The 66,058-nt window shown below is 39.1% G+C and overlaps 3 protein-coding genes, 3 long non-coding RNA genes and 4 pseudogenes across 6 annotated transcripts; 4 read left to right on the top strand and 6 right to left on the bottom strand.

The window, feature by feature from the left end:
- Nucleotides 1-7,041: 7,041 nt before the first annotated feature.
- On the bottom strand, nt 7,042-7,817 carry LOC123472427 (annotated as a pseudogene).
- Nucleotides 7,818-17,910: 10,093 nt separating this feature from the next.
- Nucleotides 17,911-19,146, bottom strand: LOC123472425. The gene is made up of 3 exons (XM_045173894.1): nt 18,925-19,146; nt 18,339-18,710; nt 17,911-18,273 (listed from the first exon to the last, which is right to left on the bottom strand). The coding sequence occupies exons 1-3, from the start codon at nt 19,144-19,146 to the stop codon at nt 17,911-17,913; spliced, it is 957 nt and encodes a 318-aa protein (XP_045029829.1).
- Nucleotides 19,147-25,892: 6,746 nt separating this feature from the next.
- On the bottom strand, nt 25,893-29,871 carry LOC116923425 (helicase SEN1). Its single transcript, XM_045173892.1, has 6 exons — nt 29,846-29,871; nt 28,146-28,396; nt 27,919-28,092; nt 27,429-27,861; nt 27,192-27,342; nt 25,893-27,084 (listed from the first exon to the last, which is right to left on the bottom strand). The coding sequence occupies exons 1-6, from the start codon at nt 29,869-29,871 to the stop codon at nt 26,953-26,955; spliced, it is 1,167 nt and encodes a 388-aa protein (XP_045029827.1). The 3' UTR covers nt 25,893-26,952.
- Nucleotides 29,872-30,764: 893 nt separating this feature from the next.
- LOC116936197 lies at nt 30,765-32,216 on the top strand (annotated as a pseudogene).
- An 8,309-nt stretch (nt 32,217-40,525) lies between these two features.
- LOC116923598 lies at nt 40,526-41,934 on the bottom strand. Its single transcript, XR_006646719.1, has 3 exons — nt 41,440-41,934; nt 41,143-41,379; nt 40,526-41,075 (listed from the first exon to the last, which is right to left on the bottom strand). It is a non-coding gene; the product is annotated as an uncharacterized LOC116923598 (long non-coding RNA).
- Nucleotides 41,935-49,279: 7,345 nt separating this feature from the next.
- LOC123466348 lies at nt 49,280-51,953 on the bottom strand (annotated as a pseudogene).
- A 2-nt stretch (nt 51,954-51,955) lies between these two features.
- On the top strand, nt 51,956-53,638 carry LOC123472220. The gene is made up of 4 exons (XM_045173455.1): nt 51,956-52,646; nt 52,713-53,125; nt 53,183-53,426; nt 53,484-53,638. The coding sequence occupies exons 1-4, from the start codon at nt 52,154-52,156 to the stop codon at nt 53,621-53,623; spliced, it is 1,290 nt and encodes a 429-aa protein (XP_045029390.1). The 5' UTR covers nt 51,956-52,153; the 3' UTR covers nt 53,624-53,638.
- LOC116935125 lies at nt 53,108-54,118 on the bottom strand. Its single transcript, XR_006646561.1, has 3 exons — nt 54,008-54,118; nt 53,857-53,939; nt 53,108-53,791 (listed from the first exon to the last, which is right to left on the bottom strand). It is a non-coding gene; the product is annotated as an uncharacterized LOC116935125 (long non-coding RNA).
- Nucleotides 54,119-54,375: 257 nt separating this feature from the next.
- On the top strand, nt 54,376-55,961 carry LOC116935126. The gene is made up of 3 exons (XR_006646562.1): nt 54,376-54,490; nt 54,577-54,781; nt 54,843-55,961. It is a non-coding gene; the product is annotated as an uncharacterized LOC116935126 (long non-coding RNA).
- A 6,239-nt stretch (nt 55,962-62,200) lies between these two features.
- LOC116923287 lies at nt 62,201-65,669 on the top strand (annotated as a pseudogene).
- Nucleotides 65,670-66,058: the final 389 nt, after the last annotated feature.

Raw genomic sequence — 66,058 nt, 5'->3', positions numbered from 1 at the left:
TTTCAGTTGTTGATTAGCGTGATAGTTAATAAACATCTGAACACCACGTTCAACACCATGGTAGTTTATGGCATTACCATTTATAAAAAAAAATTTATGTTAGGATATTTTTTTTAAAACAGCATTTCTAAACTTTTCTATGGAACACGCCATAAAGATTTTCCGTGAAAAGAATTTTTAAACAAATCAACGTAGTGTATCAATTAGATTTTTTAAAGCATGTGACGAGTAAGTTTTTTCACTGTCAAAAATAGTTTTTCTCATTGCCGACAGAGGCACTAACAACGAAATTCAGCAGGGGCAAAGGCAAAGCACTTTAAATGGTTTCCCATCTCAAGTCGACAAAAAATTAATAAATATCAGAGAAACTAATTCCTTTGTCGGCAACGGGTTAATTGCGTTAAAATTACTTTTCAGGGGAAATGGTAAAAGAGTGTTTTATCGAAAAGTTTAGAAATTATGTTTCAAAAACAAAATCTGTGATTTAAAATAATTTAATACCTTAAACCACCATGTTGCCGTGCGTAGGGTGGGGATGTTTTGTTGCATGCTACTCAACAACCATCGGTGATAATTTTTTTATGTACAACTGCTCTAGATTTAACAATAGACGAAATTTCATTGGCACGCGCCGATTCTTTTCCTCTTCGGACCACCTATTCGCACAAGACACCTGTCTTCGTAAGAGCCCATGTTAAAAAACTCTGAAAATGGTGGGTGTTCGGACACTAAGTATCTGTTAATAGTGTAGCGCCAATGTACTTTGTCACTTAGCTTCGCAAATCTTACAAATGGCATGGAACATCTTACAAATGGAGTTTTTACTTTATATCAGCAAGGTTTTACAAGACCTGGGAACAACCAGGATTTTTTAATAGTATCTAAGACTTGTATAAGTGATGTTTTATTACCTTGGTAATAATGGAAAATGTAAAAAAAGTGTTGTTACAATAATGGCCTGGTTTCTTACTGTTGCAAGTACTACCCTATATTGTCACATTTTATAACTAAATGTTTCCCCTTCTGTATAATTTTTATTACCACCTCTAGATGACTGGTCGATCTGGAGTCGACCATAAGTCTCTCTGAAACTTAGAGAGGGGAGTCGGGATTTGGCCCGATGTCCGACAGGACGTTAAGAGGTGGCTTTGCTTGAAGCTGGCTAGCCTCGCGTAAGTCCTTAAGAAGGAGCCTTGTGTAAACTGGCTACCCTTCGTGTATTCTGTTGTAATTAGTAACTTCTGTATTATTTGGTATGAATGTTTGTTGTAAGCTTTGTGTCTGAGCTTGTGCCAATAAAGAAACTGTAACATTTGGTGTCAGAAGAGGAATGAAGACCATCGAACGGCTTTTCAAAAGTCGTCTTCATCGGACCCATTTGCCTGCCTCGTGTGGAAGTAGAACGCTTGTGGACGCCGTCATTTTGGATGTTCTTCCCCATGCGAGCTGTCAGACGCGTATCACAACACGCCGTGGGTTCTTTGTACGTGTGGGCGGACGTAGGCAGCCAATGCAAACCGAGATGCCGGCTGTAAGGATCGAGAATTTGCTGCCTTCCGTGAAGTGGATGAATCCAAAGAGGATCGAGGTACGCGATTGCCCCTGCCAATTCCATAAGCGAATACCCTCCTTCACAACTCTCGGGTTCTTCACCTAGCCGCCCTGGTAACTTGAAAAGATAATAATGAGGGAATTTTTGGCCACAAAGGAACGCTGCCAGGTCAACTGGCCATCATTACGTTTATTCTCTTTCCTAATTTTCTTCATGGTCTGATTTTGAAGTTTCCATATTGTGTGTTTTGCATCACTCGTGAAACTTCAAGTCAGGAAGGGCCGATTGTTGCAAGTACTACCCTCTATTGTCACCTTTTATAACTAAATGTTTCCCCTTCTGTATACTTTGTATTACCACCCGTAGATGACTGGTCGATCTGGAGTCGACCATAAGTCTCTCTGAAACTTAGAGAGGGGAGTCGGGATTTGGCCCGATGTCCGACAGGACGTTAAGAGGTGGCTTTGCTTGAAGCTGGCTAGCCTCGCGTAAGACCTTAAGAAGGAGCCTTGTGTAAACTGGCTACCCTTCGTGTATTCTGTTGTAATTAGTAACTTCTGTATTATTTGGTATGAATGTTTGTTGTAAGCTTTGTGTCTGAGCTTGTGCCAATAAAGAAACTGTAACATTACCTCCTTTTTCTTATGATATAAATTGAACATACACATTTCTTGCAAGATACATTCCCAGATCTTTTTATTCCGATGTTGCATTGGGTAAAAAAACAAATTTATTTGTTCTCGTCATCACTGCTGTCTGACACATACAGCACACCCAGCCTAGGCACAGAGTAAATAGCACGAATGCCTCCTCTGGAAGTTTGGGGGGAACGTAATGGATCAATTTTGAAGAGATCCTCTTCTTCGAAGGTAGAGACGCGAAATAGGGCCCTTCCGTAATTTTGTATTAAACCAGACGGCGCTGGCGTTCCCTATTTTCTGTTTAACCGTTCTGTTCCCTTCCCTTTCAAATCTAGCTACTCGCTGTCAAAGTGGCAAGGACTCGTACTCATTTTTTACACTTAGTTCGATTGATTGTGTGACCGACTTAGTGTAGCTTATCCTCCAGTATCGGTAATTATTTCTCGCTTCTGTTGACTATATGCATTGTCTTATGTGTGTAATTGTATCCCGTAGAATGGATTTGATGAGAGCCCGAGCTTATGGGTATCGTTCTTTTTGGTTGAGAGTGCACGTTTGGTACGTTGAACTTGCTGGTGAGTGCCCTATCTACTTTGCATGTCCTGTGTCTCTTACTAATTTTCTTGTATCACCCTAGAGATTTCATTGTTTGATTTATTGATCCCTGCATGTGGCAGGATTTATGTTTTACTCGGCTACACCTGATGCCCTAACCTTGTGATTTGCACCCAAGCTTGTTTAACCCAGATAATTAAGCATGACTCGTATTTTCCGTATTCGTGTTGTTAATTGTATATATATATATTTAGGATTGGTGATAAATAGAACTTGATTTAATGACAGAGTGACCCTCATTTACAGTCCACTCTCCACAATCGAGTTATCAGAAGGGAAGACAGCACTGTGCTGCAACACACTTGTGGATCCACGATGGTAGAATTTGGTTCATTCTTCGTGCATAGCTTCTTGTGTAGTAGTTAACTACGTTGGTTACTACGTAGAATGTATTTCTCCCTTTAACAAAATTAGAGTGGGTTTTCTTATCAAGGAAGATGTATAACTCACGCTATAGATTAATTACATTACCTGGACTGAAGGTAACACTTCCACCATTTTCAAAAATTGGGTTTTCCAATTTAAGTTTTTCATCATAAACAGGAGGTGGAATATATATTTGAACCGCACAGATTTCTTTTCCCGAAAAGAAATTTGTGTTCACAACGTTTAGCTCCATACAGTCCTTAATTATGAATTTCCCAATGGGTGCAGTTTCTTGTTGGTTTGAATTTTATATTTGGTATGAACCATGAATCCTATCATATCGTATAACCACTGTCAAAATCTTCGTTATTTGCTTAGTTGCCAGATAGTTGCAAATCGAAGGTTGCTAACGTTAAGAAAAATTATTTTGGAAATAATCATTCCGTTGAAAATCGAACGTTTTTCACTTGAAAATATTATTTTTGACAAGAGGTATAATTTGTTTGAAAACAGAAGGTTTTAACCTTTACAAGTGAGGTGTCTGCAAAATAGGTTGAAACGTTCGAAAATAAAACGTTCGAAACCTATGGTGTTTCAAAATCAAAGGTTTTCCTTTAAAATCGAAGTTTCGGAACCTTTGGTTTTAGAAACCTTTTTTAACAGTCTATAATCATCAAACTGTTTGTTTAGGATCTAACTTATTTTTGAGTCCCGGTTGAGCACACTTTGTTATGATTGGAAAGCGAAACAGCAGATTTGTGTAATCGTAAAGTTTTTTGAGGAGTTTAAAGTATGTTGGCGTGTTCTCCATCAAAAGTACAATCATCAAAGTACATTTAAATAATTCACGTTAAAAAAATCTTTTGTATCTGCTATTTCAAAAGATGCCCAGAAATTATCAGAGGAAAAGAAGCAAAGAACCACCGTCTGAAGAGACATTACATAAGGCTGTTGCTGTTGTCCTTGGTGGCAAATTATCTATCAGAAAAGCAGCTGACAAGTACGAGCTGAGTCCTTCAACAGTCGGATTCTATTCAAAAGGACACGTGGCTATCTTTACCATTGTTCAGTGCAGTAGCTGTGTAATAAAGAAGATGGAATGCAATTATAGCTATTGTCATTTGTGTAATTAAAGGGAAGTAAAGTAAAGTAATTTAAGGGAACTGGAAGTGTAATCCACCATTGTTTATACAAACACACAGCATATCCCAAGACCATACTAGTACAGTTTGAAAAGAAGAACCAGATTGTCTGACATTGGATCGACAAGTAAAGTACGTATAGAAGAACTCTACTAGAGCACCACGTAGTAGTAGAGCACCACTGCATCTCTGTATAGTAACTGAGATCGACAACCATAATTAAGTGTATCTTGCATTTCTCAGCTTCAATACCTGGTCTCACCAGCATCTATTTTGGGTGACGGATCTAGTTTGATAACAAAAAGGTAATATATTCGAAACCTGGTCTGGAACAATAGTTATTGAGTTTGAATGATAAGTGATTAAGGGAAAAAGATATACCATCAACCTAGATTAGAGGAGAAGGATAAAGGATTCTAAAAGAAATTACACCATTGATTACTCCTTAATTTAAATTATTCCCATCATTCTTCGTAAATTCTCAAAACGCTTTTTTAGGGAGTGATTTGTTAAGATTTCCGTGATTTAGTCGTCGGTCGATATTTTTAGCATCCCATTAGTTCCGCGTTATTGATGATCACAAATGAAGAAATATTTAACCTCTATGTGCCTGACACGTTGGTGATCTTCAGGGTTCTAAATAATACTTATAGCACAATTACTATCACAGAATGTTGGTACCGTTCCGACGTTTATGCCTAATTCAGCCAAAATAACTTAACACCGAATAGCATCTCGTGAACTCCTTATTCAACGTAAATTTACGTTGAAGGATTCCAGCCTTATAAATGTATATACATTTCTGTACTAAACCGACTAAACCCTATTTCATCCTCGTTTTCTTGATTGTTTTATTTCTATCGTGAGACGCTGTACCTCAAGTTAATACGGAATTCCCAAATTGCAACGTCATTTCGATTTTAGTCCCAAAAAATCGGGAATGAAAAGGAGTCCTAGTGGATTTACATTTCTAGGACACCAACTGATAATATGATATGTAAACGTCAAGAAGCGTCAAAGAAGCCGTCCATCAAAATGAGCAATCTAACCCGGCTTTGATGCCTGGGACTGCCATTCCAGCGAGCCTAAACGGATGAAAGAAATGCCCCCTCATTTACATGTGTGTGCCAAAAGTTGTGTCAAAAGTGAATGTCATTAACCTTAGATCGTTGATTTGTATTTGACACACACATCTAGTCGACCCTGTTTCTCGATTGAATACAAATTGTCGAAACTAATACTTTTCTCCTTTGAATAAGCCGGATTTGACTCAAATCCAAATCATTGCGTGTTTTTTGAAATCCGTTCCAAATCCTAAGCTCGAAAAAATCAGCAAAATCCAATCCAAATCAAATCCAAATCCGAATACAAATCCAAATAATTTTAAATTTGAGAAAACCCGATCCAAATCCGATCCAAATCTGATCCAAATCCAATCCAATTCACAATCAATTGTTAATTTTATGATTGCAACATGTAACACATAGTTACATACAAGTTCTTCTACATATTTCTGAGTCAAGGTAAAATTTTTTAAAATTTCCTTAAAATTTTTTTAACTTTAATCCCTAATTTTATATCAAATAAAAACCCAAGACTTAATTGGATTAGTTTACTTTTTAATAGAAATTTTGCTAAAAAGTCTGTTCGACTTTTGATTTTTTACAAAATCCATATTTTTTTTTAAACCATAATAACAGGATCCTTTAGATTTCTTAAGTTGGATTAAATCTTTTTATTTTTGAGTGTTCTGACTGACAATGGTGAAAAGAGCAAAAAAAAAAAAAACAAAAAACGGTACAGGAAAAAAATTCTAAATTGGACAAAAATCCGATACAAATCTTTATAAAGGAATTATAAAGATTTTAGCGAAGCAGGAAAAAAAAGCGAATAAGAAAATAACAAATAAATTGGAAAAGACTCTCCTAGCATTTTTGGACTCTCGCTGTTAAAAAAAGGAAAAGAAAATACTATTTCGTGTACACACACGAACGGGACAACCACTCCCGAGTGATCACCATGACAGGCTTTATAAAGAAAAAAAAAGAAACGTGAAATAGAAAGCAGTGGGGACATAAACCGCACGAGAGAGGACACTCTGCTCTTGGGCAGAAAAATGTTTTTTTTTTCTTAAATAAAAATAAAAAACAATAATGATTTTATATTTTCAAAAAAATTCCCTGAGGGAGGGAGTTCAATAAATCACGCAACTTGTGTTTTTTCTTCTCTGTTTCTCTTCCCTCTTAAAGAAGGGAATAAAAAAAATTCTTCATTCAACGGCAATTCATCATCGACCCTCTGATGTGTGTGTGTGTGTAAACGCCAAGCCGCCCGTGTTTTCCTTGTTTCTTGTGTAATTTAAAATTCTATTCGAACGTTATCACCATTTTGTATGCGGGAAAAAAATACGGCTAGAGGCGTAGAACGTGGGAGGATCGTGAAATCGCTTACAGCCCTCCCCCCCTCCCCATCTAAACGGGCAAATTGAAATTAACCGAGCGGGAATGTCTCGAAGGTTATTCAATACCCCCAAAAAATGCCATCGTAAATCCATTTCCAATCAATAAAGGAAACATTCGAAATTGTAACAATACTGTGAAAAATAAGCGTGTGTACGTATATGGACGTAGCAGTTGCTTTAGTGGAAAAAATGCAGCTTCCCACGCGGGAAAGAAAAAAAAAAGCACAGTAATTTTATAGGGGCATTGGCACCCGTTATCATACATTAATCATGGTCTAAGATTTGGGAGGTCCCCGAACTGTCGTCTGCTATTTTCGCGGACAAATTTTGGGACACTCTGAACTGATTCATGACTTTTTAAATTTCAGAATCTTCGTTTTTCAATAAATGTCCTTCATCTGCAACCAGAAAACACGGATGGCAGTTGAACGAAGAGTAACACAGTAGAATAAATATTTAGAAAATACCACAAATAAGTACATCCGGACCCGGATCAACCAAGGCTTGCCGAAATACCTCGTCCTGCTCAGTAAGCTTCTTTTTCTCTTTGGTAAGATTTCGAAATATTTCATACCCCAAAATCAATACTCCTCCGATATTCAGCCATTTTTTAATTTTTGTTTCTCTCGTTTTACTCGTTTTACTCGTTTTACTGCTAGCTAATTCGCAAACGTTCAGAGTCGTGAATGTGTCACCAGGAAGCCAGATCCTGAACTCGTTTTCCCAGTTCAAGACCGTGCTAAGTGGACACACCACCATTACACGATTTACCTACGTGAAAATTTAAAAAGAAAGAATTTATAGAAAAGAAAATATTTTAAATACTATATTATTGATCATAATACAACTATGCATGTTACCTGACATATAGCATTAGTAAGTACAGTATGGGTCAAAGTTACAACTTGCAAGCTTTTGCCTAAACCCATGCAATGTGCAAGCACACATCCAGCACTTGTGCTGGTTCTGAAACATGCATTCCACATAAACTTTACACCTTCTACTTGGTTGAATTTCAGTTTTTCTGACAACTTCTGATTCACCACCTTCTCCCCCGGCCCATGTTCGTCAATTCCGGTCAATTCGTGATCAGCTGTCCACAGATGGCGGTATTGTCTTGTACGGCTCACCCATTGTTATCCCCTCGGATCACGCCGCAACATCCTCGCCAAATTCAACGCGGCTCATAAGAAGATTGCGACGACAAAACGGCGCACACAGCAAAGAGTGTACTGGCCTGGGATCACCAATGACATTACTATGTTGGTGGAGAGGTGCGCCACCTGCAAGGAACGCTTGGCGAGCCATCACGTTTCCGCCGATTTATTTCAACGCGGATCTCTCCACGTCTTGGTTTATGCTGGCCGACTGTCAGGATGGCCGGTGGTGCACCAGTGTGGGCGCAACCCTACGGCCCGGGAGGTGATGCAGGCCGTCATCAAAAACTTCGTGGAATTAGGCGTCCCAATGCGCTTTCGCTCGGATAACGGCCCGCAATTTGAACGCCGGAATATTTCAGGTGGCTCTGCAACGCTGGGGGGTAGCGTGGATCAATTCCACCCTGCACTATCCCCAAAGTAACGGGCATGCAGAGGCAGCAATGAAAGCAGTGAAGTAGTGGGTGCTGAAGTTGGCTTTGTCGGGGGACTTATCACCGGAGGAGTTTCTCACTGGAATGCTGGAATTCCGGAATACCCCGCACGATACGGGACGGTCACCGGCTCAAATTGCCTTTGGCCACTAGCTCCGCACCATCGTGCCTGCCCATCGTTCGTCCTATGCCAGCCAAAGGAAAGAAGTTATGGTGGCGCGAAAACGACAGGCTGAAGTGTACGTGGCCACGAAATTCCGCTTTGACTTCCGTCTATTCCGCTTTCCCCTCTTCCCATCGGGGCGCTGGTACGCATTCAAGACTCTTTGACAAAATTTTAGAGTCATGTCGGGGTGATTCTCACGGTCGGCCGGTATCGATCGTATCGGGTCAAATTCGCTAGTGGTAGCGTGCTTTGGCGTAAAAGACGGTTTCTTCGTCGTATGGTCCTTGCAACGACCGTAGAAGAGGGTGGTGCGGCATCGGAGATGGGCGATTAACACGCGGCGGCGGTAATGGATCTTCCAGACAACAGCCGGCAGCGGCTACTCTACCAGCCTCGCGTAGGAGCGCCCGACCACGTAAGCCCTGCGTATTCTGTCTCATTCTCGTCGTCAAAGTTACTATGTGCCGGCTACCGTGATCTTAAGTGTACCCATTTGTACCCCCCCCCTTTAAGTGTACTCATTTGCTATTTGTGTACATGGCCGCCGGGCCAAATCTTTGTTACATTATGTGCTGGAGCCTCCATGCGTCTGTTGATAGCCATTAACAGCGTACAGTATCCTGCACAAAAATCCGAACACCGATTTAATTTTTTAAAGCCACCTATTGGCGGGGTAGTGGGTTTTTTGTTTGTTTTTCTTTAAGGGGGAGAGTACACGGGGTGATGGACACGACAGGGTAGGGTTGGGTAAGTCTAGACATTTTAAAAAGGTGCCTTAAGGTATTACGCTTTAAGGCAAGTTACAGGTCGGGACATTTTTGCAACCCCCAGGGTGTTGTGTTTTTTAAAACGACAGTTGGAAATTTAGGGCTTGGGCTTGGTAATGTTGCCGAAACAATTAAGCTTATGTTCCAGCTGCCTGTAAATACTTACGTCGATGTCAATGGCGTAGTTGTAGCGTTTCTGAATGTGATGCTGGAGATCGGCGTTCGATTCCAGATGACGTGCGGACTTAATATGGTTAATTTACGAGAAATTTTCGTATATATATAAAACAAATTTTCATCGAGCAATATGTGTTTTTTTTGTTTATTAAATAATTTAAAAAATAATAATCTCCTTCGTTCTAGAGAAATTAATATTTCCAGCAAATTCGAATGAAGAATATTATTACGATACCAAATATCTTGCATTTCCTTTTTGGGAATCGAACTCTGATCTACGGCGTCGTAATCAGAAGCTCTACACATATGCCATCGGTATCTAGATAATTGTGCACAGGCAGCTATCTAATTTATTTGGGTAAGGAGTATTACACAGCCTAAGTCCAACATTTCCAACTGTCGTTTAAAAAAAACACACCACCCTGGGGGTTGTGCAACAACAGTCATAAGAGCAAAGAAGCTGTAAACATCACAGGCAAATCGATTTCTTCTTACATTGATGATTGGTGTAACAGAAAGATAATGGTTGTCAAGTACGGCTCTGAACACTACGAATTGCAAGCAGGTGCTCGTATTCGTTGCCTTGTTTGCCATAAGACCTGGAGCTACACTTTAGGAGTGAATGGCTATTGGAAGATTAGCAAATTTACAGAGCACATTAACATTTCTCACAAATTGGGAACTTCAGGTATATATTTATGAATTTATTCTACATTTGTAACTGTAGAGTGATGTTGTCGGTCACGATGGCTTTAAGCGTATTTTTTTTACAGTTGGTGACGAAACTCGAAATACATACGAAATACATACGAGATCCTCCATGACAACCTGCCTGGAATATTTGCTTCACCCACTGTTGTCCAACTAAAATTGGCACAGTACAACTCTACGTGTATGCCAGGTATGAGTTAGAACAGATACAGTTTTTGTGCTATAAAAACATTGATTTCCTGTTGATTTCTTTTATATTAAACTATTTTTTAAACTTTAATGAACCATATGTTTGGACCCGTTGTTGGAAATTATTAAGACGAACAAATTGCCGATGAAATGCACAGTGTCAGCCGACGCAACGGCTTACATCCAAAAACGGGAATACCATCCTAGGTACAATTCAATACTGGGCGGCAGCCTTCTGCATGAAAAAACGGGGTTATTTGATCCCAAAGGAGGTGTAATAAATTCAGTTTCCGACATAGTGAAATATTTCAAGCAAAATGAACCAGCAAAAGTTATTTTCTTTATCATGGCTCAACCATTAGCTTATTTTTCTACCCCTTTCCGGATTGGCACATTAGCAAGTAACAATAGGATGACTGCATTGGATATGAAGAATCGTCAAGACTATATTGAAGAATGCCAAAAAAGCAGGACTTGAATTGGTCGCTAATGGATCAGATAGAGACTCCCGTGAAATGAAGTGCATGTTGCTAAACGCACGCAAAGGAATTTTACAATATTCCTTTTACTTACATTTTTTTGTCATTGATTTGTTTATTGTTGGCAGTAAATTTGATTTTGGATATTTTAAGTTGGTTTGTTGCCGACTGATAAAATTAATTATGACTCGGCAAACCGGATTTTCAAACCCTTAGTTTGTGAGCTGTTGTACGAGGTTTTTAAGGTAAATCAGAAGGAAAAGTAATTGTTTAATAGTTACTTTATTGGCGTTTTTTTCTTTATAAATAGGGAGATGCTGCCGGAACTTTATTTTATCTGGAAATGATGGATCAAGTAAGATCGACTTTTTTAGACAAGACTTTGTTGCCGCTAGAACGAATCAGTCGCATTTGGACGGTAGTTTTCTGTCTGCGCTATTGGCGCCTGTGGCTTACGCAAGACAAAGTTTACACACTTGCAAAAAATTTCATCTCCTCGAACGCATATTTGTGTATAGAACTTAACGCCCACTCACTTGTACTCTTCATCAGAAAGTGCCGCATTGAGAAATCGCCCGAACAGCTACTACCATGGCTTCTTGGTAGCCAACAATGCAAAAGTTTTTTCAGAGGGATTCGTGCACTTTGTCTTGTTGGTCTAAACAAACCTAACATCACAGAAGGAGAATTTTTGAATCGAGCTAGAAAAGTGGATGCTCATGTCCTGCTGCAACAGAAAGGATAAGAAGACGGAATAGTTTATCGGCGCGTCGAGGAGAAAAGGAACCGGAGTGGGGGTTCATTAAAGGCACTTGAAGTTATCGTGCTGCCATCAGATGATGAAATTACCATAGAGATAAAAAGTGCATCCCTATCGCCTTGAAGAAAATGAATGACCTCGGGGTTGAATTAACAGGAAAAGATCTTGTTAATTTCTCATTCAGTTCAAAGGACGATAATAAGATCCGAAACAACACAATCTGCCAAGATTATTTGAAGGACGATGACGAAGAAGATGAACAGGATGGGCAGCCTGATAAAGATGAATGCGATGAAAATGAAGCAGAACAAGACCCTTAGGATCTAGAAGTTTTACGTTCCCTACAAGATGCTGACCTTAGAGATTTTACTAATAACTTTAAAGATCCTGGTCCTTCTTCATTTTCCTTCGAAAATTAGGAGATGCGGAAGGCAATATGCGACTTGTTCAAATTAAAACGCTCTGCTGGTTTTTGGAAACACAAATGAAGAAGATGAGCAGTGATCGTAACTTGAAAGTGCGCCAGCTGTTGTCGTTCCCTGATACTCAAAAACTGATAACGAAAACGGTAGAAGAGAGGAAAATCGTGTGGGTTGACGATTGGTGTCTTTTTCATACTTTTTCAGGTTCAAAGCGCGATTATTTATTCCTATTAGGCAACGTTCTTCAATTTCAATTTATGTCGGAGAGTAAGATAAAAACACAATTAGAGTGGCAAAGAGGAACTGATCTTGGAACTGACAAAAGAGTTGACGAGGACATTGCTGTAATCTGTACTTGGTACCAATTTGATGGGCAAACAGATAAATCGAAGAAAATGTAAACAACAGGAACAAAACTATCTGTCATTGCTCACGGTTTCCACCCTTGTAATACCTACATTTGCAGTCTACATCCTCCAACCATCAAACGTGTAAAAAAATAGCTTATTCTGAAAATATTGTGCATGATGCTTCTATTTTTTTGTCTCGGATTAAATAAAAACTTAAGCTACTTAAACAAATATATTTTAAATAGTATTTTTACTGGAAACAGTGGACAATGGGAGAAAAGTAGGGAAATTGGGGATAATGTGGAAAATAGGAAAATTGGGGAAAAAGGGGAAAATTCTGGAAATTGGGGAAATTAGGGAAAAAAGGGGGAAATTGGGAAAAATCGGGGAAATTTTCCCCCTGGTTCACTTGAAAAAAGAGTCAGGAACCCCTTGCTAGATTTCAGGTTTTTTCCACTCTTCTTACTCGTTTTTAAACGAAACTTCTTCTTCGGGAGCGTTTTTTAGTTTTACGCTTAACGTGCCACCTTTTCCACTAAAGTTATGCTAAACAACACAATTCAACGACCAAACCACTGCGTCGACAGCATTTTCTATGCTACCTTAACGCCCGTATCACTAAATAAAGTACACGGGTGCAAATGTTTGGCTACTCATTAATAAACTGAAATTTGCCATTTTTCCGTAGCAACCTAAGGGACACTCTTTATCACTGTTGTTTGAAGATTGATTTCCACTAGACGTAATTTGAATGGTACAGTATAGTCTATTTGCTGATTTGCATATTATTTCTTTCATTTTTTATTTGCTATCAGATAATGTTTTTATATCTTAAGGTGCAGTTCTTATCTGCAGCCCTGCAGGGTGCGAAAAAAGACAGTGAAAAAAATCTGCTCTTGGTGCTGATCTGCACAATGGTAGCTTCACGTATACAATCTTGAAATGACCTATCAACAGTAATTTTAGTTTGTATTTGTCTTTCACATGCAAGTCTATTAAAAATATTTATATTAGCTAAACGGTTATTGAACATAGGATAACACACTCTTAGAAGACCCTTCCCCTAAGGAAATTGGGAGCTGTGGACTTTCTTTAGATGACTATTTGATATTGACTATTAAATATTTTCTTGTTTTTGGAACAAAGAACATATGATGACTTTATGCGAACCAAATGTTATTGGAAAGATTGCAAAAGTATGTAAAGGTATTTAAAAAATCTGTAATCATGTTAATATATAGACCTTTTTAGTATTCTTAAATTGGCAGGAGCTTCTCCACGCGGCTCCTTTCTGTTCGCGAAGTTTTCGATAGCGTTGGAGAAATAAAAAACCATGGTATAATCAAAACTGACCAGAAACTGACCGCTAATTTCGATTAAGTAAATGGGTTCTTCGTTAAATTAGACGATTTTAAAGTAAACGAAAATAAAGTATTGTTACCACCCCAGCTTTATGTTTTGTTGTTTACGTTAAATTTTAATATAAAGTATATGGCCAATTGAAAAATAAACTTGATTTCCGTAATTAGCAATCAATTCTGAATTGAAATCACGTATTTTAAGCAAAAGTTAAAATTTTGCCAAAAATGGAAAAGTGGGAAGGGTATAGCCTTCCCACTCAAAATTCAAGCCGAAAAAAAAAAATTTTTTCGGGTCTTGGTGCCATCCCCGATTATGTGATTTTGACAAAATTGTCAAAGCAATTTTTGATGATAAGTGAAACTGTTATTAAATATAACGGATAAAGTCTATTTTACCCGACCAAAGTATACTTTATTGTTACTTTACTTTTACTTAAAAGTATACTGAACTGATATGTATTTACTTTTAAACTGAATAAATGGTCTGCTTAAATTCCAACTTTACTTTTACTTAATTCAGAGAAGCAAGTATACTGAACTGATCTGTATTTACTTGTAAACTGAATAAATGTTCGGCTTAAATTCCAATGTTGCCAACTGTTGGAATGCAATGTTGCCGTCATTAATTGGTAATATATATTAAATTCCTATACAGATATTGCCAATATATGAAATCATTATTCTGCTAGCTCAGTGGTATAGCACTGGATTGTAAATTATAAGGTTGTGGGTTCAAATCCAGTTATCGGAGGTAAATTTGTTATTATATGTTTAGGCTTCAGTATATTCAATTGGTTATTAAGATGATAAATTGATTGTAGTATTTACTTTATTTGTATTACGACATTTTAAAAAGTATTGTTTAGTTAAGTATTGTAGGTCTTTGATAATTAAGTTAGGATTTTTTTACTATACTTAATTAATTAATATTTAGGGGTGTGTTGTTACTTAATATGAGTATTGATTGAGCTATGGCTACTAATGTATCTATTTTCATGAGTTCCTCAAGTGATATTATTAAGAGTAATAGTGAAATGCTTGAAAAGTTTTATTTTAAATGCAAAAAAAGGCATTTTCTAATTTTAAATCATTTTCTAACTTAATTATTTTATCTACAAGTGTAGCTTTTAATTCAGACATTAATTGTTTTTTTTGGACCGATGTCATTCTTAATTTTTAAATGTATTATTACTTTACTTTTCTTATATGACTGAAACATAATTAGCAGAAGTAATTGAAATCGGCATTGTCATTTTTGTAAATAATTAAAAAAAATAGAAATATATAAAAGAAAGATTTTCTACTCCGTGGTACTGCCATCTAGCGATTTACAGTTATGGAGGAAAACTACACACCCGCAAGAGGCTCTCCAATCGGGTGGGAAAAAACAAAATTAATACAATGCCCTGTCATTTGGTTGTTAGACTTTATGGTGTGTAGGTGTCATTTTTTAATACGGATAACTAATATTGGTAAATATTTTATTTTAATGGTACTTAATATACCTAAACAAATTTCCTGTCTTCTTCGTTCGCTTAGTTTCTTTAGTAGTTTAATTTTAAATTTAGTATTTTTAGTTTTAGTTAAGTTAAGTTAGTAAATTAAAATTATAAAGTAAACTATATATACTTTCATTCACTGTACTTTACTAATATAGTATATTACTATACTATGATATAATTTACTTTACCAATCGAAATCCCTTATTTTTCTCGATTTATTCTGGCTTCGTCCCCTTTAAGTATCTTTTTTAGTAAAATTAAAAGTTAAGTTTATTAAGTTTAAGTTAATATAGTTTAGTTAAATAAAGCTATTAGGTATAATTTATTTATTTTCATTCACTTTACTTTACTAAATTATTACTTTATTATACTATACTTTACTTTACCCACCCAAATCCCCTATTTTCCTCACTTTACTCACTCACTCATATTTTCATTCACTTTACTTTACTGAATTATTACTTTATTTTACTATACTTTACTTTACCCACCCAAATCCCCTATTTTCCTCGCTTTGCTCGGGCTCCGTCCCGTTTAGTTTCTTCAGTAGTATAGTTATAAGTTAAGTTAAATAAGATTAAGTTAAGTTAAGTTAGTTAAGTAAAAATATTAATTATACTTTGGTCGAGTAAAATAGACTTTTACCAATATAACTGTGTAAAACTCATAGCTCTGTTTTATAACGCCTACCTACTGTTACTGAAATGTTTCGATTCAGATCACATCTCAATTGAAAGTCAAATCGTGCACCAGATAATTAATGTGCAGCCGGAGGATGTTATGGGAATTTTGATTTACTTTCATCCAATATTGCTACAACTAGCCTACCAAAGTTAGCTTGTAGAGAAAAGGAAAAATACAAAGCAATATTTATGGCTGCCATCAATAAATACAGTCAATTAATTTATTAAAAATTCATTAAAACTTCTAGTTTTCATGAGAATCGAATAACATTGCCCTTCCCCGAAACAGAATGATGCTCTAGTTTCCTTTGTACAGTATCCTGCACAAAAAGGTGAACACCGATTTGTTTTGAAAAAGCCATCTCTGGGTAGAAAATATTAATAGTTTACCTTTTTAAGGAGAGGTAGGGCGGTTTTGGCGCAAAATCATTATAAGGGGGGTTGGGTAATGTCAGTCCAGACACCTTTTTTTTGCCCTAGGTATTAAATGTCTGGAAAAGTGTAAACTGTGTCATCGGTAGACTCCGCTACCCCCCGGCTAAGTAGAACTATTTTTTCAATACAAAATAGAGTCTTTCCATTACTTTTTATTGTCATTATCGGGTCGGGTAATCGGATCAAAACTAATAGCATCTTCTTTTCTTTATAAGTGTTCAGAAAATTGATTTCGTGATTCTCTTCTTGTTACTGTGGAAGCAATTTAAAAATGCTTCCGTTACAATACAATATAAATAATCCGACATTTTTAATAAATTTTTGAATTTGTTCAAATTCGTTTTGTATTGTGAAACAAACGAGACGACGAACGACAAACAAAATGATCGTTAACGAAACGATAGTTTTGTTTCAAAAAACAAAAAATGAAATGAAAACGAAACAAATATTTAAAATTTTTTTTTAAATGAATCGGAAACCAAACGAGGTAAGATTTCCAGTGTATTGGATTTAGTACTTTTGAAAAATTAAAATCAAATCCACGTAAAAAAAAAAATGTCAAATCAATTCCAAATCAAATCATGTGTAAAAGCTCGGTTTTCAAATCAAATCTTTGAAAATATTGCTAAAATTCAAATCATTAAATTTTCTGCTCTTGTTAGAGACAATTTCTAAAAGTTCAGCATTACGTTTAATGAATAAAAGCATGTCAAAAAATTTTTGTTTAGTCTTGTTTCTTCTTGCCGACAAAATGTCCACAGCCGTACTAAACGCACGTTCAATATTAGCAGAAGAACACGGAATTCCCATTATATCTTTTGCAATTGGTGCTAAGGCTGGGAATCTGTGTTGATTTGGAAGTTTCCAGTACTCACACGGACTAAAATCAAGATCAAACTGACCCTTTTCATTTACAATCGGGGGCTCTCTAAAATAATTATCTAATTCATCGAGTATTTTCGATACACCTCTTGACAAAGTACGAGGGCGAACGAGCACGCTTGCAAGTAAAGGTCGGATAGATTGTCTTGATCGCTTGTGAATAGGAGTGGCTGATGAATTGCCATTTTCTTGACGTCTTCTATCATCTTCACCCCCATTGCCAGGGTTTTTTTCAATGCGTTCACCTTCTTCGTTTCCACCTAAAATTTTTTAAAATTATGTCACCGTAAAAATAGGCTCACATACATGATCTAATGTAACAAATGTGTTATTAGCATATTACCGATTGTCCGATAACGCAACTTAAGTAGTTCCTTCACAGTCGCAATGACCTCTTCTTCTTCTTCCCCAGCTGCTGTTATCCATGTTCCTTTAATTCTTGGGTCCAGCACGGATCCTGCAAACGTTAGGTTTAGAAATAAATGGGATTAAAATACGTACGATAATTTACTTCAATGTTATAACATACCCAATACAAAAAAGTGTCCTTTAAAACCCAACTCATTCTTTTAGAGAGGGACCTGCTTAATTCTTCCGCCATGCATTTGCACGAAGTAATAAATTTTGCTTCTTGATTGACTCTTGGATGCAATGAACATTAGTTAACCAAATCCAGGTAAAATGGAATAACCAGCCCTATTGTTTCCGTATCCTTCTGGAAAATGTCAGTCGCAATTTTGAAAGGTTCCAGTAGGGTAACAAATTCCTTTAAACACTTCAGTTGTAAGGATCTAAGGGACCCATGCGCTTTGCATGCATTTAATTTCGATTGAAGTGCCGTGTCAATATCAATGCCGTTAAGGAAGTGTTTCACCATTGAAAACTGCGAATTCCATCTAGTGAGATTCATCATTGGTATTTTGAATCCAACGGAATCTAGAAGAACTTTTGTGTCGACGACGCTTCTTCGAACCCCACCTACTATCATGCACAACAAATCCAGTGACTCGGAAACAAATTTCTAAAAAAGTAGTTGATAATTGGTTAGCGAAGTTCAATGAAACTAAAACTACGAAATGGTATTACCTTGAGAGCCTTCTTTCGTCCATCTTTAATAACTAGCTTTGTTTGATGAGGTAAACATCCTGCGTGTGACGAAGTTGCGCTGACGAAACCAGTTTCATTGATTTTCCAGCAATTTTCTTGAATTAGTCCTGCGACGTCAATTTCTAATGTTGACATTAGATTTTCAATTTCTAATTCATCGTTCTGAGAACCGCCAGCAGAAGACGTGCATTCTAGGTATTCTGGAATCAAAACGTAGTTCGGGACTTCCAACCCAGCTTCAAGTTCCATTTCGATGAAGTCGTCTTCTTTCTCTTCTAAAATAAAATTTGAGAGCTGAAGTCGGAACGCTTTAGTCTTATTTGACGCATTATCCGTTACAGTGCGAATAACCTGGAAAAATTAAATAATTATTAGACAGATTCAATGACCACTTTATAAAGACAACAACCTTCCATTGAGTTCCCAGTCGGAAACGACGCATTCTGACTCTGATAGAATCGCTTCGGTTGTGTGATTTGAGGGCATCTCCTTCATGTTCAAAAAAACATGTAAACGGGACGTAGTCAGCAGTAACAGACGAGCATTAGACCCCCATGAACCCAACCATGCTGTTAGATAACCAAAGGTCCAGCATAATGGTCACAACATCCCAACATTTGAGTACAGTTTTCACTACTTCAGCAGTTCTTGCGTAGATTGAAGGTATGATGGTATCTCTCATCTTTTCGTAACTCGGAATGTTGTATGTTGGTACGATAAATGAGATCAACCTCCGAAATCCATCTTGCTGTAAAACTGTAAAAGGCAAATTGTCCATAACAATCATTTCGGCTAAAAGAATGCCAATTTTCTTTTGAGTATCTTTTGGCACTTTTGTTGCAAGGAAATTCTTCATACAAGATTGATTGGATGGAATTTGTTTTCCTCCTGTTTTTTCTTTGTTTTACTCTTCCTCATGGCATCTTCTTAAATTTCGCAAGAAATTGGAAAAAGAATCTGAATGGCCGTGATGATATTTTCCATCTTTGCAATGTTTACATTGCGCAAAGACCTTTCCGTTTGAGTATACAATATGCCAGTTATCCAAACAATGATTTCTCCATAAAGGCCATTTTGTTTTCTCAAAGGCTGGTGTTTTAACAGCGTCTTTGGGTAGCTCTACTACCATGGATCTCACTTTGTCGTTAGGGACAGCATCTTCTTCCTCGGAGGAAATTTTGTTTTCATCAGGATCGTTTGCTCGCTCTTGTTGATGTGATTCCCTAAAACAGTCTTCTTCCTCCTCTTCGTACAATAATTGCTCTTGAATGGTTGGAGCAGTTGCACGACCACGTCCTCTTACTTGCGATCCACCTCTTGACCCACTTCGTGATCCACCCACTTCACCACACGTGATCCAGCTCGTGATCCACCTCGTGAAGCACTACCCCTGTTTCCGCTACCTGGTCCAACCATTTGTTAACACCTAAGAGTTAAACGGAATGAGTATTGTTGCTTCAATTATATTCAAACAGTAGAAGGTAACTTACAGAGGCAATGTAACTGTAGAATGTTGGCAGGTCAAGTAGCAAAATAGTAAAGTTGGTTTCTCGACAGCAAAGTCAGCAACCACTGTGAAGGATAAGAGACGTGAGTTCAACAGTTATATCCAAGTAACATAGAAAGAAACTTACATATAAAAAAATTCACAAGCAATAAATTTGAGGGTGCTGGAAGAATGAGCACGATAGCCTCACTTAAGAATGCTTGGATGTGCCAAGGAATCTATGACTTTTTCTGAACTTGATGACTAATCGACTATGATGAGCATTGAGCAAAGTACTCAAGTAGACGAATATCAAATAGATCTAAGAATGGAAATATTCAAATAGATCTATAAATGATGTGTGAGATTGAGATGATATGAAACTGAGATGATTTTGATATTTGAATTGGGAAATGGGCTTCTAAGCTACGAGTGTTACCACGTTTGTAACTATAGAAGCGGAATAGTGGAATACTAGAACAGGCCTGTTGGAGAATTTTACTTTTCTTTAGTTAGCTGATGGCTAACTACTAAGCAGGCCCATAAAAATGACCCCAGAAAATGAGATTCAAAAGGCTTAAAACAGAAAAGCACGTTCTCACTAGCGACATCTGCGAAGAAATTGACTTAACTCTCAATGATTTAGATTTGATTTGGATTTTAGGTAATATTCCAAATCAAATCTAAATCAAAATCACCACGTTTAAAATTTTTCAAAATCCAAATCCAAATCCATAAATGATTTGATTTGATTTGGATTTGATTTGATTTTCAACCCAAAATCCAATACACTGAAGATTTCCCCGACGCGGGAACACTATATAAAACTAAGGAAACCCCTAATTTTGAAAACACACAAATGTCGGGACAATAGAGCAGTAAAACATCCTACGTTGCACGTTCTCCACAAATGCGAAAATCTCATTTGTGTCGAAGTTGATATGCTGCGCCTGCAGCGTCTTATGGAGAAACCAGCTTCTTCATGTTAAAAAATAAGTTTTCATCAATATAATTAAGATTTTCCCCCTTTTCTTCTTAGCAGTGACTACCCTATTCATTTTTTCATTTCCCAATTTTTTTTCTAGCCCTAGTTCTATCTGGTTTATTTTTATTTAGCTATTGAAATTATATAATGAAACAGCACAAAACGAAGTTTACGACGAGGAAGGAAGGACAGAGGCATGGGAAAACAGTAAAAAAATATATACCAAATATACATACAAGTTATAAACATTATTATTTACAACAGAAAAAAGAAGGAAGGGAATCAGATAATGAAACAGTACAAAACGAAGAAGAAGACGAGGAAGGATGGGACAAAGGAATGAAAAAACGGGTAACAAATATATACAAGAATAAACATAATAGTTCTAAACATTCTTTTTATAATAGAAAGAGGAAAGAAGGCATCCGTTGACTGAGGCTGCCGAGGCCAGCGAAATGGCTGCTGCTGAGGCTGAATCGTATCAAATCACGGTCAAAGCCAATCGATCATTCGCGAGCAGAGCCCGGGCGGTTACGCGTTCAAAATTGGCAATTGAAAATAGAGGTACTATTATTCACATCAACTACACAGAATGGAAATAATGACAAACAATTTTTGTAGGTCCTAAATTGGCACAATTGCCTCATGTAAAAATAAACCGTTTGCCGTCATTTATCGCTCACCAGAAAAAAGAACAGAAACAGGAAGAAAAGCAGGAAGAGGAGCAGGAAGAGGAACAGGAAGAGGAACAGGAAGAGGATCAGGAACAGATTCAGGAACAGGTTCAGGAACAGGAACACGTACAGGGAGGAGGGAGGGAGAGGGGAGGGAGGGGAGAGGGAGAGGGGAGGAGGGAGGGGGGGAGGGAGAGGAGAGGGAGAGGGAGAGGGAGGAGGGGAGAGAGAGAGGGGAGAGAGGGGGGGAGAGAGAGAGGGAGAGGGAGAGGGAGGAGGAGGGAGAGGGGAGAGGGGAGAGGGAGAGAGGAGGAGGGAGAGGGAGAGGGAGAGGGAGCAGAGAGGGAGAGGGAGAGGGAGAGGGAGAGGGAGAGGGCGAGGGCGAGGGGAAGGGAGAGGAACAGGAACAGGAAAAGGATTAGGAACAGGAACCGGAACAGGAACGGGAAAGGGAACGGGAACGGGACGAGTAGGAAGACCATGAAAAGAAGAAAAACGTTTGTTGAAGCAGTAAAATTAACATTGCGCGTACTTTTTGTGTGTTCAAAAAATAACTGGCAGTAGCCTAGTCCTTATTTTGATATTAATCCGGTCAGGCAAAAGTAATACAACGAATTCAGAAGCAGAACATTTTTAACTTTTGATATAAAAAAATAAAATAATACGTCTTCTTCGGCAGTATTCTGGGCTGACCGACGAACAAATTATTTATAATTTCAGATATATCGACAAATATATTTATTCTTAAGAGACAGCTTTGTCTTAAGTTAGATGCACGTCATTTTTCGACTCAACATCATGGCTAAAAATCTGTCCCCATCCGTCTCATCCATCAAAGGAAAGTTGAAAAATTCCCGTGAACGTGAAGAGGAGTGTGCGGCCAATCTTCATCTTCATCGACAAGACCTACTGAGGACCCGAACGGCGGCTATCGACGTGGTTTTGGCCCACCAAAAGGCCATTGTTCAACTCGACCAAGAACTAGAAGAAAACTCCAAAGACATAAAGAACGTGCACGTCCACTTCATTTCTAAACGGGAAACCATTCTTAGCAGCTTTGTTGGATCCCTGTTAAAAGAAAAGAAGAAAGCAGCAGAAGTTCAGCAGGACGCCCCACAGTTTGTCGCGCCCCGTCACACCCCGACGATCGTGTGTTTCCTGAGGACCCACCTCAACCAGCCGGGCATGGTGTCCTGCGGCCGCATGATCCGGGAATGTGATGGCTTCATGCTGCAGACTAACCGGGAGCGGATGGAGCTGCTATTCGCACAGCAGAGATGTTTTGACTGTTTTCTTCCGCTGTCCGTCGCCAGTCATTTGAAGTTGGCCGATTGTCCCCACCCGCGCTTCTGTTCCATGAGCGGGACCAATGACCACCATCAGATCCTCTGCGCACTGAGACGGGTGGCACTGAGACGGGTGTACCAGGGAATCATCCCTGAATAGACGTAGACGTGGCCTCTAAACGTGGCGAGCAGGAGACGACAGAAGACTTTTCTCCTTTGTTTATTCTCCCTTTGTAAGTTTTTTTTTGTTTCCTGTTTTCCTTTGTCAATTGGTACTTGATGTATTCTGTTTTGTTTGTTTTTTTTTGGTTTGCTGGTACCTGTGGACAGGTGGGCCCACTGTCAACTACAGTGCTGCCTTCACATGCAGGAGTGTAGGTGGCAAGGGACCTCTTAATTTATGTTAATGTTAAGAAGCCCTTGCCCCCCTTTTTTTTAGAGTATTGACCTAGTAATCGAGTAATTAAGTACCCCAGTCTCTCTCTCTCTCTTTAAACCACATCAGTGGAGAACTGTGCCTCCCCTAACTTTTCCAACAAAGAATACAGTTGTTCTCATCCCACCCGAAGTTGATAAATATGGCATGAATGTTCTTTTAAAGCCAATTGTAGATGAACTTAAGAAACTTGAAGAAGAAGTAGAAATTGTTATTAAAGGAGTAACCCACAATATTTTTGGAACTCTTGTAATTTTACCTGCCGACAACCTTGCAAGTCATGCCGTAGGAAGTTTCAAAATTGGCTTCTCCAAAGGTTTTAGAAAATAAAGACACTTTTTAGGTACGGACTTTGAAATTCAGAATAATTTTTCATATGAAGAATTTGTTGCAAGAACTTAAAGTAGTCACAATTGGCATTGCAAAACCCTAGGTACGGATGAGGCTGAGTATTTTGGAAAATTGTAGTAAAATAGTAGTCTGGCAAGGAAAAGAATTCTCAACGAGCTTGTTTTCTTTCATGTAATTGGGGGAAACATTCCCGATGTAATGCACGATTAGTTAGAGGCAGTTTTTCCTTTTGTGATTTGCAAATTCGGCAAAATTGACAAATAGTATTTCAGTACTTCAATGGAAAATTTACTTTCACTTGTTGATTGCTTTGCTTTCTTGGCCTTAGATTTTCCACAATTAATTGTTAATTTTTCTGCATTTTTTTACCGCTTAGCTTTTGCAGCTTCCATACACGTAAAACGACGAGAGTTCTGTCTTTCTTGTGCGAAATTCTACATAGATCTTTATCCCTTATATTCGTACCGTTGTCTGTAACAATACAGACCACTTTGCCATCAAATTTAAATTTTTCATTCTTATCTTCAATAAGTCCTGATATAAGACCATGCGTGTGTCTTCCTTATTTGGAAAATATTAGTTTTTTGCAATTTTCAAATACAAAATTTTTTTCGTTCACCTTCGATTCTCTTTCAACACAGGATCGCCGATTTTCTCATGTTAGCTCATTTAACCAATGGGCTGTCATTCCAAGCGACCTACGGTGAGTCGTTGACCATATGTCAGCAGTAAGGCAAACGTAGTCAAACGAACTCATGGCAGCTGTAACTTTGGCTTCGAAGAGCTTTCGCTAATTTTCAATCATTTTTCTGAACTTCTTTCCCCCATTACACTGGCTTAGGGATGCAAACCTATAACCATCGCCATAAAAGCTGTGTCGTCGACAGTACTCACCAGTCTGGCTTGGCTTATGACGTAATTCATTATCAAGATATCAATTTACTTTTGATGAAATGCTGGCAATATTGACGGATGTTTAGAAGAATTAAAATTTTGCTTGGATAATCTTATTCTCTCTCTCTCTCTCTTTAGTCTTCCAGCTGCCTTTTTGGAAGAGACTGGAGTTGAGGAATTAAGTTTCCGCTTTCGTGCTTTTCCTGTGATGTACTCAGTACGCAATTCACTGTGTTTCTGAGTAATCACGAGAACAATGATCATATATAAATAAGATATGCCATAAACTAGAGCTTTTGTTACTTTTTTAGATGATTTAGTCAATTAGTCGTTGAAGAAATACTCCCAGAAACTGAACTGTTGCATTTCTTACACTTGCTTTTAATATTTTCATTTTGCTTTGGGCGTGTCTTTTTTTAGTTAGCTTCAAAAATAAAGTGATGACAAACACAAACTGTTGTACCATTTATTTCCATCTGATTCATCTTCGGATGCCGTTGCAGGATTTGGCACAATGGAGTTTTGTAATATTTTTTCTTCACCCTCGGGTTTGTCATCTAGATCTTAGTCCTCGTGTGACGGAGGCTCTGAAGATATATTCTTGGCATGATTTGATTCATAATCGGAACTATTTCCAGCTTTTGGTGGCCATGGGGTCATGATGGCACACGGCAGACAGCCAATTCAAGTTGACTTACTATGCAAGTAACAAAGAGTAATCTCCGAAACCACGCTTGTACCGTTCTGGGACGGTTCAGTTCGGCTCAGTTCGGTTCGGTTCGGTTCGGTTCGGATCCTTGATTTTTCGATCCGCGGTACGGTTACGGTTCGGAAAACCGTCGGTTTTTGCGAACCGTTGGCACCCTTAGTTGTATCCTGTGATCTCTTAAACTCTAGGTAAGAATGTACTCTGAAATATTTTTTGGAATTTTATATATCTGTTATATTATTAAAAAAGGACGATTGATAATAACAGTAGCTCGAGGTAGATCGTCTTGGTTGGTCGTGTGCTGTTCTTTAATTCGTGTTTGGGGAGGGAATCCGAAGAGTCACACTCTTTGATCGCGACCTGCAGGATATTTCTTTATTCATTTATCGTCTCGAGTCGGATTTTGAGGATAAGAGGTGCCGACTGGAAAAGATGCTGTCCGGTTTCAACCCTATCGTAAGCCTCGAAGGCAGTGCATCCACATGCAACCTACCTGGAATTAAAAAGCATGAGACACAAACTTGAAGAATGGGCTGGTGCTGCAATCTTTTCATAACACCCCCTCTGGCTCCACGTGATTGGCAGTTGTATTGTTGACGGGACGATGGATTTCTGATTCTAGACATGCATCTAACTCATCCATATTCAGACGTGTGAATTGAAAATAACTCTCCTACCCCCCATAGCGAGCATGCTCAGTATGAATACTAACTTACGAGTGGCGCACCCTTTTATTTATCTTTGTTTTGCGTCTGCGGTTGTGTTTGTTTGCATTGGATATGTTCTCAGCATTTGACATTGCCGGATCGAGTGTTTGTTTGATCGATTTTTCTTATCTTTAACTTTTTTTTCCTATACCTACAGGATCGAACTGGCAAACCAGGAGCTCGTGGAGGTGGCGCATCAGAAGGCAGCGAATCGCTGAGCAATAAAGTCCGTGATTTGGAAGCCAAGCTGAGAGGCAACCGTCCAACTGACAAGAAACCGAAAGATCTAATCCGAGCCATAGGTAGAATTGTTTTTGTTTTTTCTTTTTTGTTGTTTTGTTTTATTTCTGAAATATGGAAATGAATTCATGTTTTTTTTGTTGTTGTTGCTTGTAATTCAGGAAAATTGGATAAGAATGACTGGCAACTCTCGGCTTTAGAAAAAAAAAGATTGAGGAGAATCAAACACCTGGCGGGTTGAAAGATCCACACGATAACAAAGTTCCCAAATGGAATAGGGATGCGTTCACCGATAAGGTATCCTAAATATTTCATTTTTTGACATCTGGCCTCTTCCTAATCATTTTTTGGTTAAACAGTTTGAAGCGATCAATCGACGTATCCACGGCTTACCCGTTGAAGCAATCAATGAAAAGCACAGCAATTTGGAGCGCAATATGAAACAGCTGGATAGGAAGCTAAAAGAAGGCAGTGTGTTAGACACGGGCCATCGAGGCAGCAATAAGGTTTCTGCCATGGCCCAGTAGCTGTCTATTGGTTATTGCGTGGGGGGTTAAAGATAAGTTAAAGATATCCATATGTAACAATCATGGCAAGGTATAGCAGTATGAACACAAATTCGATTCCTTCGCATTAAGGACAAGATTTAAAACTAGGGAAATTTCCTGGCAGCAAAATTGTCTCGGCGTGCCGCACTCTATGGGGAAGGAGCTTTTTACATATTTTGTATTTCTGAATCTTTTAGATCACATTAAAGGTAGGAATTTTAAATAGCAAAACGATGAAAATCAAGCTACGAAACTGGCGACGAAAATAACAATTTCTCTAACACTTCGCTGCCATCCGATATTGCGTATCCAACATAAGAACACCCTCTTCGTCCTCCGAATTAGTTGATAATCGCGACGAATAAAAACGGTTGAAAAGAGACTGATCAAACCGATTTCGTGCAGCGTACTGTTTGAAAGAAAACATTAGAAAAATTCATATATATTTATTATAAATAAAACGAAAAAATCTATCTTTGGTAAAAACGTCCCGCTTGGATACTTTTAGGAACATACCGGAGATGTAACTGTAGCTGGTAGTTGGTCTGGATCCCCAATTAAAACCAATTTGCTGATGCCAAATACAAGTGGTGTCAGTGATTCGGGTTCTGTGCACTGAGACGCTTCGTCTATTATACAACAAAGAAATGCTGTCCCCCTTCGATTCCTAAAATATCATTTGGAAAAATTCAATAAGGACAAAAAGTTAAATCCCTCCAATCATAGTGAATTATAAGTAAAAGAACTTATTACTGGACGAACAAGTTTTCCATTTCTCTGCTGCGACAGGAGTTTAACGTTGAAAAAATTACTTGAGACCCCGAAATAACATCTTTTTTGAAAGCAGAACGCATTCTTTCAGTATTGAAATAGTTGTAGTGATTCTTCATGCATTCGTTTAAAGACCGGTCAACTCCTTCGATTTGACCTTCTAATTGCTCTAGCTTTCTTGCATACATTCGCGCTTCATCAGATTGACCGTTTTTGTTAGCGGCATCGATCGAAGCAATTAAGCATGTCTTATTTTTCTTTAGAAGACTGTGTTCTTCTGTCAACGTACGAAGTTTGCAGCTTTCCGGGGATTCCTTTGTTTCCATAATTGTTTGTTGGTGTTTCTTTATTAATTCTTCCAACGAGATTTTTGCAACGCTTGGGTGCATTGACGTTGTAACACCGACTCGTACAACTACGAAAAACAACACTTAGCCAGTTACTTTCATTATTTCAACATTCCAGTACTTACTATGATAATTGCTTTTTCTTGCATCACGAACATGCATGAGGCGGGCAGCTATTTCATCAACTGCGTTGTTTGACGGGGCACAAACCAATATGCGTGGATACTTATTAGTCTTCTCGTAGTGTGTATATAACATCCGGGAAATCAATTCGACGATGACGTGCGATTTACCGGTACCTGTAAGTCATACTTTAAATTGAGTCCATAATAAATACGATGAAATTATTAACCTGGTGGACTCTGTAAAAGAGCAACTTTGGGTTCGCGGTCTGATGCGCAAACTATTGTTTTTGTAATTGATTCCACAGCTTTATACTGAACTGGATTTAACAAGTCATTCTTTCCTTCAATATCAACTGTATCCAACTTGAAGGTAGCCGGAGAAATAGGACCCCGACAAATAGGACCCGGAGATATAGGACCCAAAAATAGGCCATGGAGAAATAGGACCCGGTGAAATAGGACCTCTTTTTCTGACTTTCTTTTTAGGGTCCTATTTCTCCGCTAGATGGGTCCTATTTCTCCCTCCTGTCATTAATGGCTAGAATGTTTCACAGCGTTAATTTCACAGCACTAATTTTTTAAAATATAATTAACTGAATTACCCTAACCTAACCTACCCCGCGAAACCTTGGGTGTGTCCAGACGGTATCCGATTGAATTACTTTCGATCACGTGATCTCTGACAACCAATGATGTTGCGGAAATATTAGTCGCAAGTGAAACCACCAAGAACTTTGATAATCAGCTGTTCGAAAAATAATTCGATTGGATACCGACTGAACGCACCCCTTTATAATTTAAAAAATTAGTTTAGCAACGCTGTTGTAGAAACATAGGCAGCCATTAATGATAGGAGGGAGAAATAGGACCCTAAAAAGAAAGTCAGAAAAAGGGGTCCTATTTCACCAGGTCCTATTTCTCCATGGCCTTTTTTTGGGTCCTATTTCTCCGGGTCCTATTTGTCTGGGTCCTATTTCTCCGGCTACCATCGACAATTTGACTAAATATTTTCAAGTGCTTAACAGTAACAATTACTAGAAACAAAGAGTAAAACCTGGATTTTAAACTTGTCACGTTGCAAGACCTGTATTTTTAAATAAACAAATAATTAATAGGATCAAAATAAAGAATAATAATAATAGAATTACAATTTATTGAGTATACGAATAACCTCGTATATTTATTTTTTAGAAACCTGGACTCTGCTGCTTTAGATTATATAACTGGTGCAAAGTTTGACGGATCGATTTCGTTAAAAGTCCGAAAGCGCGTTTTTAACGAATTCAACGTAATATTCAATCCTAAAACAGCACAAAATATAAAGCGAAAGTAAAAGGTAAGAACACAGTGTCCTTTGGTCCTTTACATTGCCAGATAGCACGAAAATTTACATTTGTACATTCAGGGCTTCCCCGAGACGAATGAAAGAATATCGTTGAACTATTAAATGCCTTTCTTGACCGACCAGGCAGCGTCGTTAAGGTAGTTCACGAAGAACATAATAAAAAACTTCAAATTTTTATCCAATCTACAGAACAAAGAGAGTTATTCAAGAAATTCGGCTAGATGGTCTAGATCGACGGAAAATATAAATTTACCAAAACTGGGATGCCGCTTTACACTATTTTGGTGGAGGACAATTTTGGCATTGGCCAACAGGTGTGCTATATGTTTTTGTGCGAAGAGACAAGCGACAACAGCATTAGATACAGTTTTCAGATATTTAGACTACAAGGAGATGAATGCTGTAAAAGAAATCTTCTCCTCTGCAACTCTAAAATTATGCCTTTTCTATGCGTTGGCCACTGTGGATAAACGCCTTGCCGAGGCCAAGTTACGCCGGAATGTCCGAGAAGAGATCTACCAGAAACTTCAGGAAACTGTATATGCTTCATCCGAAGAAATAATAACAGATGTTGAAGAATACCTTTGCAGATTTGGTAAACCATTCATTTACCGAGAATATTGTCATGGGTAGAATTGTTTGAGGCAATAAACACTTGTTGATGCAAACAGCCCAAAGCCAATTTTACTTAAATGTTGGCCCTTTCGTCACTGGGCACAAACATAAAGGTCCCTTTCACCATTGGACTACTCTAAATAACACTAACACTACTTCCAATGGTTCCCTAATGGACTAAAACAAAGTTAGTTTAACCGAAATGCTAATAAACAGAAACCGTAGAGCATGAGTTGTTTACCAGACAACAAACAGACGCGAACTGAATAGCTCTAGATTAATAAGACCACGCTAGAAAAAGCCATCTAGCGGTCATTTATAAAAACAACTACACAAGACTACATAAAAAGGCATACGTAACAATATTCGATCTTAAAAATTCTCTATTCTTAAAAATATCTTCTTTCCCAACATTGAAATGGAGATGACGAAGACGGTAACTACGATGGTCTCAGGCATTACTTTGAAACCCATTGGTTTACCATTACGGAACGTTGGGCCTTGTTCGATAGACGAGAGTTTTTCACTATGGACAACAACAGCACAAACAGAATTGAACGGTATTCACAGCCCTTTATGATTGATTTAGATGGGTTTCGTAATTGTGATAATTAGGTATCATTCAACTTTAAAGAAAAACCTTTGGAATCTGCAAGTTAGATTTCTCGAGCTGATCCAGGTATTACTATTTATCAGCCAACTGAGGGAGTTGGATCGCAAAAAAAACCGATCGTAGTCGATCGACAAAATCGATAAAATCGATGTAGATGCTAATGAAAAAAGTGATTTACAGAAATGTAAAGAACGTATGGTGGCAAAAAATAAAGAGTTAACTAGTGTATTTCAATCAGGGAATTGTAGTTTTGAAAGATTGAGTGAGTTCCGAATGGGTAAATGGGTTGTAATCAACGATGAGTCGCCCATAAAACATTTAGCTGAAGTGCGTTGTGTCGTGTCGAAAATGCCTCAACTAGTTTTTGAACATACTCTAGTTCCTTTCACTTGTGAATCACAGTCGTCACAAGATTTTAAAGGGATACTCAACTCAACTCCCATTCAGAACAAAAATTCTTCACGAACAAGACCTCCTTTTTTGGAAGATTCAAATTCAGGTATGCACAATGTATTATTTTACAGAAAATCTTCACTAAATTTTTTTACGATTTACTTCCATAGAAACTCTGATGGATGCTACTGCACTTAAGCTTCTAAATACTAATTCGCTGGATTCTGACCATTTGTCGAGGGGTATATTTAGTTGAGCTATAGAAAGAAATTTAGTCATAATCATTCATTTTAAAAAATAGAATTTGCTGAAGATTTCAATGGCCAGGAAATTTGAAGTCAAGTTTTCCCTTTGTCAGAACATAAAAATAAAGAGTATTGTCGAATCGATACTTCAGCTTACAAATTACCAACATTTTTTGGGACAGTCCTGACAAAGAAGATGAACGATTCTAAGCCCCTGTTGTCTGAAAATGAGTACAAAGCTATTTATCGGACCTCAGCTGATTCCATTGAAACACAAACACTTCATCCTCATCCAAACTCAATTAGATTTGTTGCTGCAAAATTTCCAAACCTTATAATTGACAAAAAGGACTCAGCTTTAACCAACGTTAGTATTTCTATTTTAACTTTACAATTCCAGTTTCCATGAAATCACTCTCCATTTGCAGGGCATCTTCTACTTGAAATTAAAAAGAATCATGGAATACAAAAGAAGAGTGTCACATCAGCAATTCAGTTCGAAAGGTGGTCGCGTCAAGCACAGAAGCAGTGACAATCATGGACCAGCTGCAAAAAAATCAAAAGGGATTGAACAAGATGCAGACGAAGATGCAATTGGTTTATAAAAGAATGTTTAAGTGTTAAATGATGCTTTAACTGAAATTTGTTCGTAATATGTAGAAGCAGTTGATATGGCATCCTATGCCGAGAATGTAAAAACAATTTTACATGTTTGCCGTAATTTTGGTTCTTCTCAAAGTATTAAGGCTCTATACCTTATAACTCTCGAAGGGAGAAGGAGGGAAATATTGGCAAACAAGTTTGGAAATAATGCCGACATTTTACAGAGAGCCTGTCCTGTTTTTAACCAATCTGCATACGTAAGTATTGTTTATCTCTAATATTAAGCCTCTAATATTAAGCCTAAACTAATAAAATGTTTGTTCTTACAGCTTCAACACGAGTTTGAACTCATTAAGGGAAAGGGCATTTGCAATACGTTCACGAACAACTGGACAATTATGTTCCTGGTATTCTAAAATTGGCTAATAATAAGAATACATTGGAGATTAGCAAAATTATTCGCTTGTACAAAAAGAGAGATCTTCAAGAATCATTTGGTGAGTTAATGAATCCTCAACTATTTTCCATTTAGTCAATTTTTTGTTTATGTTTCCAGATGTTTGTGCTTGCACAGCACTAGAAGTTTTGCCCCTTCTCATTCCTGTCAGGAATAAAAAGGGTGTGGTGGCTTCACAATTCCTCTATTATCTCCAAGAAGTATGATAGTGTTTTATAGTTATGCAATGATTTCATATATTTTAACTTCTTAATTTTTAAAGGAATCAGTTAGTCTTTAGACCCCCCTTTATAATGCAAGTTGAGGACTCCTTTTACGTTGTCGTGGACAACAAAGTGTTGGTGACATCTAACTCTAACGTGTTAACGTGGTGACTCTAACGTGTTAACGTTCAATACAAATTGGAATCATGTTATATCTTGTACCATTTTATTTATCGGGTTATCGTTTCCTAGCTGTAAAAAAAAATCGTAGATGGTATTGCAAAATATATACACTTATACCCATGGAAATTTATGGTTAATAACCCCAAAATTTTTTTACTGCGATACGATACAAAGTTTCTGGGGTTCAGAACCCCAGATCTCACTTGCCGAATTTTTCGGGCACATAACCCCCAAAAAGCGGTGTAGTTTTTTAACAGTGTATAGCATTTGAATGCAAATGATAAAGCTTAAGGTTCAAGTCCAATGACGTGAAGATTATGTTCTGTTCAAAACGTTTGTAAAGTAAAGTATATTTAATACTTACTTTACTGTATACAGTTTAAGTAAATATTAATTTAAGTAAATTTTTTTTTCACTTTTCACTTTATTGTGTTTCATTTTAAATAAAGGTTACTTAACAAGGCTATCAAAACTGAGTTGTAGTTAAGTAATGCTTTACTAACTTATTAAGCTAAATTTGGAATAGTTTAATAGTACAGTAAGTAGTAACTATATTTTACTTTATAAATAAGATAATAAAAAAATAATCTTTCTATAGCTGGATTTGAACCATTAGCCTTATTCATGGCATATAAGTAAAGTAAATTGTATACTTTAATTTCTAAGTATACTTTCTTTTCTAAAGTACAGTATAGTTTTATACTTGTTGACAGAACAACAATGTTGCCAAACGTTGTAAAGCAGTGTTACCGGTCTTATATGGTATAATATATATATAGGTTCTCCACATTGAGGCAGAGTTATAGAAACCTAGTTCAAATAACGCAACAGAAACACCACCTCTCCAAAATTTACCCCAAAAGTGAAGCTAATATCAAAATCGAATAGCGCTAAAATATAGATTTGACCATTATTTTTACTTCCATTATGGACTGCAATCGTGCATCCACTTATCAAAATGTTTACACTCTAGCTGCTGAACAACATGTTACTTCTAATTCGAATGGCGGCTTCTGTCAAGCAAGAACTCACCAAAGCTCATCACGTCAGGTGGAGGAGGAGTTACCCTAGAAGGCCAGCTGGGACTACTGCTTAAAATGGGGAAAGGAGCATAGATTGGTAGACTGTGAAGACTTTAAAGCATTAGGAGTTGAGGGAGTACGTGACTTTCTGTATGAGGCATGGCCTGTGTTTCAGATGTTTTGGAATGAATTGCCGTAGGCAACTGTACAAGAGAGCCTGCAGGCATCAGGATTGCCCGTATTCACACCATCCCTCGCTACACGACTTTACCAGAATTTTGACGAATAGGGCACACTCTTAAACCACGTGGACGAACCGACAAAAGGTGGCCTAGGGTGTTTCATTTTACAAAAGTTGTTGATCTCCGACCCGTGGATTTAGATTGGGTTGATGAATCATATTAATAGAATATTCTGAAAAACAAAGTTTTAACAAAATATTTGGAACCGGAACACCACAAAAAATTTAAAAGAGGGAGAGAAATTCACACAAAAATTGTCATAATACGGGTTCTAAACATAATTTCTTACCGGGGTCGAGGAACTGCTAGATAATACTCTTTTATATAACTGCACTAAAATAAAGAGAGAAATACTCTATTCTGGATAGCGAAAAAAAAATCAATCTGGCAACCGTGAAAATATGGAATTTTGATTCAGACAGTGCAACTTTTCTGTGAACGTATAGAAACTATAGATAATATTTACTCCACGTCAGTTTATAGTTTAAAAATATATGAGAGAACAAGAAATAGCGGAATGCACATCGTGGGGTGTACAAAGGATCAAAACTACGAGTCGTATTCTACGCTTTCGCTCCCTTTAGAGGTAAATCCTTGAATGACGCTATCATAAGTGGACCAGCCATGCAGGCAGCATTAGCAGCAGTCATCAGCCTATTTCAGCAGGAAAAAATCACATGGGCTTCCGACATTGATGCCATGTTCAGTAGGTCCCCCTTAGAAAACGAGGACGCTGACTACTTCTGTTTCCTCTGGCGAGACAAGAAAGCAGACAAAGCGACAGTTTATAGGATGGACAAATTACCCTTTGGAGCGAGTTGTTTGCCGTTGGTTCCCATCTACAGGATTCACCAAATCGTCCAGAACGCCGGGGTAGCAGAACATATTGTTGCGCATGCGACCTATTGTGTAAGCTGCTCGGTAGATGGCAGGACGATAGGTAGCCGGGATTCACTTGTCTGTTAGAGATGACTGACAGTTTGTTTTTCAAATCCGGATACCGAGGAGACCTTTTAGAAGAAGCTTCGCTTAAAACGCCGGCTACTCTTTGCGAATTGTGATCTACCCCTACTGCTGTTTTTGCTTATAAATGTTTCTTGTGTCTCATATCTGTGTTGTTCGTGTAATATTCCACTCGAGAAGTGCAACAATATTGTCAACGCTGTCCGAGAACAGATGTAGGTAGACGACTACTTGAGCTCAGCCTCATCTGTCTTGGAAGCCTTAAGTGAAGCCACCGCTGTCAAGGCAGTATAAGCCAACGCCGAACTCAACTTGCAACGGTGGATATTTTAATCAGGTGAATTCATATTAGGAATAACAACCGAAGCTTCCATGGATCAACCGTCATCGCACCCGTTGGCCGGAGAATCAGACGAAAAAAAGCTCGGTATCGTTTGGAACCCTAATTGGATACGCTCATGTTTAAGATCGCGGATTTTCCCGACCCTAAGTTTACTCGAATTGCTTCAGTCAGCAACGTAGTGGCGTTTTCAACCCTTTAGGAACCTCTTCTCCACTCATTGTGAAAGCCAAGATCCGCCTACAAGAGTTTGGGTTGAACGGATGTTGCAGCCGGGGACGATCAGACATGATGGAACTAATTGTCCGTCACCCTTAAACAACTGAATTCAGTAGAAATGCCACACTGTTTGTTTCCCAATGGAGCCAATATAGTGTCGTCTAAAACTTCACGGTTTCTGTGACGGGTTGAAGGAAGCCTACACTGCCGTAATCTACATCCGCAACGTCTACTCCGATGGTAAAATAATCGTCCGCCAGGCAAGGGTGGCAACCAGCTTGCACCGAAGAAGGTTATTTCTGTGCTGAAACTGGAGCTTAACGTAGCACTGTTAGGATCCAGACTAGCTTTGGCGGAAAAACCCGCCTTAAAAATCAAAATTAAGGTTCGGAAATTTTATACGGACAACAACAACGTCTGAAACTGGATTCGAGCCACAGCCGCTAATTATCAAGTTTTTGTCTCGTTTCGTTTACCAATACCAGCACTCTGCAGAAGATGCTGGAACTTAGGCCATCCTGAAGAATCCTAAAAAATAATACAAACTTTTAAATATTGTTTACTCCAATACCGGTCAGTTCCAACATGTATGAATCCGTCTAAATGTCCAATCTGCTGAAAACCTGGATATGCAACTCTAACAATGGAAAGCTAAAACTTCCATTACAAACAACAAATAATATAATTTGCCCATGAAAACACAATACCCATACTGGAGGCCAGATAATTTCTTTGTAAACCACAAGGCTTGAAACCGATCCACGTACCTAATATGGCCCCTACTAACCAGCATGACATAGAAATCTGGAAACATGAAACAAGATATCAGTAACATAAAATCTCAAATTATATTACTCAGAAATCATCAATCACATGAACCAACAGAAATTAGATTTGCAGCACTCAAGTCCAAAGAGGAAAACATGAAGAAACAAATTGCCACACATGTAAACCTCCCAAAACAAGTTCAAAACATACAAAAAAACATGGGGTCTGGCTTCGAAGTTACGCTTAAACAGCTAGAGACGACTACGACCCTAATAAAAGAAATCTTACATTAAGCAATAATAGGCGACTTCTGGAAACCGCAATTGCCAGTGCATTCAATAAAAATAAACCCACCACATAAATATTTCGAGATCTGAAAAAGGCATATGACAGACATGGATACAAGAGTTTATCTACAAATCATCCAAACTAGCTCTAATCACCAAAACTATCACAGGGAAACTACAAAAATGGCTAAAAAACTTTTTAACTAACATAAAATTTACAGTTAAGATGGAAAACACCAAGCCCAAGAAAAAAAATCTAAAAAGAGGCTTTCCCTAACGATGTGTCCTGATTGATGGCTCTTCTTGATCTGACTTCTTGATGGCTGACTTCTCACCATTAGTAGTCGACTGAGAAACATCCCTATTTCAGACTACATAGAAATCCATGTCACCACAAACGAAAAATGGCAAGCTGAGGCAATCCTGCAACCGTATCCCAATAAAATAGACGCCTGGGCAAAATAATAAAAACTAGAAGTTTTAGCTCCTAAGGGCGCAGCCGTCACATTCACGGAGGCAAAAGACGGATGGGAAATAAATAAACAACGAGTGCATCAAACATCGCAAACACTACACGTTCATAGGAATCCTATTTGATTCAAGACTGTCATAGGAACATCACGTCAATTACGTAGACAATAACATACAACGAAGAGCCACATACTGAAAACACTCACTTATGGTAAATATCCACCAAAAATAACCCTCCTACTTTGGATATATATTGTAGTCATAAGCACTAAAATAGACTATGGAGCCGTAGTCCTATCATCGACCCCGAGAACAAAAATCCTAAAGTAAGAAACAACAGAAACATAATAATAAGATCAATTCTTGCTGGATGTAAGAAGTCAAGACCCATAGCCCAAATGCTGGCAAAAACTAGAATAACATCTATCAAAGCAAGGTGGGACCTACTAGCAAAAATATACGTAACGAAGATATGCAAAAAACCATGGAACTCAGCATATTAAACAATCTACTCCTTATCAAAATCAAACAAGAACTAGAAAACTGGAAGCACCCTATCAAACATCCCTCACATGAGGGAGTTACAGTTAACAAAGAAAACTTACCCAAGAACTAAACCGACAGAAAAACCATACACGAGCCCCTTAGTACCATGGCAACTGTTTTCAATCCCCGTTGTAATATTCCCAATAAGAAGAAAAACCGCTATATAGGTCACTCTCGTCAGCAGCCTTTATGGCATTAAAAAATAATGAGCCAAACGACCACTTGTCTTTATACACTGATGGATCTACATGTATGTCAAAACAGGAATTCAACCTATGCATTCTTTATACCTAAATTTAAAAAAAAATAAACAGTCAGAAAATTAAAACATGCTCGGAGCACACACATAACAAACAGCCCTCTTTATGACTGTTTAGAAAAGGAAAACCCAACATACAATCTCCTGCACTGTCCACATTACTCCGACTCCAGAACAAGACTGAAGAACACTTAAGGAAAAAATCAACCTTCTTATGCTTCTAGACATACAACATTGACGGGCTCCAACTTCATCATCCCTAAACACGCACAAGAAAAAATAACCAAACAAATAATAACGTTCATCATAGAATTCCAACAAATTAAAAAAATTTACACTACCTACCAGTACTCTTTGGAAGCCTGGGAGAACCTTATGCAAAAACGCTGTTTTTGTGGTTCTCTCAGTACGGCACCCCCGTACTACTGGGGCGCAGGGCACGCAAGGGGCGCGCATCTCTTTCTTTGTCGCGGACACATATCCGCGCGGCTTTTTTGGAACCGTACCCAGTGGGAAAAAGTCATTCTAGATTTTCCCCGTGTTTTTGTACACACAATAATATTCCATGAATGGAATGCGCGTTTTTCCCGGGCGAATAAAATAGGGAGGGGTTTCATGAATAACGATCGAATTGCGGTCGTGGAATAAAGTGCCCAATGGGCAATTTGTAAAGAATATATATATTCCATATCTTAATCGGAACAAAGGACATAGGAATTCTTAATGGAACAAAATTCCATTCCGCCATAAGAAGTCCACACACAAAAAAATCTAATACTTATGGAAAGTCGTGTACAGCCTCAGCGGAGGATTGTTCAGTTCCGATTTTTTTTTTGAATACATCTTCAACGATTGTATTAGTAAAATAAAAATAAAAAAAATCTAGCCCCAGAATTTACCTCGCAAATCAGCGAGGTATTTACACGGAGGCTTCCGGTTATTTGCACATTTTCTAACAATTGTGGTGAGTACTGTATACTTCCCTTTTTTTTCGTCAGTCATTGCGTCATTCATCCAAGGTGGAATGTTGTCAGCCTTAGTAAACAAAATTGTAGGAGCTAGACTTCGATTCTTTACCGTAGCGTGGCGTTCCATGACCAAGGGCCACTGGATCCTTGGGATCATAGAGTCAGAATTCCAAATCGTGTTCGTGTTCGAGTCTAGTCCGTTTCATTCAGCAGAACCAGGGGATTGATTTAGTATATGGAAATGGTCTGCGTCACTGAAGTATCAGACTAATTTAGGAAAGAGGCTATCGTAAGAGCCCCAGAAGCACCGGATTTTTAGAGAAGGTAGTTCGCCGTTCTCAAGAAAACAGGAAATTATAGGCCGATAAGCAATTTAAAGAATCTCAACCAGCATATAGTATAAAGACACTTTAAAATGAAGGAGTTGGAAATCGTAAAAAATTTGCCAAAAAAGGGGGATTAGTTGGCCAAAGTAGAGTTAAGAGATGCCTACCTCACAGTACCGGTGCACATCACCCACCAACCTTTCTGCTGAAGAAAAACCATTTACCAATTTACATTTCCTTTTGGCTGGGTCGCGGGTCTGTAATACACTTTTAAAACCTGTAATGGCGGCTCGAAAGGGGTGAGGGTTATCATTTACCTGGAAAACATGTTATTTATTAATGAGAAGAGAGAGGGGCTGTTAGCAGATGTCAAGTTAGCCTCAGACCTCCTTAAGAGTCTTGGTTTTTTCATCAACTGGGAGAAACCACACCCGTCACCCACCGAGAATTACTGGAATTGCTGGGGATGATATTGGATTCCCCGTCACTGGCTTTCATTTTTCTGGAAGCTAAGAGGGAAAAGACTCGCAAGCTTTGCGTTCAAGCTCTGAACAAAAATTAATTAATATAAAGTGACCTTGCGAAGGTGAGGGGCAACTTCGCCTGGGACAAGCCGGCCGTACATTCACGCAAACTCATTATAGGAAGGTCCAGGGCGATCTGATACAGTTCCTTCAAAAAAGTGTGGGGTATTTTGGAGGTTTTTTCATTGATCGTAGGAAGTTAAAGCCCACCTTAGCTGGTTGATCCGAGTATGGACTCATCAAAGGAAAAAGTTATTTTTTCAGGCGAGCCTGACATGACTATTTTTTCGGATGCGTCGATGATCGGAATGGGGGTAGTAGTCAACGGGATCACCACTAGAGTTCCATGGTCGACAGAAGATGGCTCAAGACATATAAACAAGCTGGAGCTTCTGTCAGCATTTTCACCCTCCAGTCCTTTGCCGAAACGTCATCCAAAATATTCATCTCGTTACAAATGACTAATTGCATTGTGTTGTGCTTTATTTACGGAGGAATAGGAACTCATGCGAGGTTCCATTCTAATTTAGCTGTCCAGATGTCATCATGCTGCGAGAGTCGTAAAATTACGATTCACAGGTTACTGGCTGGGATACCTGGACGTGATCGCCGACAAAGAGTCGGGGATGAAACCGGACAGCAGTGATTGGGCACTCAATCCAGGGGCTTTTGAGCACAGCGGCGGTAGCCTACTAAAACGAACCGACTAACAGGGGCCCACGCTACTAACACGAATCGTATAAAGTAAATGAAATCGATACTAATTGTTTTTAACATACTAAACCAAAAATGACGTACTAAATGTGCTGAATTTATCAGTAGGGTCTTCCTACCGATTAATCATGGTACTATTACAAATTTAGTATGCTTACCCTACTAATGTTCGATTACCCTACTAATATTCGATTACCCTACTAATGTTTGATTAACCTACTTAAACGTCGATTTTGATTTGATAATTTTGGCACATAAAATAAAACACACTTTCTGTGGAACCCAGTTGACTTCTTGATTTGGATGACACAAAGGCACATTACATACATAACTAGATTATACAATAAGCAAGACAAATATGAGTTTCAAACCCATTTGAAACAAATTAGTTAACGGTTAACTTAACGTCGAGGAATATAAACGTAAACGAAGAAATACACACAAACTAGCAAGTATTAAGCTACCTGTTGCTAACCTCGCTATAACTGCATGAATGGAGATGTGTGTGATTATTTACAAAATTTGTCGAACACGTTAAGAAATTTCTTCATGGCGAGGGTACTTTCTTCTTTCTTGGACTTCTTTTTCGCCTGATTGCGGCTTGATTTTTTGTCGATAAGATAAAAGTGATCAATTAACTCGAGGGCACCGTAGGGTGCGGGATAATTTAAGTTGATGACATAGTACATGGCAAGTATTTTGGAAATCGCTTCACAAATAGTAGTGACAGGGATGTTTTTGTAGTTTAAGTAGCCCTCTGCCAATATCATCATCATCAGCTCATCCTTATTCCAAATTAAGATACCATACGGATTTATTCCATTCTTCAATGGCTCAATTGGGGTACCAACCTGCAACATGGAAAATACATTTTACTAGTCAGCAACAGCATGCAGAAATTAAAGCAAAGAGACTTACTTTGAAATTTAGGAATGATGGTGGTCATGACCGTCCTTTCCGGGTTGAACAAATGTGGTTTATCCCCAGTAGAACTTCTAAAACGCCCTTTTCACCAGTCGTTTCAGGATTATAGGAAGACGGATGTTTAGATTTCAAGAAATCCCGGAGTTTTTCTATCAATTCATTGAAATTTGTTTCGTAAATTGTTTGTGTTATGTTGCACATCGGCTCCATTCTCATCAAACCTGCAATCACCTGAAAAATAAAACGGTTTTATATTTGATATTTAAGTAATTTGTCTAAACGAATAAGTACCCCTTTTATTGTTTCGTAGCATGGTGCAATTTCCAAGCACTTTTTCGTTGTCAGTTTTGATCCTTCCTTGTTTATTAGACTACGTCTCTGAAGGAACGCCTTTTTTGCTTTAGCCTCGGCCTCGCTTTCTTTGGCCTCTACGGCAGTGACCTCGTCGTCGCTGGGGTTGGTGTATGTTTCTTCCTGTACTTCCTGATTTACTGAAACAATAGTAATACACAAATTAGTTACTTGTCACTTAAGTGTTAATGTTAATCCATGATATTCACCATTAACTGGAACTTCCTCATGAACACTCCCATGTTTCTTGTTCCAGTGACGCTTAAAAAACTGTACTTGTAGTAAACTGATTGCAACCACGATATTTGCACTGCACACAAAATCTGCTTGACAAAGCATGGTAGACTCTTATGTGGTGGAAAAAGTTAAAAGGACTTTAAATATCTAAATGTAATGAACACATTGGGCAGATCACTTGTAAAAGCTCAGCAGACATTTTCTGCAGCCGAAGGATTTGACAGTATAATAAAAACATTGAGGAAGTTGCACTAATGCAAATAAGTTACGCCAGAGATAAGGGTTGGGGCCTTGGCCTTGGGGGCAACTTCCATACTAACAACTTTTTCGTATACTAAATGCTAGCCGAACTACTAAAATTCGTCAAGGTACTAATACAAAATATACTAATCCAGCTATGCTTACTAACCATAAGAAAAATTTAAGCACGATACTAAAAATGTTAGTATGTTACGAAAAATTAGTACAAAACTAATGAATGAATATCTTTTTTCGAATTTACTATATAAAGACAAAGACTGATCTGAAATCGATAGCTAAAAAAGTCATACTAATTATTTCAGCTCTTTCTTCGTACGAAAAACCCCGAATATTAGTAGGCTACCACGGCTGTGCGGCTCTAATTGTGGATTAATCGAGGGTCGCGTAGCGACCCGAAGAGTAATCTAGATTATTAGAAATGAAAGAACGAGACTTTAACGGTGTAGAACCCATTTTATTAGCTCCTCAAAAGACAAAAAATAGTCTTGCAACGCCTGACTGTCTGCACAGTGGGCGTGCAAGATCCCCACATCCTCAGAACTTTTTACAGATACGAATAAACAAATAAACAAATCAACACAAACATGATTGACTTTAAAAACAGATATTCTGTGTTGGTGAGGAACGCGAACTAAATCTTGTTGAGGATACGTTAATTACCGTAGCCGTTCTTGGGGTTAACGAAGCGTTTACCTCTGTAAAAGAAAAAGGACATGAAATTAAGCAGGGAGGTGAGGGGGGATTAACGAGACCGTAAAGGTCTCGTTCTTTCATTTCTAATAATTTAGATTACTCTCCGGGTCGCTACGCTACCCTCGAATAATCCACAATTATTATCATTCCGCCACTTTGACCTTAACGGTGACTTTAAAGATGATGTCAATCTCTTTGTGAGAGGATTGAACTTGCAACAGATGCGGAAGTCAAAGGGCGATTGTAAAATCGATTGAATGTAGACTCGTTAGTCCAACTAGCGGCTTTCAAAATTTCTTCAATGGGGATGCCTACTTTGGCTGCTTTAGATGCACCTGAGCCTCTTGTAGAGTGTGCGGAAAATAAATTATCTATTCCAGCGTCTGACAGACACTTTTTTTATCCACCTGGCGATGGTGGAAGAGCCCACCGGTCGATAAGGTTTCTTCAGCGAGATAAAGAGGGAATTAGATGATGGACACAATGTCTTCGAGCGTCCCAGATAATTTTCGAGGCAATCAACTGGACAATTACGCCCAGAGAGGCGAGGCAGAGAAATAGATTGCAACGGCCCATCATGTTAAGTCTTGCACGGGCGGGAGAGAGAAAAGGTCGCTGCAGATGCGGAACAATGAATGGGGGCTCTCAAGATAGCTGTAATTTCGAACACTCGAAGAAGAGATGACAGAGCAATCATGGTAACGAGTTTATAGGATATGACTGAAAGAGAGAGATCAAAATTATCAGTTAATGACGACAAGAATTTGAAAACGTCATCTGGATTCCACATGTTGCTGTATCGAGGGCGAGGGGGTAATGAATTGTAGCATCCTTTTAAAAGCTGGACCACCATAGGGTGTTCCCCAATATTTAAGCTGTTAATGGGCTCCAAGGTCATCCATAGCATCGAACGGTGTAAATTTATCGTTTGCGTCGCAAAACCGGAATCAAACAAGTGAGTGAGATACTGCAAGATAGTATTTAAATCGTTTGACAAGAGATATTGGTTCCCTGCCATGCACCAACGGTACCAACCGTTCCAGGCTGACTGATAGGTAGATAATGTATATCCACGGGAGCTAGTCAACAATAATTTAACAACTGCTGGCGGCAGGCCTCGCTTTTCAAGGCGTCCCATGATAATTTCAATGCAGATAGGAGGAATTTTTTCGATTGAATGAGTGGGTGTGGCTCGAGAGAGTTCGAATGAATGAGGATCGGGTGTGAGCTGAACACCCTCGGAATGTCCGTTGCCATTTCCAACAGAAGAGGGAACCAGGGCTGAGACGGTCAAAGCTGGAAACTAGAATGATAAAGGCTTTCTCTCTCTTTATCTTTGTTAAACATCTCGGAATCATTGCGAACGGTGGGAACGCGTAACAATTCAGCCGCGCCCGGAGAATGCGTTCAAGGCTATCGCATTCGGTTGGGGAAGCCAGGAGACAAATTTCGGCTATTGTTTGTTCCATGCCGCCGAAAAAGATCCACCTCCATGGCCTACAAGTCTTGGGGACGTTTGAATGCCCCTGTGAATAACATCCAATTGCTGGGGTCTAATGTTGACCGTGACTCCGGTCTGCAATGGAATTAAACATTCAAGGTAAATGGGAAGCTGACAAAGAGATGTTGCGTGTTTCACACCAAGAAATCATTCGAAATGAGATGGCGGAGAGGGAACGGGACTTGGTGCCACCGCAATTATTTATGTAAGCTACAGCTGTAGAATTGTCCAAAAGAAGAGAGATAGAAATATTGCGTGAATTATGTGTAAAAATTTGCAGGGCATAAAGAAAGCCTAATAATTCGAGCTCATTAATGTGACGTGATTGGTCGGCAAGAGGACCGGGGCCTCTTAACGTTTTATTAGCGTCATGGGGTTCTAATGACCAGACAAGGCCGGACGCCATTTTTCAAGAAATTAACAACCTGTTGGCACTGGTAACGTTTCTCTAGGTCTCGTCTGAGCTCTATTTCCCGTAACTTGGTAAAAATTTCAAATGACGGAGTCTCGTTTGCTCTTAGCCGACGGGGGAAAGCATAGGGCTGTGGCACACTCGAGACGATAGGGATCGACAAGTTAAACGATCCTGTGATTTTCCCAGTCTAACTGCTCGTTACAGACGGAAAAAGAAAGGAAAGTAACCGCAAGTACCTCTTTCTAGAAGTAATTGCACCATTTAAGCAGGTCTCCTCCAGTACAGTAAGCCGCTGGATAAAATCGGAAGTGTGGAGGTGAATGAAGCGGGTGTGAAGACGTCCTTTACAGCCCACTCAAAATGGGAAGCGGCAGCGTCACGCTCGCTAGCGAAATGGATCCCGATTGACTCTTTTTAAGCCAGTGCCTACATGAACAAGGTGTTCCAAGAAAGAAAACATTCCGAAAAGACCCTACCACTGTGGCTACTTTTATGAAAAATTATGAATAATTTGTCGTTGATGACACCCAAACATGAACAGGAAATGTCTTTTGCTATTGATTCTTATTGTTTTTGGGAAATTGATAAAAATATATTTCCTACTTTGATTCGTTTTCTCAATCTTTTGTGTTAAACATTTTAAGAAACAGGTTATCTTTTTAATGCCATTTGTGTAACCTTGTGATCCAGATGGTAATCATGATTCTGGCTTATGCTTTAAATATTCCTTGTCATAACCGTGGTGTCTACTGTCACGTGGTCAATGACCACGTTATGTGATCCGGTATGCAATGCTACCGGACGTGTGACGTCAGTGTTTCCCCCCATATATAGTCCCCCGTGGTCGTGTATCAGGAGGCAGTCTTAGTCTTGTGAACCGTCAATACAACATACTGTTACACTACTATAACCTGAGATACTTTCTATTCTTCTAATCCTTTACCTTTCTGTCAATTTACCCACTTTTAAATTTGCATCTTTTCGCGGGTTGCAAAGAAAGAGAAATTGGTTTTATATAAAGGGGTAAGGTACTCACCACACTATCCTTTCTGTAAAAAGAAATCAAAGAATTTAGACCTTTTTGCCTGCTAAAGAAACTTTTACGGATGACTGTTTAAAAAAGATCCTGGCTCCGGTTTAGTAGTAAATGATAATTAGGTTACCACTGCTGTGTATTGAGCGTGTCCCTTAAGTTTTATTCTTCTTTCATTCTTATTGAGTTTAGTCTTCTCTTGAGCATTTTACGATTTCCTTATTAAGTCAATTTTAAAATAATTGGCATTTTCTTTAATTGCATACGTGTTCGTTTCAGGCCCGCTAGTATATAAGGCATTCTAAGTAATGGCACTGCATTTCAATTGAACATCCTGTATCGGAAATTACGTGACAACTTCGTGTCCAACTTTGAAGTGGCCATCAATTTTTGGTTTGAACCAGTTTTAAGTGGAAACCTTACGGTAGGAAAAGACGGTTTACTGCGCTTCCATCGTCAGTGTCAAGTACATCTTCAAGTTCGTCTGCAAAGGGTATGACTGCATGAAAATTGATAAAAAAATTGGTGAAAAACATATCAGCTTGAAGAAGGCAACGTATGGAAGGGTAGAATGGGACAATATCGCGTGCCATCTTGATGCGTGGTACGTTAGCATGCCAGAAACCTGTTAGAACAACTTCAAGTTCCTCCCTTTCTGACCGTTCGCATGCCATATATACCCTGGCCATCCATTTTCCCCAAGAAGAGTCTGAATGCCGCCTCGGGAGACACCAACCTGACTGCTTACTTCAAGTTCAATGGGGTCGACAAAAATGCACGGCAATAATTCATCAGAAAAATACCTCACCACTATATTTTCATGAAGAAAACCAAGTCGTCGCCTATTCACGGTTGGCGTCCGAGAAGTGGAACAGTATTGCCTCCAATTGCTTCTCATCAATGTCAAGGGAGCTTCAAAGCTTCAAAGCTCTAAAGATGTTGAAGATGTAGAACGGTCGACCAGCTTGTCCATTCCACTTTCAAAGCGGCAGCAACAGCACTGAATTTGCTTGAAGACGAAACCACTTGGGCAAGAACAATGGAAGAAGCGGCAGCATTTCAAATGCCTCTTCTGCATTGCCTACGACCTTTTGCATCTCTTTGAATTCAACCTGAACCTTCTGATGGAAGACTAAATTAGAAGCGGACACGAAGAAAAATTTGGCCAAGAACTTGATCTGAAAATTGATTCAGGACAAGCTACGTCTATACAATCAGACGATAGAAGATCTCTCCTTGTCTGTCCCTGATTTCCATCTGATAAACTAATTGTTCAAAGCTGAAATGGATGAAAACTACGAAAACACTCTTAGAGAAAGGAGACTGATGAGCGAAATGATGCTGGTCTCACTCAACGATGGGCAACGCGTGGCCTTTGATCAAATCATGGCTGCAGTCAACGATGTCAGCAACTTACATCCACGATGGTATTTTCCTTGATGGTGTTGCAGCAGCGGGAAAAACGTTTCTCTACAACACTGTAATCACCATCCTCCAAGGCCAAGGAAACAAGTTATCGCAGTGGCTAACACAGAGATCGCCTCGACTTTGTTGCTGAACGGGTCAAATTACCATTCCCATTTTAAGATTTACCCTCCAAAAACACAGACGACAGGATCAAAATTCCAAGAAAAAAGTAACAATTCCAGTATGAAAATGAAAGCTACGAAGAAGTTCCCTACGAAGAACTAGCTAACTGTCTGCTTTCATGCTTTCTGTTGGATAGATGATTTTTCCCAGCAGGTGGTTTCTCCAGGGTTGTTAATACCGGCATTGGATTCGTTACCGATAGTAGCACCGATAGCGATACTCAGTATCGGTAGACTATCGGCGCTTCTTTCAAATACAGGTATCAGAACACTATCGGTTAGCTGGGGAAAACGATACTTCGTCTGCAAATTTTTTTTTCACAGAAATATTGTTCTTCAAAACACCAACTCCCGTTTTCGTTTGTGAAAGTATTTTTGAATTTCGTGGCCCAGCTTCTAAAATTGGAAACTCTTTGTATATATGCAAGAAATGTGCTCCTAATACACTAAATAAGGACGATAAAGAGTCGTTGATTTCATGCATAGACATCTCTAGAAATAATCTAAAACAACAGTTGAAGGTAAAGTACCCACCACAAGTGTTCGAAAATGTGCGAATACCCGTAAGCCTACGTGTAAATGTCTCGCTGATGTGCGGGGTAAATACTGGGGCAAAATTTTTTTAATTGTTTTTACAAATATATTTGTTGAAGATGTATTCGTTAAAAAAACAGAACTATACAAGCCTCCACTGAGGCTATACACGACTTTCCATAAGAATTAGAATTTTTTTTTTCTGGATTTCTTATGGCGGGATAGATTTTTCTGGTGGCCATATCTTTTGTTCCAATTAAGATATGGAGCCGGGGATTTTTTTACAAATGGCCCATTGGACACTTTATTCCAAGACCGGGATTCGATCGTGATTCATAACCCCCCCCCCTCTTTTTTATTCAACCGGGAAAAACGCGCATTCCTTTCACGGAATATTATTGTGTGTACAAACACACGGGGAAAATCTAGAATGACTTTTTCCTACTGGGGATGCAGGGCGCGAAAGGGGCGCACAACTTTTTCTTTGTCGTGGACGAGATGGAAGGGTTTCTCTAATGAAGCCAATCGCAACAGCTTTAGACATTTTACAAGGGGAAACGGGAAACTGGAAATCAGGTAACGGCTGGCCATTTGTTACCTGCCATTTTTGTGATCAAGAGACAAATTAAAAATTCAAGGTGTGTTTCCCTTGGCTATGGCTTTACTTGAAGGCACAGAGAAAAGGTCTTGCAATTTTTTTCTGTCAGAAGAGCTTCGATTTGCTTCAGTAGTTCATCTAAACTTTAAAAGCAATTGGCTGGCTGATGGCTTTGCTTCAGTAGAAAACATTGACGGAATTAAATCTTATATCATTGTTAATTGAAGAAACAAATTTAAGTAATAATCCAAGCTGATTCAAAATTTGTTCAAGGCATGGAAAACAATGTAGTGGACGATGACAGCCCAATAGATCCCAAAGACATTTTTTCTCCCCTTAAACCTATTTCAAACCTACAAAAAAGGTTTTTGCCAGCAGATGATGAAATCAATCGGTTTTTTAAAACGAAAACGTTCAACGATTTCCGGGTACTTGATTTTTCATTTCCATGTCTTCGTCAGTTATTTATTTAACTTAATAGAGCAAGTGACTGACGCGTACCCCCTACTGTTTTACGAACGCACCTTACTATTTTAAGAGATAAATTGCGGCTGGCGGCCATGTTTATCTCGAAACAAGCATGGCATCCAGCCGCAAAAGCTTATCTTAAAACACCAAGTTGCGTTCGTAAAACAATGGGGGAACGCGTCAGTCACTTGCTCTATACTAGTTTGCCCTCAAGCTCTGCCGTTGAACGTCTGTTTTCTCTTGGTGGAAGAGTTTTGACGCCCATGCGTACCCAATTGAGAGATCAATGCTTTGAGTGCTTATTTTTTCTTAGAACTAATGCTTGTCTCTTATAAGAATCAATAATATGGTAACACTTCCCGAGTTTGGCAAATTCACACGGGAAACGAAAATGCGTTTGAAACTTTGATAGACAATTTCAAAACAATTATTAATAGAACACGCTGTCCATACGAGATAAAATGAAAAAATAACTGAGCTATTGAAACGATGAAACTAAGTTAAAAGGTTAAAACCATTTAATAAATACTATTCGTCTAGGTTGATGGATTTTAAATTTAAGAGCAACTAATTTGGAGCATCGTCTTTGTTTATGTTATCGGCAGCTTCCAATGGCGGAGTGTTGACTGGAGCGAGAATGACCCGAGTTTCGTTCGACAATTTTGAGCGTATTGCAAGTCAGACATCCTTTGGTTTGATCACTTGGTTGTAATATTTCTTCCATGTTTGGATCATGAATACTGTAAAGGAATGAAATGTTTTAATTAATTTGAAAAATCATTGCACTAAAAAAAAATTACGGCGAGTTATGGCTAAAACATCTTCTTTCGGCTAACTAGGCTTTGCTGATATTGGTGTTATATGTCTCATTTTCTTGGCTCGATGGGTCATTCCGGTCAGCGTATGTTCACTCTTATACACACGGGTATATATTGATTCTAGGATCGGATTTACCATCATGTGGAGATTCCCACTCGAAGGCCTTCCAATAGTAACGACAAACTTAAGTTCTGGTTTGTCTATACTTAAATTATGCCCTTGAACTAAATGCACCTGAAAATAAACGGAAGTTTAAAAATGGCGTGAAATTCCTGCAATTAATTAATCATATAGGTCTACCATTACGTTCTCCATAGAAGTTGAGTGTCTTGAGACGTTATGGGTGGCAGCAGTATTGTCTGCGTTTGCTGTCGTCCCATTAACTGCCGAAAGTGCAGCAGTAATTCATATACATATAAAAGAGTAAGGAATAATATTTCGTTCAAAATTAGGACTAAAGCTCATTTAATTTCAATCATTTAATCAAGTTATCGGAATTTTGGCTCTTTAGTTGAAGAATTTCAGTTCGATTTTGAGGGACTTAATCTCCGCATCCCTTTCACCCACCTTGTGGTAAAGAATCCGTTTTCCACTCAAGTCAGGGTCTGACAAGATTCTCGTACCATAATGAAATAATAAAAAATGTTGGTACAATTGTATGGGATGAATGGTTTTCAAAATAACTGACCCAAGAAAAGCCGAAATTGTCTTAGCTCGGTTGATTTCAAACGATCCAAGTCAACGATCCCCCTTAATTTACGACAAAATATTGTGGGCATGAAGTTCGAAACGTAACATATCAAGCGATCCAAGTTACAAAAGAGTTCCTTGGATAATTTTACTCTTTCAAATTTACCCTTCGCCGTTGCCAACATTAACTTTTTCATCACACCTAGGTCGCATAGATGCATAGAATCTAAAGAATATTTAAAACCACATCCAAGTTTAGATTCTCTAACATGGACCATCCTTTGTGGTGTTCAGCTTGACGGCGAATTCTGAAGGAATGGTTGTTACGAAGACGGGCGTTAGATGTTGGAAATGTTACACGGCCCTTTTTGGAATTGGGGTTCTTTGCGTACTTTTCTTTGGTCTCACACTTCGGACAACCAAAGTATGCAATATGGCCTTTGACGGAAGTTAGGAAGGAACGAGGAGGGGCATCACATAAAATCGCTGATATTTTGAAAGGAATCATTTTTCCGTTCAAAATAACCCCGTTGGTCTCAAGAAATTTAAATTCCCTTACAAAATCTTCCAGGAATAAATTTAAATCGAGGGGCTTACTAGTCCCATCGAAGATGCCAATCACAAAAGGCTTCGCCGCATCAATGCTTCTTAACAATCCCAAAATAGGCCAGAACTGACTTTGCGAACTTTTGTAGAGTGGGACGCCATCAACATTTACACACAACTCCATACACAATGGAATTTGGTGAGGGGAAAGAGAGTTTAGAAATTCGGATAGATATTTTATCAAACCAAAATGAAAGTAATGCCCCGGAGGCATTGCTTTTAATATTACTTGACGCTGAATTTTTAATAGCGTTCGGTAATCACGTGGAAGGAAAGGTAAATCAAAATGGGGACGAATACATTTCAACAACTTCCCCACATGAACCCTTGAAATATTTGATTCCACAACCCATTGGCCCAGAGTTCGACAGAAATAATCCTGTTTTTTCTTCATTTCATCTTCCAGACCATTTTAACTTTCACTGCTGGACCAATCACTGTTTTTAAAAAAATTTTCGTCGGAACCATAGCAAGAGTTCTGTGAATCACTAGCGTAGAACGATAAGTACGAATCAACGTCACTTTCTTCATCTACTGGCTCAGAACTGTCACCGTCGTCCAAGGTCCACAAAGCTTCAATACTGACATTGTTACCGGGAACATTGTGAATTTCACAGTCACTTAAATGATTGATACTGAGAGAGCAATTCACTTCCGGTTGAATCGAAGATGATGCAGCTGCTATGTTCGATTCAGCAACAGCTCCATCAACAAGATAAATCCTTTCAAGTGAAGCCCTAATACGCCTTTGCTGCTGTCTCAGACTAACGACAGTCTTGCAGCGGGAATGTACTCCAGGCATGCTTGTAAAGATCATTTTCAAATTGGTCTCAATGTAGCAGTACAGTTGACACACAGTCCCACAACACTGGCTGTGGCGATAATGTGGAACTATGCACGATGTTTGTCTACCACCACCTATTTGACATTGAAAGTATCAGGTGAAAATGAATGAACTCGCTTTATTGACTTGAATCAGTTTCATACCAATCACCTTTTCGGCTGCTGCTTGTGTGCAGGGTTGTTAATATCGCCGCGATGAACGATGAAATCGTCATCGGAAATGAAATTTTTTGTTCGAGCGATTATCGCGCGATAGGTTTTAAAATGAGTATCGATCGATAATCGCGTTTTCATCGCCGATGACGCGATAGCGATAGTTTTTTATTTCAGCAGACTGCTTTTAAGAATCATAAAGTGACAGCTGAAAATGGACGAATCCTACAGTGGTGTTTTCGTTCATCCAAGTTTTTTTAAATACCACGGCCCAGCTGGAAAAGCAGGGAATTATCTTTTTATTTGTGAAAATTGTCCTTCGAAGAAAAAACCCGACGGAACATTATGGACATATAGTTGTAACCAAAAATCCAGACAAAACCTTTTTAGTCATATGAAAAGTGTGCACCCAGGATTGCTTCTATCATTTAAAGCTGCTTGTCAGCAAAGTAGTCATACCATTACCACCCCAACCAAAAGAAAACCAGCATCTGATTGTGATGAGGTTGAGGATGCGGAAATTCAAAGTCGTCAAGCCACACTGGAAGAAGCATTTCAGCCAAAATCTGCGAAGAAAAGTAAGATTTCTTTTTATACTCAAGAAGAGTTTGATGGATATGTACTGGACTACATCATTGAAGGATTGCTTCCACTCAAGCATGTTGATTCTCCTGCGTTCATAAAACTGATGAGATGTGTCTCACCCGGTATTATTTAAAATTTATTTTATGAAAAAGTTCTTTTATTTGATTCGTTTTTTGTTTGTTTCATAGAACATAAGGTTATGTGTCGACAAACTCTTTCAAAACGATTACAAGCTAGATATCTTGAAGCTAAAGAAAAACTTGTTGCCCATTTAATGACACTGAAGGCAGTCTGCACTACAGCTGATTGCTGGTCAGCAAGAGGGAAGTCTTATGTTGGTGTGACATGCCATTGGATTGATCCCAAAAAGCTCAAGAGAATCAGTGTTTGTTTAGCCATTCGTAGAATCTTTGGTCGGCACACATATGATCTGCTGGGGAAAACTTTAGAGTCCATCAATATGGAGTTTGGAATAGACGATATTACTGTGCTAACTCTCACGGATTCTGGATCGAATTTTTTAAAGGCATTCAGACTTTTTGGTGCTCATGGGACTGAGACACAATTGGAAACGGACGAAGAAGAGGACGATGACGCTGTGGTATTTAATTTGAAAATATAATAAAAGCATAAATTTTAATGTTTTCTAATTTGAAAGGTTGGAACTGATCTCGAATTTTTGTTACTTGATTACGATGATGCCGACGATCGGTACAAGTTACCGTGGCATTGTAAATGTGTTGCCCATTTGTTGAACTTGCTTGCTCGCAAAGACGCAGAAAAGGCTTTAGAAACTCCTGCTTTCAAGCTAGCATCTGATTCAGCATTAACAAAGCTCCAGTCTTTGTTTAATAAACAAAGTAGGTCGGACCAGCAAAGTGAAAAAGTGAAAGAGTTACTTGGTACCTAGACAAAAACATTCAATTTTATTTCAAGCAGTAATTGTAATTTTCGCCCAGGTGTTTTATTTGTCATTCCAAATGCCACCCGTTGGAATGCGTGGTATGATGCCATTTGTCACGTGAAAAAAATTGCCGAGGGTAAGAACGGAAGGAAAAATTTAAAATCACAAAGTTGTGTGAAAAATTGGCTCAAATAAGCAAGTTTCAGCAACAGACATAACAAATCCACATACTGTGTGGCAGATGTTTGAATTGGAATGGTGATGTGAAGATCAACCAATAGTCCAGTGGACGGTTTATAGATGATGTGATTGACATAGGATGTGGATGTGTGTAGTACATATGCGATTTGTCTCTCACGATACCTATAAGAGGTTCAGGTTAAGATAGTTACATACACAGAAAATATCAATAAATGAAAAAATCTCACCTATTTCGTCTGTAACAAAATCGTTACACAGTGAGATTTATCTTGTAGTACGCATCACATTCACGTGATGGACTGGAAAAACACTAATAATGGAGGGAGTAAACATATATTCAGGTTCATTTTGGTTGCTAAATTAATATTTTATACCTACCAAAACTCACGACTAATCTGCAAAAACAGATTGAGTGAGAAGAACGATTCAAAATTTAAATATTCGTTAATGCTTAAGCGTGAAAACCACGAGATCAATCTAGAAAAATTTTGACACAGAAGGCTGACAAACCGTCTGCTTAACTTGACAACTCGGTGTTGCCAGGTGATAAACACCCAGCACCTAAACATCAGAATATATATTTAACATTTCTTTTGTCATTTTTATTCAGTAATAGAAAACAAACAAATATCAGTTTGAAACGAATATATATATTCATAATTAAGTAATTAAATGTCAAGATCGCGACGGTATATCGAACTAAACTGACAACCTCTTACATCATGAACGTTGTTATCTCGCTTTCAGATTTAAGTCTGCACATTTCTCACATGTTCGTTTGTCGTTCGGTTATGTCATTTAAATCTTATACACTCGTGAAAATTGTTGGATTCGCACGGACTTTTGTACATTGAAAAATCGGTAAGCCATGTTTGCCTATTTTGTTTATTTTCATGAGCTACCTTGAAGCATTACAAAAATTTTACGCTCATTTTTATGTATTCTAGAATATGGATTTCCATATAGCAGATTATTTCATAGATGCAACCAAGAAATGAGTAATTATTTTACCCAGTAATTAGATGAACGAGGAGAGAACCCAGTGTTGGATCCCACAAGTTAAAGGGACTGAGTTAAAAAGGTTGTGCAAGGCCAAATATCAGCCTCAGCGAGACTGGACATGTTTTTATATGCTACTAAGAAAATCATACTGTAAGTTTCATTTGATAGCTCTAACTTAAATTTAACGATTTTCATAATTTATTTTCTTTAGGCACCTATAATGATGTGTTGCGGATCACGACCCGCCACCTGACGGACAATTAACTAGGTCGGGCCGACTAGTTCGCAAGCCCACTATTTTTGATTTATAGTATGTGTAAGGCCGCCAGGGGTGCTGTGTTCAGCGTCTTCTTGGTGGCCGATCTCGGTTAATGTTCTTTCTTCGCAATTGTTCAACAAGGTAGAGCAGACGCTATTATAAGTTGTGTCAGAGTCTGAATAAAAGTTAGAGAATCAGCAACAATTTACCTGAGTCAAGTGTCTTCAAATCAGTAATTACTTATCAGGTATTATCAGTAAGAGTAATTATTGTCAATGGTCCTTCGAAACTAACTAGTTTTTAAACAGAATTCTGTGCAACTCGATTAAGTAACACTGCTAATAGGTCAAGTCACGCTACAGTCGTGTCAAAGAAAGAGTGTTGAGCACTTTACGTAAGCATTAGTTTTAATATACTTGATAATTTACACTTATTTAAGTATTGTCGTCCTAACTATCACTCCCTTTTTGAAAGAAGTTAGTCTAAAAGCTGAATTCAGCCACTCCAGGGATGTACCCGAGAAGAACTCCAATTAGTCAGGAAACATCTCAGCGTATCACTGTAATCTAAGTTACAAGATAGTTCTAAGTTAGTGTGTTAAGTCAAGATACCTAAACTTCCTGAGAGGATTACCGACTCGTGAGCCAACGCCAAGAGAACAAATTCATCCAGAGATTCCCTTGCCAGCTGTGCTCCAGCACCCAACACCACGTGCACCAGACTACGGAAGCACTCCGATTGCAAGGTTTTACGGGTACCAAGGACCTAGAAGCCATCCGAGGTCGCGTGGTCAATCTACCGTTGCAGAGCAGTCAACATCTGTAGCAACCAGGAACGTGGTCGTTCGCAGCCTTCTCGAAAACGAAAGAAGAAGACAGGCTGAGGTTATTGAACAAGAATTCGGTGCAGAAGGTACAGAAGACATCACTGAAGTGGAGACGAATTTCTCGATCAGAACAAACGATTCTGAGACTATCATTCAAGAAGAAAGTGAAGTAGAGGAGACAGTGAAAGGAGAAAGTGAAGGAAGCGGTTCGACCACATCTGAGGAATTCATCTTGTCCATCAACGAACGAGAGTTTTGAAAAACCTAAGCGAATTCGCTCAAGAAGAGGCTTCATTTTTTTGTTTTAAGTTCCCTTCGTGTTATGTTAAACTAAGATCTTAGCCATCTAGTGGTGACAAATTGTAACTCGACGAATACGTCAATAGACTGGTTTTCAACAAGCATATTTTCTTGTTGCTTTCTCAAAATTTAAAATACTGCCTTGAACAACTTTAATTTCCTTTTCCACAAGATCGATTCTCAAATTCGTAGATTACTGAAATCAGTGTAATTCCAAACAATGGCGACCGCAAACAAAAAGCATCAGGCGCAGACTTTAACACTCTTAACAATAGAGACATTGGAAAGGGAATTACACAAGAATTTGAAAAGTTATGATGATGCTTGCAGAGACAATTTGTTGGAAGAAGCAGAAACAGCTTACGAACTAGCTGATGACAGAGCGCTAAGGCTTCTTAAGCATTATAGAAATGTCATACCCCAACTAGACGCCGAGATGCAAGCAAGATATGTCGACAAACACGAAGAGTTTGTAGACCGTCATCATAGAATGGTTATCGATTGGAAAAGAAGAAGGCCAACTGCACCTTCGGAAAGAGAACCCTCTGAACATTCGGAAAATTTGGATGGAGAGGAGACAACTCCGGCAACAGCAGGAAACGTTGCGCAAGCAACAGGTGTACAAGCAGCCAATACAGTTGCACTGCAACAACAGCAAAACATCATGAGCATTGCTCATCTGCTACCAAGAATTGAATTAGCCAAATTTGAAGGGGATTCAAACAAATGGAGAGATTGGTGGGCGATTTTTCGAACACTTATCCACGAAAATCCATCACTACGACCCATCGAAAAATTCAGCAGATTGAAGATGCACATGAGCGAAGACGCTGCTGGTGCAATTTCATACCTGGACTTAACAGAAGAAAATTACACCAAGGCAATCGACATTTTAAATGGGAGATACAACAGGCCGAGATCAGCAAGAGCAGACCACTACATCGCAATTACGGAATTGCCTAGGGTAGATCGAGTAGAAGACTACAAGGCAATGAGGAAGTTGCACGACAGAGCAATGGGTCACGCCTTGAATCTTGGCGACTTAGAAAAGAATTCTGCACAAAATGAAGCAATTTCAGAGATAATTACAAGAAAACTACCTCTTGAATTAGTTTCAAGATGGCATGGGGAGACAAGAAGATCCCGTAAAACGTTAAAAGATCTCTTTACCTTCATCGACAGTGTAGCAGAAGATTGGGAATATGCGTTCTCGACTGAAAAGAACGAGAAGAAAAAACCTAAGCAAGAGGCTACTGAAAAAGCAAATCGAGTTACATTTGCATCCACACCAACGGCAGCGGAATTAGCAGTGACAGGAACTGCAACAATACATCCGAAAGATCGAAAAGAGAAGACCTCAACAACAATAAAAAGACCATGTTTGTTCTGCAAAGACAAACACCCCACGTACAAATGCGAAGTCGCAATAGAGAAGAAACTAGAGCAAGTTCGGAAGAAGAAAAGGTGTTGGAGGTGCCTCGGACAGAGTCACCAAGTGAGAGCCTGTTGGAAGACAAGCAATTGCGCCAAATGTGGCAAGGGTCACCATACAGCCATCTGTAATCAGACAGTTCGGGCGAAAACAGTGACAGCTACGGTAGCAGCGTCCCCAATGTTAAAGGCAGCAGATGACGCTCCACTCTCAATAGAAGCACGCCTATTCGGTGGCGTGTACGTCCAAACAGCAACTGTTATAGTGGAAGGGCCAAACGGTTGGCACAAAGCTATAGCGTACATTGATCAAGGATCGAATGCAACACTGATTCGAAGCGAACTCGCTCAAACTCTAGGACTTCAGGAAGTGGGAAAAATCAAATTGAAACTTCAGGCAGTGGGTCATCTACACCCAGAAAAGGAACGAAGTGTAAGAAAGTTACGACTACGCGGGATAATTCCGGATGCCGAATCAATTGATTTAGAGGCGATTGAGCAACCCGAAATAGGAAAGGTTGCTGGATCGACAAAGACCGAATTCGTCAGTGAACTCTGGAACCAAGGTTACAAGTTGGCTGATGATAGAATTTTGAGCGGGACAGCAGGACCTTGCCAAATAGACATTTTCATTGGAGCCAATCAAGTCTGGAAGGTACTAGGCTCAAAACAGATCGTTTCGAAGACTGGAATTAGAGCCATCGAAAGCAAATTGGGTTGGTTACTACTTGGGCAGGATGAGACAGTTGCGATTTCCACCACTACGGCGATCGGCTTCCTCCTAAAGGCAAAAGAAGGAACACCACAATACCCAATGCAAGGCCCGAATTCGAACAGAAACGATGAAATTGATTTTGCGAAGTGGTGGAAATTAGAAAGTCTAGATCCACTAGAAAATGTGCCACTTTCGGATCGCTGGAAATCTTATACAGACTCCATCAAACAAGACGAAGATGGACATTATGTCGCACCGCTCCCATGGAATGGAAACAAACAAAGAATGAGCAAGAATGACGCCATGGCAGAAGGTCAGGCAAGAGCGCTGATGAAAAGGATGGAGAAGGATAACGAGATGAAGACTTCATACGAAGCTGAGTTCAGAAAACTGAAAGAACTTAGATTCATCTCTAAAGCAGACACCAATTTTAAGGGTATCTACACGATTCTACCCCATCACCCAGTTGTCCGTAAAGGCAAAATCACCAGCAAAGTGAGACCTGTTTTCAATGGTTCTGCGAAGCCGAAAACAGGATTCAGCGCCAACGACTGTCTCGAAGAAGGACCCAATCTGAATCCTGACATTCTTGATGTTATCCTGACGTTTAGGCTAAATCCAATTGCCTGGACAGCTGATATCCGACAAGCATTTTTAATGGTAAAATTGCTAAACGAGGACGCGGAAGCGTTAAGGTTCCTTTTGACGAAAACGTCCCAGGAACGCTGCAGACCTACAAATGGAATAGACTACCATTTGGGCTAACATGTAGCCCGGCAGTGCTCAGGACCGTCCTAAAGAAACACCTCGAGTCATACAAAGGCGAACTAGCAGTAAGCAGTCGCCAAATGTTACGGCATCTATATGTAGACGACTACTTGTCAAATGCGCCTACATTAGAAGCAGCAAAGACCGTAATCGGTACGGTACTCAAACTTTTTTCAGAGGCAAAGATGGAATTGAGAAAATGGGTAACTAACGACCCGCAGCTGCGAGAGTATCTACAACAGAGCAATTTGACAGACGACTCATCCGATTCGTACTCGTGTCTTAATTTAGACCCACAAAAGGTACTAGGAGTGAGGTGGAATACCAGCACAGATTGCTTCTATTTCAAGTCTGACGTAATCGTAGATGCAGCCGCAAAAGTAAAAGTGCTAACAAAAAGATCGTTTGCTAAAATCTCGACCAAGCTTTTCGACCCCCTTGGATTCATTGGACCCATAACACTACAGTTCAAGCTACTCTTCCAGGAATTGTGGCAAGAAAAAATCGGATGGGATGACAATGTGAATTCACAAACGGAGAGTCGATTCAGAGCTATAGTGGAAGATTTGAAAGGTATAGACAGAATCCAAATACCTCGCATGATCTCAACAGCACCGACAGATGTAATTCAAGAATTACATGTATTCTGCGACGCTTCAACAAAAGCGTACGGAGCTGTAGCATACGCCAAGTCAAGAAATCCTGGATTCATCCGACTTGTTTGCTGTAAAACTAGGGCAGCACCACTCCCGAAAAACGAAGTTTCACTACCAAGGCTAGAACTACTTAGCGCCGAACTCGGCAGTGTCTTAGCTGAACGAATCGTAAACGCAATTGACAAAGTGAAGTGGGAAGTGACACTATGGACTGACTCTATGGCAGCGTTAGGTTGGATCAAAGGAGATCCAGGGCGATGGAAACTATTCGTACGGAATAGAGTAGAGACAATTCAGAAGAGATTCAAACCAGAACACTGGAAACACTGTCCTGGAAAAGACAACCCAGCGGATTTCGCATCTCGAAGTTGCTCCGTCAAGAAGTTGACAGAGGCTTTTTCCTGGTGGGGAGGTACCTCCTGGCTGAAACAAGAATCGTCTGAATGGCCTCAGCAAGACAACCCAACTTCGGATGACCTACAATTAATGGAAGTCAAAACGAAATCCAAACAGAGAATGCAAATTCTAGCAGTTTTCAACATGCCAGATTGGTTGGATTCACTGGTTTTGAGAGTAAGCAGTTATCTGCGATTACTGAGAACAATAGCCTGGATGTACAGACTCATGAAGAATTTACCGCCCGGTAAGGCAATAGAAACAGTCGGAGTAGCAGAAATTCATTGCCTCTCTGTCTGCGAAATCAGCACCGCCGAGAACTTCATTCTAAGGACTATTCAACAGAAAGCATTCCCAGAAATTTATGGATCCCTTAAAGAAGGAAAATTCAACAAGAAACTGCTACGCGATCTCGACACATTACGACCAATTTGGGACGAAAAACAACAACTGATACGAGTGACAGGTAGAGTAGGCCCAGCCTTAAGAGACCTACTTATTAAACCGCCGATACTTCTCCCTGCAAATGAGAGAATAGTCGACTTGCTGATCCACCATCATCATGTCAAACGGAAACACACCGGTGTTCAATCAACATTAACCTATCTCCGTAATCGGTTCTGGATTATTCGTGCTCGACAACGTATCAAGAGTGTCATCAAGCATTGTGGAAAATGCCAACGAGCTCAATCGCGCCCTTTCGACGAAGAAGCCGCTTCCATGCCTTTGGATCGTACCAAGAAGGCACAGCCATTCGAAATCATTGGAATTGATTATTTCGGGCCGATGTACGTTTTGGAAGAGGTCCTTTTGATTGAGAAAGACAAGGAAGGGAACGATGTCGAGAAAACTCGGGTTGGTGAAAAAAAGGTGCACGCGTGTTTATTCACTTGTGCCGTCACAAGAGCTGTACATCTTGAGCTCGTGACAGACCTTACCACGAAAACGTTCATGCTCGCTCTACGCAGAATGATGTCCAGAAGAGAAGATTGTAAGACAATCTATAGCGATAACGCATCAACATTCACATGCGCCGCTAAACTTGTAACAGAAGACCCTACTTTAGCAAATTGGCTATCAAGTAAGGGAATTGAGTGGAAATTCTCTCCGAGCTTGGCACCCTGGTGGCGCGGGTTTTGGGAGAGAATGGTGCGTTCGGTAAAGGAGCCGTTACGCAAGGTATTAGGGAAAATGAAGGTGAGCTACGATCAACTTCACACCATCCTGGTGGAAATTGAAGCAATCGTGAACTCACGACCTCTCACATATGTTTCCGGAGACGCACAAGCGTATGAAGTGCTATCTCCACAAAGACTTTTGACTGGAAGACAGCCTGGCGCCACGACGGAGACTTCCGAGCTGACCACAATGAGCCGCAACGAGCTGATCGACTTAGATAAGCAACGTAGCGAACACGCTCTAACTTGGTGGAGGCTATGGCAAGAATCTTACTTGTCCGACTTAAAAAGATTCCATTGTCGCAAGGGAAAGGGTACTAGAATCCCCCGCGTTGGCGAAATCGTCCTGCTAAAGGAGCCAAATATCAAACGTGTTTCGTGGCCTACGACCATTATAACGGAATTGATTCCCGGCTATGACGGCAAGATACGAGCTGTAAAGTTACGTCTTCGTTCAGAAAAGGAAACAACACGAGGTCTCCAGACCATTTATCCATTGGAAATTCAACATGACGTGGATTCGCCCGTCAATGTTTCCGTAGACGGATCTAGAGAAGCCGAGGCTGGCCAAGAACAAGGAGGTGCATCCGCGCCTAAGAAGAAACCCCGCCGCAAGAAGAAAAAGGAATCGCCGAGGAGGACTCGCGATTCCGGTGGGGAGGATGTTGCGGATCACGACCCGCCACCTGACGGACAATTAACTAGGTCGGGCCGACTAGTTCGCAAGCCCACTATTTTTGATTTATAGTATGTGTAAGGCCACCAGGGGTGCTGTGTTCAGCGTCTTCTTGGTGGCCGATCTCGGTTAATGTTCTTTCTTCGCAATTGTTAGGTAGAGCAGGTAGAGCAGACGCTATTATAAGTTGTGTCAGAGTCTGAATAAAAGTTAGAGAATCAGCAACAATTTAACTGAGTCAAGTGTCTTCAAATCAGTAATTACTTATCAGGTATTATCAGTAAGAGTAATTATTGTCATGATGCACGAGAGGATTTGAGTCGAGCCGAGCAGCATTCAGACCTCAACACCGATAACGAATTGCATGGAATGCAAATTGATCACAGTGGAAGAAAAACAAGCAGCCGCGTTAGAAGACCACGGGAATGCTATTCACCACTATTATCTAAACGTTTTCATTCTGCCATTGTTGGTGCAGTGACGGAAAAAGAAGATAGCTCATTTAGTGACTCAGAAGAGGACGAACAACTTCCAAGCCTGCCTGCTTCATTGCGTAAGTGTTTACTGTTATTTCTACTTGGTAAGTTGTATGTATTTGTTTTTTACTTTTACAGAAGGTTCTTCAATTCAAAACAATTTCGGTGCAATTTTTTCCTAACAACAAAGTTATGCAATTGCTGGTCCGTCGTCAGTGCACAGTTTTCCAGGCGCTGGTCCGTGAACAGTGCCAAGCTATCACACTGCTGGCCCGTCATCAGCGCTAAGTTGTCCTATTTCGGGTTTGCAGTCAATGCAGAGTTATTCCGTTGCTGGTCCATCAACAGTACAGATTAATTCAACCGCTGACCCGTAATCAGTGCGGGGTAATTGCGTTGATGGTCGGTCGTCAAATTCAACAACTGGTCCTGCATCAGTGCAGAATTATTCCATTACTGGTCCATCGTCAGCGTTGGTTCGTCCTTAGTACAAAGTTATCCTACTGCTGGTCCGTCTTCCTTGATAACATCACAAGGTATTATGAAATCTTTTCAAATAATTTTTAACAAATACAAGTGATGCATTTATTACTATCCAGTGCCTATTGGGCATTCATCTGGCTCAGGTCCTGTTACTTTGACTGGAATTTCTACGTCTAGTGAGTCATCAGGCTTAGGTGGCCAGGTACCAGAAATTCACCGTTTGCAACCTCAACAGCAAATGTCCATGTTGCCTATGAGTGCTGGTGCATCAAGAAATCTGAGAGTTAACGGTATACATTTTTTATTAAATAAGCAATTATTGTTGTATTGGTAATATAATATTTTTTATGTCCCAAGAACATTTGACTACCAGAGGTTCAGGTATGTCCTCTTCGGCTAATTTGGAACTGCCAAATGACAGTATTAGGGGTTCAGATGTGAAGAAAATTCTACGGCGTATTGAAATGGTTGTCGAAAATAAATTGCAACACAATAAAGATCTTGAGCAATTGAAAAATCTGGCCCGACCAAATGGTTCTATTTACCACCCTACTATCACTGAAGTACAAGGACTACCGTTACAGACAACGGCGGAACTTGAACGTTATGAAATTTCACTGGGGGACGAAGAAATTAGACGCCAATTAGTAATTTGAGAATTAATTTACATAACTGTTTGGTCTTCACAAAATCATTTATTTCTTCTCTCCCCCCAGGTTGGCATGATATCGTCAATTGGAGGTAACGGGTTTAAAGATGCGGTTGAACGCGCACTGGCTGCAGTGGCATCTGAAAAAGTTCTGGGTGATGTCAACTGGCTTGGCAGAAAAAGAAAGAACAAACAGAAGAAAGGATGCCATGACATGCTGTTAATCAAATATATTCTTGGTATAAGTTATTTTCCCTTATTGATATTTGTTTATTCACACGTTTATCAACATTTATTTGTGTGGTTTGTTATGTAGAAGGTGTCAGAAAGCAACCTGACTTTGAGGATGTAGTTCGTCATAACAATATCACAGTCTACTAGGAGAGGTAGACAAACGCCCTATCCCTTTCTTCAGTCAGAATGGTGTAGGGACCTTGAAGGTTCTCTGAAATTCCGCTTGGAACGCGAGCGTCAGAGAGGCATAGATTTGCACTGTGTTGTGTGTGACGCTTGTTGTCAGTGAATGGCTCCCTTTTTCTGATTTCCATTTTCAGTTTATTTGACTTAATTAATTTACGTTTATCGTGGTAATGAAAATGGTTAAGAAGTGCTTTGTGGCATGCTGCTCTGAGGGGTAGTATTCAAATAAGGTGAAAGTAACTCAATTTCGAATTCCAAGAGACGAAAAACAATTCATTCTCTGGCAGAAAACTATTCCAAGATCTGACAGAAAGTTAACAATAAAGGATTGTGTATGTGCAAACCACTTTGAAGAGAAATATTTAATTAAAGTGAAAACCATTCTCGATCAAGTATTTCCTCTGAAGATTTGAAGGTTGGCAGCTCAAGCAATTCCTACGCTAAATTTATGTAAGTGTGAGCAGTATTGTCTATAATTTTGAAGTATTATTAATTATGCATTTGTTTCACTGTGCGTAGGGAGTGACTCGGATAAGCTTACAAAGGGAAAGGAAAAGAAGAGAAATCGTAAACGGAATATAGATGCTGAACAGTGGCAAAAGGAGCTTGACTTGCCCGACAATCCTCAGCCAATTCAATTGCCTGACAGCTATGAGACACTAGAATCCCCCAACACAACTGAGTTGGCAGGCCACAATCCTCAGCAAATTCAATCGCCTGACCATCATGAGACACTAGAATCACTCAAGACAACTGAGTTAGCAGCTGATGTTGAGATGCAGGATCCATTAGAATGTGTCGATCAACCCATCATAGAAGCAGTCAACAACATTATCTCTGATCCTAAACAATCAAAGCTTCCTAAGGCATGGGCATGGTGTGCTTTTGATGAACATCTCCAAGAGGACGATCCCACAGTTTACAGCAAAATAACAGCCGTTAGATTTGGCGTTATTAACGAATTCACAATTCCCATCAAAATGATTACAATTGTTGCTGATGAAGTGTTTTATACCGTCAAGGGTGTTCTAATCCCACCACCTAATTTCCTACCAAAATCCTTCAGCACAGTAGAGGAACTCACTGATGTCTTGTTTAGCTTCGATTTAGCAAACATTTGTGGTGGTTTCAAACTGGTTAGGAAGGGAGTTCTAACACCCAGTCAGAAAAAAAACAACAGTCAAGCAGCTTGGTGAACGACGGTCAAAGTTCTGCATTCGGCTTCTCCAAAAAGGTTTTACTTGCAACAGATGCGAACACCTGAATAACTTAGTGACTGGAAAGTAACCTCAGCCAACTTATATAGAGAGACTTCTTGAACAAACCAAGAAATCAACTTGTAAAAATCATAAATTAAGAAAACAGATACAACTTAAAGGAAAACTGATCAAGGTAGCCAATTTCAGTTTTTAATTTATAAACACTGTTTTAATCGTTCTTTGTGTCCAGGACCTAAGACAAGAAATCAAGAATGTTAGAAAAGACGTTGCAAATGCTTGTGAGAGTGCCCTTCAACAAAAAAGGTCGAGCCTTAATCCTAAGGTATTATTTCATTTCAATGAGACAGTCGATGATACTGAATTTGGTGATTTTAATTGTGATGTAAGAGTTGTCTGAATTCCTACTCTACTTGTATTAATACCTTGTATTGACTTAAACTACTAAAGTTATCCACCAAGAAGAAAAACCAATATTATGTGATCAGATCTGTCTTGACTATTCCTACTAATTTTTCACCTACTTTTTAATAATCCACTGACATTATCACTATTTTTCTTTCTACTGTGGTATATACTCTTTTCTCTATATATTGTTTATGGCATTATTCATACAAACAATTGAATCTCATGGTTTTTATTTCCTTCATTTTAATCTTTCATTTTTTTTATCCATAGGAACTAATTGTGATTAAAGCTATATTTACAAAAGCAGAGCTTAAGAACTCGCGGTCTATGCGGCATGATCCTGAATTTCTCTTAGAATGCGTGCTACTCCGCATTAAGAGTAAATCTACATACGACCATTTAAGATCAAACAACATTCTCCCTCTCTCTAGTCCACAGACTATTCGTCGGTTGTTAAGCTGCATGCCGTGTAAATTTGGCCTCAATAGTTTTGCTTTATCCTCAATTAAGACATTTCTATCTGGAAAGCCAAAGAATATGTGTTATGGTAGTTTGGTGTGGGATGAAAT

This window comes from Daphnia magna, linkage group LG5, assembly GCF_020631705.1.
Source record: "Daphnia magna isolate NIES linkage group LG5, ASM2063170v1.1, whole genome shotgun sequence".
Taxonomy (NCBI): Eukaryota; Metazoa; Arthropoda; class Branchiopoda; order Diplostraca; family Daphniidae; genus Daphnia; species Daphnia magna.
Note: the sequence above shows the minus strand (reverse complement) of the source record. Positions and strands in the feature narration are given on the sequence as shown.

Bases quoted from the DNA above. Each gene is read 5' to 3' on its own strand.
- LOC123472425 (XM_045173894.1), bottom strand. From the start codon at position 19,146: ATGATTGTTATGGACAATTTGCCTTTTACAGTTTTACAGCAAGATGGA. The intron at 18,711-18,924 runs GTTGGGTTCATG...TAATTTTTCCAG, and splicing joins TTTGGTTATCTAACAGCATG to GTTATTCGCACTGTAACGGA. The intron at 18,274-18,338 runs GTAATACCATTT...CTACTTTTTTAG, and splicing joins GACGAAAGAAGGCTCTCAAG to AAATTTGTTTCCGAGTCACT.
- LOC123472220 (XM_045173455.1), top strand. From the start codon at position 52,154: ATGGACGAATCCTACAGTGGTGTTTTCGTTCATCCAAGTTTTTTTAAA. The intron at 52,647-52,712 runs GTATTATTTAAA...TTTGTTTCATAG, and splicing joins GATGAGATGTGTCTCACCCG to AACATAAGGTTATGTGTCGA. The intron at 53,126-53,182 runs GTATTTAATTTG...CTAATTTGAAAG, and splicing joins AAGAGGACGATGACGCTGTG to GTTGGAACTGATCTCGAATT.
- LOC116923425 (XM_045173892.1), bottom strand. From the start codon at position 29,871: ATGAATGGTTTACCAAATCTGCAAAG. The intron at 28,093-28,145 runs GTTAATAATTTC...TATGACTTACAG, and splicing joins TCTTTTACAGAGTCCACCAG to GTACCGGTAAATCGCACGTC. The intron at 27,862-27,918 runs GTAAGTACTGGA...TGTTTTTCGTAG, and splicing joins AAGAAAAAGCAATTATCATA to TTGTACGAGTCGGTGTTACA.